This window comes from Panthera leo, chromosome E1 (assembly GCF_018350215.1).
Source record: "Panthera leo isolate Ple1 chromosome E1, P.leo_Ple1_pat1.1, whole genome shotgun sequence".
Classification (NCBI taxonomy): Eukaryota; Metazoa; Chordata; class Mammalia; order Carnivora; family Felidae; genus Panthera; species Panthera leo.
In genome coordinates this window covers 60,522,976-60,578,311 of record NC_056692.1, presented here as the reverse complement: position 1 = coordinate 60,578,311, position 55,336 = coordinate 60,522,976, and the positions used below count along the sequence as shown (strand labels likewise).

At 59.6% G+C, this 55,336-nt stretch overlaps 3 protein-coding genes across 12 annotated transcripts; 1 reads left to right on the top strand and 2 right to left on the bottom strand.

The window, feature by feature from the left end:
* Positions 1 to 8,314: 8,314 nt before the first annotated feature.
* LOC122205902 (translation initiation factor IF-2-like) lies at positions 8,315 to 9,454 on the bottom strand. The gene is made up of 3 exons (XM_042914513.1): positions 9,427 to 9,454; positions 8,700 to 9,392; positions 8,315 to 8,427 (listed from the first exon to the last, which is right to left on the bottom strand). The coding sequence occupies exons 1-3, from the start codon at positions 9,452 to 9,454 to the stop codon at positions 8,417 to 8,419; spliced, it is 732 nt and encodes a 243-aa protein (XP_042770447.1). The 3' UTR covers positions 8,315 to 8,416.
* Positions 9,233 to 42,090, top strand: CSNK1D (casein kinase 1 delta). Of its 5 annotated transcripts, none has more exons than XM_042917243.1 (10): positions 9,233 to 9,528; positions 16,366 to 16,476; positions 27,845 to 27,993; positions 28,490 to 28,718; positions 29,153 to 29,323; positions 29,742 to 29,890; positions 31,588 to 31,759; positions 32,283 to 32,422; positions 41,054 to 41,207; positions 41,872 to 42,090. In XM_042917243.1, the coding sequence occupies exons 1-9, from the start codon at positions 9,453 to 9,455 to the stop codon at positions 41,141 to 41,143; spliced, it is 1,287 nt and encodes a 428-aa protein (XP_042773177.1). In that variant the 5' UTR covers positions 9,233 to 9,452; the 3' UTR covers positions 41,144 to 41,207; positions 41,872 to 42,090. The 5 variants fall into 5 exon arrangements, with proteins under 5 accessions (XP_042773177.1, XP_042773180.1, XP_042773179.1 ...); XM_042917246.1 differs by lacking the exons at positions 41,054 to 41,207; positions 41,872 to 42,090 and adding exons at positions 35,382 to 35,444; positions 36,578 to 38,645; XM_042917244.1 differs by lacking the exon at positions 9,233 to 9,528 and adding an exon at positions 10,129 to 10,303.
* A 35-nt stretch (positions 42,091 to 42,125) lies between these two features.
* Positions 42,126 to 51,636, bottom strand: SLC16A3 (solute carrier family 16 member 3). Of its 6 annotated transcripts, XM_042917239.1 has the most exons (8): positions 51,528 to 51,636; positions 48,874 to 48,927; positions 48,543 to 48,772; positions 45,747 to 45,847; positions 44,794 to 45,041; positions 44,194 to 44,337; positions 43,089 to 43,847; positions 42,126 to 42,382 (listed from the first exon to the last, which is right to left on the bottom strand). In XM_042917239.1, exons 5-8 carry the CDS (start codon positions 45,014 to 45,016, stop codon positions 42,126 to 42,128), a joined length of 1,383 nt encoding a protein of 460 aa, XP_042773173.1. In that variant the 5' UTR covers positions 45,017 to 45,041; positions 45,747 to 45,847; positions 48,543 to 48,772; positions 48,874 to 48,927; positions 51,528 to 51,636. The 6 variants fall into 6 exon arrangements, with proteins under 6 accessions (XP_042773173.1, XP_042773171.1, XP_042773172.1 ...); XM_042917237.1 differs by having other exon boundaries at positions 48,543 to 48,927; XM_042917238.1 differs by lacking the exon at positions 48,874 to 48,927 and having other exon boundaries at positions 48,543 to 48,835.
* Between the last annotated feature and the right edge of the window lie 3,700 nt (positions 51,637 to 55,336).

The window sequence follows — 55,336 nt, the reverse complement described above, 5'->3', positions numbered from 1 at the left end:
TCCCGAGTCCACAGGCAGTGTGGGTGACAGCAGGGCCAGCCCCCAAAACACCTGCTGTATACGGACTACCTGAGCCAGGCTGGGGACCAGCTCCCTGAGGCTGGGAAGTAAACAGGGACCCCACAAAGGGGGCAGGAGCTTGGGTTCCCAGGTCAGGGTTGGCAAGCTTTCATGGCGAGATCCTGCCCTTCCCTCTCTGCTAGGGGAGCTGGGGTTCCAGCGGGCCAGCCCCTCTGTCCGTTCTCTCTGAATGCTGAGGCCCTACCTGTGTGCTGTGGGAGCAGGGCCTCTGCCCTCCTGGGAGGCCGGGCGTGGTGGTGAGAGCGCTCCTGAGCTGGGCAACCTGGTGACACCAGAGACCCCCGCCATGCGCAACTCAGATGGTCGGTTGCCTCGTGGCTCCCAGCGGGTGGGGGAAGGTCCATGTGTCCAGTTATGGGAGATGGCCCTCAACCCCACGGCTCCGGGGCTCGGGACTCCAAATGTCAGATCTGAACAGCCCCACTCGGGAAGTCCGGCCCCCATCCCGCAGAGGGACAGGGGACACTGACACTTGTGGACCTCTGTCCCTGCACAGAGGAGCCCTTCCATCCTCCCGGGCTGCTCTGGGTCACACCCTCACCTGATCTAGGGAAATGACTGTTCGGGAGTCAGGCTTACCTAGGCCTCCATCGAGTGGGCAGGGAAGCTGACCAGGTGTGGCTCGGTCTAGGGTGGGGGTCTCCTCTTGGTCGCACGGATGCTTGGGGCTGGAGCATTGTCTGTCAGGGGGCTACCCTGTGCTCTGTAAGATGTTGACCAGCGTCCCCAACCTCCACCCTCCAGGTGCCAGTAAGCCCCAAACTGTGACAACCAGACGTTACCAGATGGCCTTCCCCCACCCCTCAGCCCAGCGGGGACCCCTGGTCTCCAGGAGGCCTGCCCAGGAGAGCTTTCTAGAATGACAGAAATGCTCTGTTCTGTGCTATCCAATCCAGGTACCCACTGAGCACTTGGGACATGGCTGGTGAGACCGAGGAAGTAGACTCGTCTCATCTTAATGAACTTAACCAGCCACTCGCGGTTGGTGCCTGCTCTTAGAGCAGACGCCGGCCAGGGCTGGAATCCCAGCCAGAGTCGGGCCTCGCGCGGGCCCTGGGCTGATCCTGGAAGGCTGGCTGGGGTCATGAACTGACCTCCCCTTCCCTGTCGGCGTGGGTGGGCGCTGGGACCTGCATGGAACACCTAGGGTCTGCTCCCCCTGGGCCCTCCCAGTGCTCCTGTCCAGCCGGGGCCCAGTGAGCCCAGCATTTCCCGGAGTTTTCCTCACTAGCGCCTGGGCACTAGCTGTGTGGGGCACATACATGCACGCACGCAGCCTCTCACCCCCGGGAGACCCCTCAGCTCCCACCACAGACCTTCCCTGCCGGCACCCCGCCCCGGGCCAAGGTCGCTCCTTCAGATCTCTGGGAAAGGTCACGGAAGCTGCCAGAAGCTATAAATCACAGCCTGTGGCTGTCTGGGGCTCCCAGTCCTGTTGGTAATTGCAGTCCAACTTTACAACCGTTGGCTCGTCCCTCCTCATCCACTCAGACAGGGACCCAGTTGGCGAATTTTGTTAATTAAATGAGGATAATCATTAGTTCTGGGCCCAGGTCCAAGGGCGAGGGGTGGACACAGGTCCTGACTCGCTCCCTGGATCTGAGCGGGAGGCAAGCGTCGGGCCTGAGCACCATCCACGGCCGAGCTGGCGCACGCTACCACCGCTGCCCGCGTGGTAAACGGCTCATTTCCCGGGGTAAATGGTGACTCTATGAACAGCTAGCGTTTATACGGCCCTTACTTGAATCTGGGCCCTCTTCTAAGCTGCGTGTGTGCTAACCTTATTCACCGTCTCCACAGCCCTAGGGGTCTGGTGCTAGGAGTGTCTCCATTTCACAGATGAGGGGAGGCACAGGGGGGTTGAGTTGCCTGCCCAAGTTTCCACAGCCGGTGGGAGAGCAGGGACCGGAGCTTGGGCACCTGACCTCCAAGTGCGGCTTCCCAGCCACTGCCCTTAAGGGTGGTGGCTCCTCTGCTCCTGTTTAGTTGTTTGCCACTCACGCCTACCAGGGGCACCGGATCAGAATCATTCACTGGGGAGAGGGGAGACAGAGGGAGCTTCGTGGAGCAAAGGTCAGAGACAAAAACATTACAATAGAAAGGGCAGTGCATGCCAATGCCCTGGGGCAAGAGACACTGATGTCTCTGGGAACAGCAAGTCCTTCCTGGGGGTCAGGAAGGGGGCACGGTGAGGACCATCTAAATGCCAGCCAAGAATCTAAGTTCAGTCCCCGGAGCTAATCTATGCTATCTTAAGGTAAACTTCATGTAACAGAAAATTCACTATTCTAACCATGTCAGAGTGTACAATTAAGTGGTTTTTATACATTCATGATGTTGCACAATCACAACCGCTACCTAGTTCTGAAATGTTTCCTCGTCCCAGAGAAGGGGCAGACCGCATGCCCATCAACAGTCTCTCCCGGGCCCCCTCCCCAGCCCCCAATCCACTCCCTGCCTCTGCGGTTTGCCAATTCTGGACATTTCCTATAAACAGAATCCTACACCATGTGGCCCTCTGAGTCTGGCTTCTTTTACTCAGTGCAGTGTTTTCAAGGTTCATCCACACTGTACCATGTGTCAGTGCCCCATGCCTTTTTATGGCTGAACAATAAATCATTCCATCGTACGGGTAGACCACATTTTATCCATTTGTCCAGTGTGGACATCCGGTGGCCGCATCACTCGCTGTTCCCACTGGGAGCGCGCTGGCTTTACGCAGGGCAGTGCCTGCGGGGGACTAGAAGTCCTCAACGGAGTCTGTGGCCATGCCATAGACACTGGGCGGAAGGAGAGAGCCCGGTCTTTGGGAAAGAGCTCTGATCAGATGGGGGAGTTTGAGTTCTTGCTGCCAACCATGGGGACACCTCAGGAGTCACTGAGAAGGTGCAAAACCAGTACAGGTGCCCTGGCAGCACGGAGCTTCTGAGAAGCTCTTCTCCTCACACCGCCCCCCCCCCCCCCCCCGAACAAGATGAAATCTCTAGAAGACATTCATTCCCCTCTTCTCCTCTCCTCCCCACCTATAATGAGACTCCTGGAAACATTCTACTCCCCTCAGTCCCTGCCCCCAACTTCCAATTCTTTCAGAAGCCCTCACAGCGGTCCGTTCCATGTCGAGAACATTCACATAGCACTTACTTTCCCCAGTTCCAGAGAGATGGTCATTCCTATCTCCCACCACACGTCAGCGTGCACGCAAGTATGTGCACACGCAATGTGTGTGCACTCGCATGGATACATACACACCTGCACGCATACACGTGCACGGCGCTAACTCGCAGGTGCGGACATGTGTGCACAAGTATATGTGTGGTGGTGCTTATCTGTGTGGTGCACATCCATGCATGCACACACGTGCATGTACACGTGCAGGCGTGCACACATACGCTCACGGCGTGCACACGTGCCCACGTACAGATACAGGGGGGCTGGCAGAGGACTCCCATCCCTTCGCCTCCCTGTCCTGGGGAGTATCATTCTTGTTTTCCAAGAAGCCTCTCTGGGCCCTTCCTGGGTGGCCGGCTCCAGCGTCCCCCTGTCCTTCCCCTGCTCTGCCAGCAGGTGGTGTTCCCACCGCCTCCTCGGGCAGCTCTTGCTCTGTGAAGCGCGGGGTCTGGCGGGGCAGGAGCCCGTGGCCCCACTGGGGATGACACAAAAGTGATCACCCCACCCTTGGGCTGGGCTGCACTGGGCTCACCTAAGCCAGCACCTTCCCATCTCCATGGCGCCGGTCGCTCCTCCCTCCCGTCTAGGTCACAGAGTCAACACACAAACACACAAATAAGACCTGGACAGGGGCGCCTGGGTGGCTCAGTCGTTAAGTGGCCGACTTCGGCTCAGGTCATGATCTCACGGTCCGTGAGTTCGAGCCCCGCGTAGGGCTCTGTGCTGACAGCTCAGAGCCTGGAGCCTGTTTCAGATTCTGTGTCTCCCTCTCTCTGACCCTCCCCCGTTCATGCTCTGTCTCTCTCTGTCTCAAAAATAAATAAACGTTAAAATTAAAAAAAAAAAACAAAAACAAAAAAAAAAAAAAACAAATAAGACCTGGACAGACAGCACAGTCCTGCTGCCTCTGTAGGAAGTTCTTGCCACCCAGGGTGAGGAAATCGCCCTCCCCTCTCCTGCCCCCCTCCCCTCCCCTCCCCTCCATGGATTGGCCCATGGATTTTTTTATTTTTATTTATTAAAAAAAAATTTTTTAATGTTTATTTTTGAGAGACAGAGAGAGACAGAGCACGAGTGGGGAAGGAGCAGAGAGAGAGGGAGACACAGAATCCGAAGCAGGCTCCAGGCTCCGAGCTGTCAGCACAGAGCCCGACGTGGGGCTCGAACCCACGACCCTGAGATTAAGATCTGAGGTGGGATCAAGAGTCAGATGTTTAACCACTGAGCCACCCAGGCGCCCCAGTCCATGGATTTTTTTTAAAGTTGTGGTAAAGTATACCTAACATACAATTCACTATTTTTACCATTAAATGTGCAGTCCTACGGCACTAAGCACACTCGTCTTGTGCAGCCGTCACCACCATCCATCTCCAGGATCTTCTCAATGTCCCAAACCGAAACTCCGTCCCCACTAAATACTAACTCCCCCTCCCTTCCCCCAGCCCCATAACTTCTACTCAGTTTTCTGTCCCCACGAGTTTGCCTGCTCTAGGGACCTCACATAAGTGGAATCCCACGGTCTTTGTCTTTTTGCGTCTGCTTGTTTCACTCGGCATCGTGTCCTCAAGGCCCATCCATGTTGTAGCAGGTGTCAGGACTTTATTCCCTTTGCGAGGCTTAATAATATGTTCTGTGGATAAACTACATTTTATTTATCGGCTCATCTGTCCTTGGAGACTTGGGCCGCTTCCGTCTTCTGGCTATCCCATTCCGTCTTGAACCTCTCTTTTTGTTGCTTTTTTGTTAAAATCATACAGAATATTTTAAATGGCAGCTGCCCTGGAAAAGGTAGAAATTTTAGCCAGACATGTCCGGACCGCAGTGTCTGCATCTAGCAATGATGATCTCTAAGGGAACGATGCTGGTCAGTGTCACTATACTTCGTCAACATGCAGCAGGAGCAAAACTAGGAGACCATTCACCTCTGGGTGCTCATGTGGTCATGTGGGAGCCAGGTGAGGAAGGTGGCAGCTGGGGTGACCTTCTCTCCAGGGGGTGAGTCTGGGGCACAAAGCTTCTCCTCAGTGACCCTGAACTGCCCCAAGCTCTGGCCAAGAGGGGAACCACAGGTCCTCATGATTTGTGCAAATGACTCTGTCACCCCTGCCCCCATTAATTAGCTCTAGGGTGTCATCCTCGGGTTTTCCAGTGAGCTGTGACCTGGGGCAGAAAAAAAACTACCTGGCCGGTCAGGACCAGCTAGTTACCTTCTTTCCAGAAGCTGAAGAGGCACAGTAGAGAGGTCAGGAGAGCTCCTGGGGCAGAAGCCACCAAAAGCCGGAGCACAGCTGCCAGAGGAAGCAGGAGAACTGAGCCCAGTGGCAGGAGGTGGTGCAGTGCCACCATGAAGTGACCCCAGTCCCAGGTCAGGTACCCCTCCAAGGACACAGGCGCATGCACACACCAGCCCACCTGTTTGCTGAGACCCCACAGAGTCGGACAAGAGCCCATGGTGCGAGGCCAGGATGGGAGAAGGGAGCTGTGCCCCCACAGAGGACAGGAAAACACAAAGCTTTGCAGCCTGGCCTCACCAGTGAGAGCACACAGCTTCCTTTCTTCATGGGGTGTGGGTGGCAGAGCTCAAGGTCCCTGCTTCCTTTCGGGGTGATGAAAATGTAAACTTGCTGGCGGTAATGGTTGCGCACTAAAACCTACCGAATCGTAGCCTCTAAATGCGTGAATTGAGCGGTATGTGAACTGTCAACAGAGCTGCTCACACACACACGCACCCACGCGGGACGGCGAGCCTGGGAAATCCCCCACCGCCCCGGACGGACACGTTCTGAGTTTGCTTCCACTGGAGGACGGCGGACAGGCTGGCCCTGCTCTCCTTCCAGGCTTCCTGGCCGGCCCAAGAGGTCAGAGGGAGTTTGGGCTAAGGGGAAGGGGACAGGGACTTTGGCAGGGCGTCGAAACCGCAGCGCCAGGTGCAGTGGGAATGGTGCGGGGACACAGGCGACCCTCACAGCCGCGCCGCGGACGGATGGGGGCGGAGCGTGGCTGCTCCCGGAGAGCGGGCCGTGGGGGCGGGGCCTGTAGGGGGCGGTGTCTGGCCGGAGAGGCGCCCCGCCCCCCCTCCTTTTGGGTGAGCCGCTTCTACCGCCGCTCTGGACCAATGGGACGCCCGGGGGGGGGGGGGGGGGGGGGGGCTCCGTCGGTTAGGAGCCTGACTCCCGACTTCGCCTCTGGTCACGATCTCACGGTTCCTGGTTGGAGCCCCCGCGTGGGGCTCCTCGCTGGCAGGCTCACCGACAGTGCCAAGCCTGCTTGGGATTCTCTCTCTCTCTCTGCCCCTTCCCCATTCTCTCTCGTTCTCTTTCTGTCTCAAAATAAATAAACTATAAATACACAAACAAACCAATAAAGGCCCCAGGTGGAGGGGGAACACACCCTGGGAGATCCGGGCATCAGTGAGTTTTTGAGGGAGGAGACCGCACAGGCCAGAGCTGGGAAGGGTGCGGTGAAACCCAGCTGGAGGTGAGGCCCAGGGAGGTCGCCCCAGCTGCAAAGGCCTGGCCTGGGAGCTGGGCATTCATCCACGTGTCATTCGTAAAACCAGTGTTTGCTGAGTGCCTATGATGTGCCGGGGGCTGCTGAGGTTAGTGTGAGGGGGACACTGAGAAGACTGTTTCCAGCAACAAGAATCCACCCGTGCCAGCCTTCTCACTCACTGTATTATTCCCGGTCCTCTTGCTGGCACTCTGAGGGAGGGTCTGGGGGCATTGACCTTGGCCCTTCTCAAGGCCGCACAACAAGTCAATGGCAGAGCAGGATTAGACAGCAGCATGCGAGCGGAGAGAGGGTTCTGGAGAATCCACGCCGGCCCACTCTGAGCCGTTCCGGACTCTGGAGGCTGCAGGTGGGGAAGCAGCCATCATAGCACAGCTTCAGCAAGCCTCCACCCTGCAAGGTGCTTCACAAATGGGAAAGTGAGGGGGCACCTGGGGGACTCAGTCAGTTAAGCGTCTGACTTTTGTTTCGGGCTTAGGTCATGATCTCATGGTTCTTGTGTTTGAGCCCTGCATCAGGCTCTGTGCTGACAGGGCAGAGCCTGCTTGGGATTCTCTCACTCTCTCTCTCTCTCTCTCTCTCTCTGCCCCTCCCCAGCTCACACTGTCTTTGTCGCTCTCAAAAACCAAAACCAAAACCAAAACCAAAACAAATGGGAAAGTGAGGACTACACAGGGCACCTGCAACGTGGTGCTGGGGTAACCGGGCCTCGGACCTTGGCACAGGCCCCTGGTAAGTGGCTCCTCAAAGAAGCTGCCTCTGCTCCTGCATATGCTTCTTGCGGGCACGCCCTCACTACGGCCATGGATTAAAACACAAGCAAGGCCTTTGGCCCTGCTGTTGGCTGATTATCCTGACCAATTCCAAGCATAAATGGGTGTAGTGGGCAGAACCCTGGAGCCTGAGGGAGGCCCAAAGAATTGCAACTTCTTTTTGAGGGAAGACACTTAGTCCCCAGGATGAGACTGCTGGCCAGTGATCAGCCCAGGGCAGCTAAGGGAGTGGCGGTCTGTCCTTCTAGGTCCCTTTGTGTTCCCAGTTTGTACTCATGGCTTTCTCAGGAGGGGAAACAGGGCACACCGTTCATCAGGGAATTCTGCCAACAAGGCTATTTGTACTAGTTTGGCAATGCCCCTTCCCTCCCCCCATCCCATAAGACTGAGGAACCAGGCTGACACATAGCCATGGGGCATTTCCAATTGCCCACCATTCACTAGCGGCAGACAGATCATGATTTACCTGGTGACCTCTCCTGTCTCCAGGCACTGTTTCGCAATACTCAGGAATTGACAGCAGTCTCCCAACCTGACCCCCAACTGTTTTGTGGCAGGGGCTGCACTCCTGAGACCCGGGAGCCTCTGGAGCAAGCGCGCTCGCTCAGCACTGCTTTCTTCCTCTGCCTCCTGCAGAGGCGGTCCCTGCCCCTCAACTTGTGCTGCCATCTCGCTCAGAGTAGTAGATACTTGCTAAATGTTCAAAAGTATGTATTAACATTATGTACTATGGTTCTTCCTTTTGAGCTGGGGCAGGGCATGGGCCTCTAGAGGCAACGACCTGAAAGTCATTCTTTATTGGTTTGGGTGCCTCTCTGGAGGATTGCCTTCCCACTGATCCCAATCAAGGCTCCAGCTCTTGAAGCCCGCCATCATTTTGAAGTTTACCATTCTTCTGAAAGGAAGAACATTCAGACCCAACACAAATTAGAGAGAAAAGTTGATTCAGTCTTCAGGAAGATGGGACTCAGAGGCAGGCCGGCGGGCCTCGCCCATTGAAACCCCGGCAGCAGGCGCCAGGCTTGGGTGCGAGCATGGGCAGGCAGCAGCGGGCAGTGCCATGTGGAGGTGCACGGTAGGACCGGGGCGGGGGGGGGGGGGTGGGGGCTGGGGGGGGACAGGGGAATCCTGAGCAGACTACCAGACAGTCCGAGAGGCCCTGCACACCTGTGTCCCAGCCCGTATCCCAGCCCGTGTCCCAGCCTGTGTCCTGTGCGTCCCAGCGCCTAGAGGGACAGGCTCGGCCCCTTCTTTCCCTCTCGTAAAAAGCACTGCCTGGGGCCTGTCCCAGGTCTATTGCGGGGAGCCGCTGGCTTCCGAGACACCTGCGAGGACAAACGAAGTCCCCTGCGCCAGCACGTGGAGCCTGCATGTGGGAACAGGCCGAGAGGGGTCCCCCTTGCTGCAGCGGCGAAGCAAAGAGTGTGGAGGGGACCAGCCGGGCGTCCCGGGGTCTCCAGGTCTCCGGCGAGCGCAGGCCGCGGCCCCTGCCCGGCCCCGGCCGGCTCCGCCCCCTCCTCGTCGCCCGTAGCCCCGGCCCCGCCCCTCGGGCAGCGCGGTCCCGCCCCTCCGGGTTGCTAGGGGAAGTGACGTCACAGCGCGATGGCGGCGGCTCCTTCAGGCAGCTGAAGGGGGATTTAGGCCCGGAAGATCCGAGTCCATCCGCGGCGGGGAGAGGGCGAGCGGGGTCGGCCGGGGCCGGAGCAGGGGCGGCGGCGCTCGGACTGTCCCATCCGCCCCGTATTGAGGCGCTGGGAGCAGCCGGGCGGCCGGAAAGCGATGGTGAAAGCGGGGCCGTGAGGGGGGCGGAGCCGGCAGCCCGACCCGCCGTAGCGGCAGCAGCGGCGCCGCCTCCCCGAGCTCAGACCCAGGAAGCGGCCGGGAGGGCAAGAGCGAGCCGGATCCGCCGCCGTCGCCACCATGGAGCTCAGAGTCGGGAACAGGTACCGGCTGGGCCGGAAGATCGGTAGCGGCTCCTTCGGAGACATCTATCTCGGTGAGGCGCCCCTCCCCCTCCCGAGCTCGGGCCGCCCCTCGACCAGCGTCCGCCCGGCCCACCCCCACCCCCACCCCGGTCCCCGGCCCCCGGCCCGGGATCCCGGACACCTCCGGATCCCGGAGCTCGCCCCGAGGACCCCAGGGCCCAGGACCGGCCCCCTCCGGCCCTCGTCCAGCTCCCGCCCCGGGGACCCCACCCCAGACCCCGCCCCGGGACTCCCCTCTCCGGCCTGCGGCTGTGACCGGGACCCCTGTCCCCTCCCACCCGTCCGGTTCGTGCCCCCGCAGCTCCCCAGGCGGGTGTGGAGCGGCTGGAACTCTCGGCCTTCCGGTGGGGTCCGGCCCGTGCCCCCGGGGGCACCTGCCCAAACGTGCGCCCGGGGCCGCCGGGGAGTGGCCCTGGGCCTCGGCCCGAGACCGTGGCCGCTCGCTGCGGCCCGCCCGCCCGGTGTCGCGCCTGGGTGTCCCCCGCAGGCAGACAAAGGCCGCCGGGCGGGTGCGCGGCCCCCTGTGTCGTGTACACGTGGGGGTGGGCACGGCGAAAGTCCAGGGCGCCGGTCTGAGGCTTCCGCGTCCCTCGGTGCCCTTTGCGACGACGCAGCCCTAGCCAACCGGCTCCTCTGGGTCTGGACCTTGGGCTACTCGGCCGCAGCACCGAGCGCGGGGTCGCCCCGGTGGGTCGGGTCCTCTGCCTGGTCCAGTGGTAGTGGAGTACATGTTGCGCATCCGAGTTCCGCCCAGGGTACCTGGACATAAACCAGAGTGGGATTCAGGTGAGTGTAGACGAAGTCGGTGTTAAGATGCTGGCAGAATTAGAGGCAAATAAAGTGGCAGAGCTCTCTGTACTCGTGAGGTCGTCCTCTGGGCTGTTAAAAATCTCAAGATGGATTTGAAGAACATGTATGGGGTTAGAAAGTTCTGGATCGCTTCAGATTTACAGTGGGGGAGTACACACATACACGTGTAGAATAGTTGGCCTCAGTCCGAAAGTCGGGAATTTAAACACGACTTCTCTGCATCTCTCAGAGGAAGCGGGTGAGTGAACCCATGCCCCCTGGACGTGGCAGAGGAGCGCGTGCAGAGGGGTGTTGGTGTTGCGCAAGTTTGGGGTAAACACGTCCTGTTGTGCAGCCCCTGCCCGTGTACCTGTCAGAGGGGTCAGGCGTAGCTTCCGTCAGTCACGCTTCTGGTTCTGCTCTTCAGCAGCTGGTCCCATCCCTCCCTCTTGTCACCTGGAGAGGGTGCACCCCTAGGTTGTCAAGTGTCAGGAGGCCACGCGTTTGTGCGCTTCATGACTGCTTGGGGTGCCTCCCTGCCCCACGCGGTACGGACGCCTTCTCGTCTGCCCTACTGGACAAAAGACCCTTTGGGGACGTTGCTCTCCAGCAGTCAGCCGGCTGCCTTCTCGGCAGTGTTCATTTAGGGAGAATTGCTGGGTGAACGTGGGCCGTTTGCATCATTTATAGCTCAGTGAACTTTGGCCAAAGTTTTCACCTAGGACCTAGGAGCCGTACTGAAGTCGTCCATTAGCGGCCCATACCCAGCATCGAGAAGTAGGTATCTGGAAACCGTGTGTCCTCTGGTTGAGACCTTGCTAGGCAGCTCTGTGCTTTGTGCAGCTGGGTTCAGACCGTCAGAGCTCAGTGGGGAGCCCCGCTGCTTATTGCCCGTGGCGTCCCTCTGGGCCTCACCGTGTGTGGGCCACACCAGTAGCCCTTGATGCACGGGTGGGGCTGACCCGTCCCAGAGGGGTCTGTCCTCGGTCTCCTCCGTGTGCCTTCTGAGACCGATGGATTGCGCCTCTCACAGCCTTGCTCCCAGCGCCCAAATGGCCCATCCGTGAGGTACACTTAGGAGTCGTGTGCGTGGGGTTGGACACGACTGATCGTTGCCACCAGCCTCGGCCTTCGGCCCACACGGGTCCATTGAGGCTAAGCGCTCCTCCACCATGGAAAAGCGAGGCGATCTCGTATGTGAGTGAGTGATTCGTGGCTGGAAAGGCGGGTCTGAGGAAGCCCGCCCTCTGCCGGAGTTGGGGGTCAGAGATGGCTGCTCCAAGGACCACGGGGTGGGTTGCGCCATCCATACGTGGTTTCTTCCTGTTGAGGTAACTGATTAGGCATGACTTAAGGAATCAGGTCTTCACGTCTCAAAAACCATCATGGCCCACGGATTCTGGTGTGATTATAATTTAAATCATTTCTCCTGTCATTTTGCTATTGATCAGAACACTCTCGACTCCTCCCTGTAGGTTCCTCTTGTTGTTAGCCTGGCTTGTGGGGTCTCGGATTTCCGCCTGGGACTTTCTGTGCTTTCAGATGTTTGAAACCGTGAGGAGGGGAGGCCGGCCATCTCTGCGCCTGCTGAGGTGACGTGCTCACGCAGCACTGCGCCCTGCCAGTTCTTCGGGTCCTTCCCACGGTTGCCCCTTTAAAGAGAGGCGGTATCTCGGGGCTGTTTCTCTGACGCCCGGCCTTCAGAAACTGTATGTACTTGAGCCGCCGTGGACCTCCAAATGTGCAGCCGGGTCCTCAGTCGACCTCTCCGGGCTTGCCACATCCCAGAGGCTCTTGGGAAGGGCGGGCCGGGAAGGCCTCCGAGCCTGGTGTGGCCGCCGGGCGTGAGGCGAAGCCTCCCCGGCACCGCGCTTCCCTCAGCTTTAGCCTCCACACGCTTTGGCCCCTCGCTGCTGGAGGTGATGTTTCTGAGGCACTGGACACCAGAAGCCCTTTCACTTGCCGGCAGTGCGCCCTTCTACCTCTGTTAGCATCTGAGAACAGAGGGGAACCGTGTTCTTAACGTGGACCACCTGTTCTCGGGGTGACCGGCAGAGCTCGGGGACGAAGGGCGTGCGTGCAGGGACGTGCTAAAGCCAGGCTGCGTTCTGTTTGGCCAGTGTTCCACAGTGTCTGCGAGCCCCCTGTTCTGGACCGCGTTTGTCTTCGGGAGGCTGGCGGAAGGGTCCTCGGACCCCTCCCACCTCCTCCCCCTGCCATTCACGATTGGTGGAATGGAAGTTGTCTTCCTGCCTGTGTTGGCCTTTGTGTTCTACCCTGTCACTCCCATCAGTTTATCAGAGGACGCCCTCTCCTGCCTGTGTTACCTGTGTTACCCAGATGGGCTGTGCGGTCAGAATCTTCGTGTACAGAAGCACCTTTCGAGAGCTAAAGCTTAATAGGCAGTCTTTGCATACGTGATTTTCATGTGTTCCCTCTCACTCTCCTTTCTCTTCAGGAGCACCGTGCAAGGATGTCTGGCACGCAGTAGGGGTTCCAGAGTGGTGGCTAGCTGGCCAGGAGAGAAGACTAGTTGTCTGCACTGGCTGAAGCTTTCCTGGTCACCGGCCTGCGTTCTTTAGGGTGGTGGCTTGAACTTGGGTGTCTCTGATGAGAAGCTGCGGTGCTGCATTGGCTGCCTTGTCGACATTTGCCCTGTGAGAGTGACCTTTGCCTGGCTGCCCAGAGGCCTCTCCCTATTTCTTCTTTGATAAGACCGTCCTCAGTGGGAGTTGGGCATAAGGACAGCTGTATCAGGACAGGATCGGGCTTGGGGTTAGGTTCGCTTAATTCATCATCTGACTTTGCTCAACTTGAGAGACGTGATTTTGTTTCTTTATGACCACCGTTAAGCCAAGTCTAAGCCTGGAGAGGGGAAGTCTTGTCCCACTGGGTGGGGCTGTTTAGCTGCAGGAGTTGAGGTTGTTTGGGAGAGGAGGCTGCTTAGTGTAAACAGACACCGCGGATTGCCTTGTGAATACGAAACACAGTGCTCAGTGACGTCTCTTGAATTCTTGTCCCCTTTCTAGAAGTACTTCTAAAAGTTAGTTGTGCTAAAGGACCAGGTTTTGTAATTTCCAGTCCTTCGTAGACCAGTACTTTTGTGAAGTAAGATTAAAATGTTGCAGGAATGTCACTTTGCCGGGAGAGCTCCTCAGGGTTCGCTCACTGCCTTGTATTGGTCCCTCACGGACTGGTGGTAGTTTGAGGACTAGACCTGGAGCGGCACTGCCAGTTGAAGCAGGAAGTGTGCCATCAGCTGTAGGAGGTGGGACAGGACTGCAGGGCTTTGGGGCTGTGGACTGGTGGACGTTGGTTTCGCCTGTGACGTTTGTTTCCCTTGGAAGGCACAGAACTTGAAGCCGGACTGCTCAGTACTTCCCCCTCAATGGGCAGAGACCTCACAGGGAGGCAGCTGAGCGTATGCTGCTCTTTCATTAATTGCAGAACCCAAGCCAAGCCTTTCTTTGGGCCATCAGACTCAGGGCGACTTTCACAGTTGTGATCCTGGGGGAGGCTGGTTCTGTTGCTGCCGTGATCCTGGGGGAGGACTGTGTCTGTTCACTGTGATCCTGGGGGAGTCTGGTTGTTTGCTGCTGTGATCCTGGAGGAGGCTGGCTCTATTACTGGTGTGATCCTGCAGGAAGGCTGGCACCATGTTAGGAGGATGGAATTCATACCGTATTCCAGAGTTGCCTACGGCCATTTGTCTCTGAGACTGTCAGTATTGCTGCGTTGATGGCCAGACGTTTGCATTATGAGCCACAGTAGAGCGGAGCTAGAATGTTCTCTGCCTTCTTGAAGGTGCTAGTCTGGTAGATAGCCCGTGTGGGTCCAGGCTGTCTCGTCATTGAATGCCTGCCGTGTGGCAAGGGTGACAGTGCTGATGGTTGGAGATACAAGAGTGCTCTCGCTAAAGGCCCCACTGCTTGTGCTTTGGGGAACAGCGTTGCTGATGTAACCAGCACGCTGAGTCATCTTCTCTGTGTCTCCTGGGCTGGCGGGTTCAGCTCTGAGTCCAGGTCCTCGCAGGAACTCCCAGCACATCTCCCGTTTGCACGGTACATTTACAATGAAGTCATTTCTCTTGTAATTGGACAGATGTCGCAAATGTGGAAGAACGAAGCGTATTACCTGTCTTCCTTCTGAGTGCCCAAAAGAGCATCTGTGGAATAGTAAACGAAGTTCTTAAATCTACAAGGGTCACTTGCAGCGATCAGATGGTGGTTATTTCCCCGGTTTGGGATCCAGGCCCATCAGGAGCACTGCACTTCTTGCGGCCGTCTAAGCAGACGCAGGGGGACTTTGGGGACTCTTGGGCGTTTGCTGGACACATGAACAGCAGCAGGCAGCATTCCTACAGGCCAGTCATGGCTTTAGTGCTTGCCGATCTTATTCTGCCTTTGTTTAGGGATCTCAAGGTGCTTTGTAACCAGTAGTCCATTCCTCTGTGCAACTTTCTCGTGAGACAGACTGCACATCTTCCCACTAAACTCAGATGGAGAGAGAAACAGAGTCACTTGAGGACTGGCCAGATTCCTTTGTCCACCACCACGATCTCCGTGGGAGGAAAATGTCCCGGGTCTATTGAGCTGTTGGAACCAGTGCAGATAAACGTACTACTGGGAAGGATTTATACTGTGGACCCCCTTATCCGCAGGGGACACATTCCAGGACCCCCAGGGGATGCCCGAAACGGCAGACAGTACCGAACACTACGCATTCCACGTTTTTTCCTAGACGTACGCGCCCACGATAATGTTTATAAGTTAAGCGCGGTAAGAGACTAGGATGATAGCTAATAAGAAAATAGAGCAATTAGAGCCATATGTTGTAAATAAAGTCCTGTGACTGTGGTCTCGGCACAGCCTTACCGAGCTGTCTCCCCTTTCCTGTGATGCCGTGAGACAGAGAAATGCCTGCGTGAGGAGACGGAGGAGGTGGACGCTGTGGGTGTGTGACAGTAGGTCAGGAGGGGGACCGTGGGTTTCCAGACCTGCAGGGAAAGGGGACACCTATACTTAGAAGGCACCTAGGGGAGAACCGGATGTGTTCTGTTTGAGACTCTCCCTTTCTTGCCAGCTGAAGCCCCTTGAGGAAGGTTCTGCAGGTGCAGCTTGGGGCCAGAATGCTGTCATATTCACAGTCCCTTAAGCGAAGTAGAGCAGAGAGAGAACTTTTTTTTTTTTTTTTTTTTTTTTTTAGTTTTATTTAAGTAATCTCTGCACTCAATGTGGCGCTGGAACTCGGCGACACCAAGAGTCACACGCTACTCCTACTGAGCCAGCCAGGCACCCCAGATAGAGAACGTTTTTAGAGAAAAACTGAATTTGCCTTTAAACTCGTGGGCTGGTAATCAGGAGGTATTTGCAAATGTTTTGCCGGTTTTAGCATAAAACTAACAACAAGTATGTGACAAGTTCATGTTGCATAGGTGTAGTTTGGGCTCTGAGAACGAGTCTACCCTCTGGTATGGTGTCCGTGTTCAGTGGACATCCTGTTCCCCAGGAAGGGAGAGGTTGCTGGGTTCCTTGTGGGAACCGAGCATCCTGGAAAAGCGCCCGAGTGTTTGGAGGTGTGTGCGGTTCGAAGCCCGGTCTGGGTGGACTTAGCTAGGTGGGGGTTTGGTAAAAAGAAGGCTCACACCCACCTACTTGTCCAGGCAGCACGGAGAAACGGGGAGCACACAGTCACCCTGGAACTCCCCCACTGCCTGGCCTTGGGAATGCGAGGGCCGAGCAACAGATAGACAGGAAGGTTTGGGGCAGGAAAGATGGGAGCCCTGTGGACAGAAGTGCACTGCCCTGTCCCTGGCTTTCCCATTGACACGGTCAGGTGGAGACATGGAAATGAGCGATGAAACGCTAAGGGAGACTTTCCTATACCCATCAAAAACTTCTGTTTAAACAGTGAAAGTAATGATTTTCCACAGGGGTTTGTTAACCACTGACCCCGTCTCATGGTAGAAAGCAGAGCAGAGGGTCTGTAGTGTGTTGTAGCATTGCTCTGGGTGGTGGACACCAGATTATTAATGTTTGTGATTTTCTTTCTTTGCCAAGGTACGGACATTGCTGCAGGAGAAGAAGTTGCCATCAAGCTTGAATGTGTCAAAACCAAACACCCTCAGCTCCACATTGAGAGCAAAATCTACAAAATGATGCAGGGAGGAGGTATGCCCTTTACCTGTTCAAAAGAAAACCAGGGTTGTATTTGATGAGGGAGAATGCGTCGTGAACCAGAGCCTCTGGTGTATTCGGGGAAGGGAGGAGAAGGGTCACGTGGCTTCCTTCAGACCCTGAGGCCTGCAGGGGGCCTCACTCAACGTAGAGCATGATTTTACGCTTTTCCTTAGCTTCACGTCAGCTGATAGTGTCTTCGGACTCCGGGTTCATGCGAATTGTGATTTTTCAGACACAGATTGTTGTGTGTACTGCCTCAGTCACATGCTTTGCCCCCAGTTTTGGGGGAGTCCCTTCAGACGCTCCTGAGTGAAGTGGAGTTTGAACTCAGTGAACTCTGTGATCCCCTCCAGCTCAATTACTGTCCCAATCCTGTGAAACCTCTCGGGCCTAAGGGTGCCCGATGTCTGGTTTCCGAGTCTTTTGGAATTCTCTGGACTTCAGAATAGTTTGGCTAATGGAGCAAGAGGGGATTTTATTGGGGGTCTCAGTCCCGAAGACACTGCAGCATTTGGAAGGACATAACCACGCTCGACCTTAAGGAGCCCCCCATCCCTGGCAGCAGGGCTCTGTGTGTAGAGAGTGGAGGTGCTGCGTCCTCTTCGGAAATCCTTCACAGTGGATGCCTCTATGGTACTTTCATAGTTTGGGTGTTCTTGGCGCTTTGCCAAGTGAAAACTTTAGAGTCTGAATTTGCTTTTTTGTCAGGGGAACAGTGGGGGTTGGCGATTCCACTCTGGCATGTCCCCTCCCTCCCCCAAAATCTGTGCTGCTACGAGCAACCGACGTTTCTTGCTTTACGCAGGAGCAAGTGTCTCTTTAGCAGCAACACACATGGACCCGCAGGACCCATCGCAGATGGGGTCCTTTCTTGGGACCAGAGGAGGCTGTGGGCCCTTGACTGGCACCCGGGGGTGAAAATCACCCCTTGTTGGCCTCAGGGAGTGGTCAGCAGAGGACCCAGATGGCATGGCTGCTCCCTGGCCATCCTCAGCAGAGGGTAGGCTCCTCAGGTATCAGGGATGGTCTGTACCATTTCGAAGGTGGTGAGAATGAGGTGACTCGGGACGTGGCCTTCATGGCTGGGGTGAGTCTGGTGCTGGAGGTTGAATAAAGCCGCCTCCCAGCTTAAAAGCCTGGTTGAATGTTAAGGAGCAGTATCTCTGTGAGCTGGAGGGCCAGAGGGCAGCAGGGAAGAAATCAGTTGGCTGACGCCCCAGACAGGAGTCGGTGAAGGGGCTGAGACTGTAAACAGAGAAGAGCTCATTCTGTTTAGCATGGGCCTTCTCCATCCCCGCACCGTGGCCTCTGTCGTGGGACTAGGTGCCCAGGCTGCAGCGCTGCAGCTCATTTTGAAACCTGGACTTTAAGATTTAAAGGACCACTTGCTTTCTTAGTCTCCCTGTCCACCTTCTCTCGGGTCCTAGAAATCTGGGACCTTCCCCCATCTGGCCATCCCCCACACGTAGATGAGTTTTACTCCTTTTTTTGTTGATGTTGTTGTTAACTTATTTTGAGTGTGTGAGAGCATGAATGGGGGAGGGGCAGAGAGAGAGAGAGAGAGGCACACAATCAAGTAGGCTCCGCGATGTCAGCCAGAGCCCGATGCAGGGCTCAGTCTCACCAACCAAGAGATCATGACCTTGAGCTGGTATCGAAAGTCGGATGCTTAATGGATTGAGCCACCAGGCTCCCCTACTCCTTTTTCAAATGTGCACTTGGTAGATATTATCAAGGTGTTTCAAAGACAAAACAAAGTGTAAAATGTCAGTTTTGGAAAACAGCTGATGTCCCGGAAGGCAGAGTGCATGGTGCCGGTGGTGTTCTGTGCCTCTCTCCTAAACAGGACGAAGCTAGGGCCGCATTGAGAAGATACAGGAATCCGCTTTGCTGCCAGTTAGCCTTCTGCGTCACCCCTCATGTGAGCGCACATCGCTTTGTCGTGGTGGAGGGACAGCAAGCGTCTCTGATTATGGCTCTTCTTACCTGCTTTGAACACTGCATTCTGGGCGTACTCGCACGTGGTCGATACTGACGGCATCATAGGAGGAAGCTCGAAGCTACGCGGCTGTCTTGCACTCTCCAGCTTGCTGTACAGGGTCGTCTGGACCCTGCCCGGACCATGGTGGTGGTGGTGTGCCTGGCTAGGGAGAGCTTAGGGACGGCTGCTTTCAGGCCGGCAGGCTGCCTGGGGGCGGAGTCGGCCTCACTTCAGACGCTGGCGCGTTTGCCACCACGACAGTCCTGTACGGTGGGTGTCACCAGCCTCGTGTCCCGAGTGAGGAAACATAGACCACTGCAGAACTTTCCAGAGGATAGAGATTTGAACCTGAGCGTTGTCGCACCCAGGCCACTGCCGCACAGCAGCTCTGCCTCTGGGGAGGTGTGCGCGGTCCTCCCTGGCAGTCAGCGGTCCGAGTGCGCCCCAGAGGCTTCCGCCTTCCCCACACCTGATCGCGGTGATGGACTAAAAAGTTGCAGTGGCAGAAATCTTGATTAGTTGTGTTGGCGAATGACTTGGGTAGACACCAGGTTCTTCTCAAAATGCAGCAGACTGACTGCCTGGCAGAACCTAGACATTAACTGCTCTTTCCCGTCCCGATGGCCCCCAAGTGGCTTCAGACCGCTCCCTTCTTTGGTAACCCCTCAGCAGAGAACGTTCGTTTAGTCCCCAGCTGCTTCCGGTGAAGGCTCGGGAGGGTGTGGCGTGTGGGTGCGAAGCCTGGGCCAGCGGTGAGGGTGAGCAAGTACCCCGGCGCGGGACAGGCGTGCGGCTTCCCCAAGTTCACTTTGGACAGTCGCCATCTTTCTATTAACGAGTGTTTCACAATCGCAGAGAGCACAGGGAACATGCGGGGATTGATACTAAAGTTAATGCCTGTAACTCCCACCTGCTTGAGAGGCAGCAGGGCCTCCCTGGGTACCGTACATGTGCCCACCCCCGGTGCACTCGGAGGGGAGGCCGCGGCCCAAGCTTCTCCCCCGACGTCCCTGCCTAGTTTGTTTCTAAATCTGTGTTTCTTTCACCCCACGAGAAATTTGTTTTTAAAAATCTAATAACCTCGTCTAGAAACGTGTGGCAATTTTGTTTACGGTTGTGTTGGGCTTGAGTTGCAAAAAACTTCGTGAAAATTTGTATTGGCATTAATGTTGAATACTGGAACTTCTCGCAGGTGGAAACAGAAGGCATTTACCTGTCCCTGTCCCCTCACTTTTCCCCCCGAGCGTATGTTCTGGTAGCTTTGGACCCCATCGAGTGTTGAAGACCACACATAGCTACACCAGGCGGCCCGTTTCCCATCCAGATGGCACAGGGGTGGGGGCAGCGTGTTCTGGCCCTGCTGTTCGAGCCCCACCGGCCTTGCTTGCTTGTGCGTGGGCTCCCAACAGCGGCACGCGATTTCAGATTTCTGATGTCACAGAGGAACAGCCTGTGGACACGCGGTGGGGACTTCCACGCGAATGGCTGTGTGGCTGACTGCTTCCTGGGGCCTCACCGCTCGGTTTGCAGTCTGCTCAGGACATAGCAGGCTACGTTTTCGGACCAGAGGACTCTTGAGAGCAAGGGTGCTCTGCTTTCCTACCGCATTTTTTCTGCTCCCTGATGCTGTGGTGGCAACTGCTAGTAAAGAAAAGTGCCGCCATTGGGACACCCCGTCGACGTGAACGGGCCGTGGGTCCTTGACACCCGTCTTCTAACCCACGCAGTCTTTGAATGTGCGCAGTCCGGTCGTCACGGGCTCTACAGCTTGCCCTTGACCCCGCGTGCTCCCCAGACACCCCCGAGCCGCCACAGCCGCAGGTCGGTGAAGTCACGTCTCCGTAAGCTTCTCCTCTCCTGCTTTGGGCACCCTGCGCTTGGGGACGGTGCCTCGAGGACATTCAGTCCCTGTTTCCTGGGAATGGCATCATGCGTCGTGGAGCAGGCCTGCAGGGTGGCCCCAGGTGCCGCGTGTGCCCACGGGGATGTGCTCCTGGACGGTCGGGTGCTCAGGGCTCCCCTCCTGCCTGCCTGGCGTCTGGGCTTCTGTTGGAGCCATGTCGTCTTTGGTGTCCCCTTGCCCACTTCTCTCTGATGTGGTATGGCGTGTCCTCCCTAGCACAGAAGGCAAGGGGCACGTTAAAGAACGAGAATGGGAAAGGAAGAAATCAAACTTATTATTTGGAAAGGAAACCCAGAAAGACACATTAGAGATAGGCTGGGTAACTTGCTTGCCCTGTAGGACTTACAGTCCAGTCGGTTCATTCCACCAACAGCAGTTACAAGATGTAACGTTTTCCCCTACATGCCAGTAAGTCTTTTTTTATTCGTTGTGTTTTTCCAGGGGAAGGGGAGGGTCAGTGCCTGTGTTATGAAAAGGGGGAGGTACTGGTGTGGCAAAACCATCACATCCCTACCCTCTAGGGATGGGGTCACTGAACCTGGAGGCTCAGCCTCCTGCAATTCAGGAACAAGAGGAGGGAGCCTGGGAGAGGACAGGTAGGCACATATGTCCCTCCTTCCCCAGAAAGTCAAGATTCCACAGAAAGCTTTGGTTTCCTGCATTAAACACGGAGTTACATTCACCCATCTCCTAAACAGTCTTGTGGCCCCTCTGACATACATGTCCTGACAGGGACACTCCTGAGGGACTTGGAAATCCAGTCGTCTTCCCTTCTTGGTCTCCCAGCCCCACTTTCTTCTTTCTTTCTTTTTCTTTTTTTTCATGTTTGTTTTAGAGACAGAGACAGACCATGAGTGAGGGAGGGGCAGAGAGAGAGGGAAACACAGAATCCGAAGCAGGCGGATTCGAACCCATGAACTGCCAGATCATGACCTGAGCTGAAGCCCGACCCCCAACCAGCTGAGCCACCCAGGTGCCCTTCCCAGCCCCACTTTCTGCATGGGAGCTCCCCCCCCCCCCCCCCCCCCCCCCCCCCGCCATGTGTCTTCCATAGGATTAGAGACTAAAGTAGGAAAGAAGGTTCAATGCATCTGAATACAGCAGTGTATTTGGCATGAATCACGTCAAAGATCAGTCTTGACTCGGGATTGGGAACAAGGAATAGCGTCTTCTGGCTTCTTCAGAATTTTGCATAAATCACTTAAGAGTTATGGAATCACCCCAGAAATTAAATTAAATGTGTGGGTGTTTAAGCTTTTTGGTGGGAGTGGGGTACAGAGGAAGGAATAGGGTAGGAGTCAAGTTTTCAGGACAGAAGATCTGGCCCAAAATAGGAAGTAGGGGAAGGGGACACCAAGAAAGGATGGATGGCTCAAGACACCCCCCCCCACCACCACCACGTGCACACATACTCTAAGAAGGGGTCCCTCAAGCCTGCGTTTGAGATCATTTGCCTGGTGCGGAGCCTTTTGTCAGATCATCTGGCTGTTTTTCTCTCAATACAAAAAGAAGTTTGTAAACCATAAAACCCCAGAAGAATATGGAGAAAGAGCAACTTGTCATGTTTACCCAAGTCAGGCCGCCTCTCGATCACTCAGCTGGCAGCTCGTGAGTCCTGTGGGCCTGGCAGACACAGCGATCTTAAGGGGGTGGCCAGGACCAGGATGACACGTGGCTCCCCCAGCGCGCTCCATCGCACGCACCACCGTGGCCCTATCCGCTGCTGCACCAGGACAGGATGCCGGCCCTGGACACCACAGTCTCTGGAAGCCGAGGCAGGAAAGCCCGGCATTATTCAAGGATAAAGACTTGGGGCCTTCATCTGGCACCCCAGGGCAGCTCAGGCTCTCTTACGAGCTGTCATGACCAACTTGAATTTTTTCAAACACACATGAACTGTTGTGCTGGTAGGCCTGGCCTGAGCCAGTGAAGGATCTGGTAGGTGAAGGGAGTCGAGGTCCTATGATCGGAGGTCCCGAGTAGGAACCCTTCGTCACGGGTATAGACCAGCCTCCCCTAGCCTTGGCTTCCTCTCAGTGCCTTCTCCTGACCCCTCTGCATCGCCTTTCCTGTTCAGACTGATTGCTGATCATCTAGGAGGAAGAGATCAAGTCATGGGGCAGCCCGGTTAAAAACTCGTCGCCCATGAAGGTGGAGGGGTTTCAAGAGGACCCTGGCAGAGGAGCCCACTCTAACTGGTAAAAGGAAGGTGGCTCCTGTGCTCTGCCAGCAGTTGTCCGTCCTGGTGGGACGGCAGAGTGCATTCCTGCTGCGCGATCCTGCGGCCGCTCCTGCCCGACATTGCTCTTTGCCCTGAGAGCCCGGCGCAGGAAGGAGGGCGTCACCTGGAAACACAAGACCGGAATGTTTACGTTAAGAGCGAAGTTAAAGTGCACAAGACCGTCTTGTGTACGGGGCCCAGGGCACAGTTCTCTAGGAGCGTGAGAAGTGACACGGTGCGTCCCGGACAGTGGCGTGTGTGAGCTCGCACCTCTGCCCCTCCTTTCCCACAGTGCACTGAGCGGCGTTCCCTGGGCGGGTACGCCCGGTTCTCGATCCCTTCACCTGTTCATGGCGTCCGGGCTGGTTCCGGGTATCGGGCGTTCCAAAGATGCTGCAAACGTTTGTGTAGGTGCTCAGGTGGACAGTCACTTTTCTCATGGGTGAGTGTCTAGGAGTGGAGTGGCCGAGTCAGAAGGAGGCGAGAGCTTTTCCTTTTGAATAAACCTCCAGCTGCTTTCCAGTGGCTGTTCCCTTACGCTCCCGCCAGCAGTAACTAGGCCTTTATGGTTGGTGTCTTTCAGTTTGCCTGGCTCATCTGTCATCTGAGTTCCTGAATTTACTGGCATAAAGCTGTTTATGATAGTTCTCTATTAGCCTTTTCGTGTGTGCGGAGGCCTCTTGCTGATATTGGTAATTTGTGCCTTTTCTGTTTTTCCCTGAGCAGTCTGAGTAGAAGTTTATCAAAAATATTTTCAAAGAAACAGCTTTTGGTTCCAGTCGTCGCTCTCTCTGTGTTGTTTCGTTGACTACTACTCGATCATTTTTTACGTCATCTGCTGACTGTGGGTTTAATCTCCAATTCTCTGACGTCATTGATGTGTCTTTTTTTAATACAGGCGTTTAGTTGCTATAAATTTCCCCCAAGCACTACAAGAGCACATGTCGTAAATCCTGCTGTGTTGGGTTTTCAGTTAGTGCAGAATGCTTTCTAATTCCTCTTCTGATCTCTCCCTTGATCCATGGGTTATTTTGAAGCATAGTATGTAGCTTCCAAATATTGGGGGTTTTCCAGAGAGCTCTTTGTTATTTCTGACCGGATTTCATGGTCTTCTGAGAGCACACTTTGTACGACTAGACTCCTTTTAATGCTAGGCCTGTTTTATGTCCAGCATTGGGTCTGTCTTGGTGACCGTCCCGTGTGCACTTGAGGACACTGTGCTCTGCTGCCCGAGGGGCTGCCGAGGACGCCGTCAATTTGTGGGTTTGCCGATCTCCTTGCGGCTTTGCTTTGTGTGTTTTGAAGCTGTGCTGTTAGCTGCATGAACGAGTGGAGTTGTTAACGCTCCCCTGATGAGCTGACACCTTTATCCTTACGAAATGACGGGCGTATCCCTGGGAATGCTCTGCACGGCAGCCTGCTGTGTCCCATGCGGACCCGGCTCTTGTGCGCCCTTTGGTCTGAAGTTGATGTCGTGCGCTGGCCTTTCTACAACCCGTGTGTGTGTGTGTGTGTGTGTGTGTGTGTGTGTGTGTGTGTGTGTGTGTGTGTGTAAAGGGCGTCTGCCTGTGATGGTGTGCTTCCTTTCCCTCACTGCCAGCCTGTGTGGTCCGGTCCTCCTGCGCTTACGTTTGCATGTGATAAACCCTATGCTGCGTTGTTATTTTCGTTTGAACAGTCCTATCTTTTCAAGGGATTTAAGTAATTTTAAAACCTTACGTGTGAACTTACGTTGTTACTTCCAGTGCTTCTCAGGCCTTTGTGCGGGCCCACACTTCCGTCTGCCTTCTGCCTGCAGGGCGGCCTTTCCGATGCGTAGCGGTGCAGGTCTGCTGCTGATGGAGTCTACGCCTTTTTGATAGACCTGGAGATCTTCCCGTTACTCAGCTTTCTGAGGCTTTTTTCCTCCATACTTGAAAGAGGCTTCCCACTGTGCTTTTCCGAGGAGTGTGCAGTGATCTTGGTCTTTGTCTGGTTTATGTAACGTGGCGTTTCCCTGGCTGTTTTCGAGATGCTCTCTTTATCTAGTCGTGAGCGATTTGATTCACAGGTCTGGACGTTTGTGCAATGTTCGTTGTGGCCCCGGTGCGTGGGGCTCGCCGAGCTTAGGTTGGTGGGTCTGTTGTCTTTATCCAGCTGCTACTTCCAGCATCGTCTCTGTCCCCTCCTCCCTCTTTCCTGGGGGCTGCGTGATACAGGTGTCTCGTGGCTCGAAGCTGTCCCAGAGCTCGCTGAAACTCTTGCTGCTTTTCCAGTAGTTTTGTGCCTCGAGTCACACATCTTTTCTTCTACGCTGTCTGATCTCAGACCCCGTCGTTGTCCTTTCTCAAAGTTAGAGTTGAGTCTCGTAAATCCCCCACGCCATGCCTTCGTGTAACTTTTTGACATGGAGTCTAGTTAAGAGTTGATAACGTGTTGTCCATCTCTGCTGATTCTAACACCTGAGCCAGTTTCAGCGGACTGTTCTCAGCGCGGGTGTTTTCTGCCTCTTTGCATACCTGGTCATCTTTGGGTGCCAGACGCTGTGACTTCCGCTGGCTTGCACGCTCGGTATTAACTCTGCTGCTCAGATCCTTCCTCCACTTGGTCATAAATGGGATGAAGTCAGGTTCCTTTTGCCTGCTCAGTCTTTGCGTCTCTGCTGACACTCAGGCTGGGAGGGGGCGGCCTGTGCCCTGTCAGGCCTGGGCGTTGTTCATTCGTTGTCTCCCGTTCAGTGTCTTAGAAACCGTTTTTCCATGTGTTCTGTGTTTTGTTAACTCTTCTGTTTTTGCAGATATGAGGGTAAATTGGGCCCCTATTACTCCCATCTTGGCTGGATGTAGGGAAACTTTTAAGCTTTTAAAAGAAAATAATAGTATCTGTTTCTGACTCAGGGTTTCTTATACCAGAAACATTACTCATTAAGAAAAAGATTGATATATTCATCTTTGTTAAAATTCCTCATCAAAACACTCCAAAAGAAAAAAAAATATGCCTCACGTAAAACCGGCAATGGTTTAGTATCCAGAATCTTTAAAGAACTGCTATAAAATAGGCAGAAGATTCCCTGATAGAAAAGTTGGCAAAAGACACTTGTCGACATTTCAAAGAGGAAACGTGTGGCCGGTAACCACATGGAAGAAAGATCCAGATTGAGAATTTAGCGTGACACCGTCTGTATACCCACTCGGTTAATAAAAATCGAGCGATCTGACGGTCCTCTTCCACAGCAGGGACTCGCCCACTGCTGGTGGGTGTGTGGGGTGGGCTCTCCGTCTCTGGAAACAATTTGACGTTATCTCGTACGGTCAGGTAACCTGTGCTCTGTGTTCGTAGGTTCGCGCCCGGGGGATAAAGTAGATGTGAACGAGAACTTCGTGTGTTAAGAATTTGCACTTGTGGACATAAACACGGGTATGCTGAGTAGCACTGTTTATAATGGAAGCAGACCCAAACAGTCCAAGTGGTGAACTGTGATCTGTTCTCCAAAGGGAATACTGTACAACATGCGTCCTTTTTTACAAACCTATTTCATAGAACTGTGATTCATTTATATTAGTTTCTGGTGTACACCATAGTGACTCGACAGTCCTGTGGGCCACACAGTGCTCACGACAGGTGTGGTCACATTTGTCACCATACCGTGTTCCTCCAACATTATTGACTATTCCGTGTGCTGTCCTTTTCATTGCTGTGACTTTTTCTTTTTTTTTTTTTTTTACTTATTTTATAACTGGGAGATTGTACCTCTTGATTCCCTTAACCTGTTTGTTCCACCCCCTCTGGCAACCACCACTTTATTCTCTTTATGAGTTTGTTTTTGTTTTTTATTTGCTTGTCTGTTTTGGTTTTTAGGTGATGCATATGAGTGAAATCATATGGCATTTGTCTTTCTCTGTCTTAATTCACTTAGCCTAACACTCTAGGTCCATCCATGTTGTCGCAAACGGCAAGATCTTCTTTTTTTATGGCTGAGTAATCATGCACCCTTACTTTATTAAAAGCAAGGGAATGACAGAGCTCTGGATGGCCATTTTCGGGGAGCACGGGAGTGAGAAGTGCACGGGAGTGTGTGATGTGCAGCACGTGAGGTTCTCAAGAATGCTCTTGGTCTGGGTAGGTGATCTGTGCTACAGACATTTGCTTCGTGATGCTTTAAAAAGACAATGTATTGGATTTGTTCTCGTGAAACATGGAAAAATTGTAAGTAATTAATTTTAAGAATGAAAGGGGGTTGCCCCGTTTGTATCAGGACTTGCTGTAAAGCTGAACTAAAAAACATTTAGTGTCAGAAAGTGAGGCAGTGCTCAAAACACAGAGGCACAAAAGCCTCGTTCGATGGGTTTGGTAGATGGTCTCAGGACTGACTAAGGCGCCTCTGGGGGCCCTGGGTAGAGCACCACGGACAGCCAAGTGAGTGACCGGGGGGCGGGGGGTGGGGGGGCTGCAGTGTAGACCAGAGTGTGACATAGGTACCTGTAGGCCCGTAATGTTCCCAAAAAATGATTGAATAAACTGGGGGAGAAGAGACAAACCTGTGTAGAAGAACCTGAGTAATGTGTGTGGATACTCCCCCCACCCACCCCGAAGAATGTGGAGCATGACCCCCCAACATCCGAAGTGTGGGCCATACATAGTGATGGCCTCCCAAAGAGAACAGAACTGGGAAGGGAGAATGAGCGCACCTCAGCTAAGCGGTCAAGGTCGTGTCCACAGTGATGGCGTCACCTTGACAGCACGGACCCCTGACATGAAGAGAAGGGCACTCTGCCTCTGCGGTCTTCCCCCCCCCCCAAGCCCATCACGCAACATCAGACACATCCCAACAGAGGGGCGGCCCCAGCACCCCCAGAACTGCCGGGCCACCGGAAACCAGGGACGACGTGAGAGACGGCTGAGTCCAGAGATGCCTGAGGAGACGTGAGGAAGGGGCAGACAGGATGACAGGAAAACCAAGGGCACCTGAACAGTGTGGACTTTGGTTGACAGCAGCGAGCCCATAGTAGTTTGTGATTTGTGACACATGCAGCACGCTGACAGGAGGCGCTGACAGGGAGTGGGGGGGAGGTGGATGGGAACTCCGCTTTTTCTAGACGAGCCCCTCTTGTCCTCTGGCACCTTCTCTTTCTCGGCCTGCTCACTCCGCCACCCGGGATGCTGGCCTCTCCCCGTGTCACTTCCAGCCACTGCCCGCCAGCCCTTGTCGCATGGCGTGTGTCTCATGTGGTGCGTCTGAGTGTGCGAGCACAGGCGTGTTGGGTTTCTCTTGCAGTGGGCATCCCCACCATCCGGTGGTGCGGAGCGGAGGGGGACTACAATGTCATGGTGATGGAGCTGTTGGGACCGAGCCTGGAAGACCTGTTCAACTTCTGCTCGAGGAAATTCAGCCTCAAAACTGTCCTGCTGCTTGCTGACCAGATGGTAAGAACCCCGCTTTCCAAAGTGCCGGGGAGCCCGGGTGCTCGATGCCTGCTTGGTTTGCCTCGGCAGTGTGATGGCGCATTCGGGTGCGGTTCCCTTTGTTTTACGCCTGTTGGTGGGTGGGGAGAAAGTGGGCATACGGTCACCTTTGCTGCAAGGCACTGACGGTTGGCCGGCTTTGGAGACTGCCTCACACGGCGTCGCCCATTCACGTGTGGGACTCTGCAGAGAGGCCGACTGCTGCAGACCCTCGTCTGGGAAGGGGGCGGTCCTGTCACCAGCCAGCAGTCCACCCACCACGAGAGCCAGCGAGGAAGACTGCAGGGGTCCCGAAGGTGGTCCGATCGGCGCCCTTCACTGGTTGTTGAGTTACTCTGCTCTGACCAAGGGGACGGGACGTGCAGCTAAGGGCGCAGCCCTCACTCTGCCGAGCCAGGATCCTTTTCCAAGGCTGCTGCTGGGGTTTAATGTCTCATCGTTCCTTCTCTGCTTCCAGATTAGTCGCATCGAATACATTCATTCAAAGAACTTCATCCACCGAGATGTGAAGCCAGATAACTTTCTCATGGGGCTGGGGAAGAAGGGCAACCTGGTCTACATCATTGACTTTGGGCTGGCCAAGAAGTACCGGGATGCCAGGACCCACCAGCACATCCCCTACCGCGAGAACAAAAACCTCACTGGGACGGCGCGGTACGCCTCCATCAACACGCATCTTGGAATCGGTGAGCCCGTGGGTGATGGGCTCTTCTGTGCCCCCGGTCCCTGGCCCAGGCCGCCTTGGGCATGTCCATCCCTTAGCTCAGGGAAAGGCCAGCCCCTTGGGACACCCTGGGAGTGGCCAGCATGTTTGGCATGGAGGCTGTCATCGAACCTTTGTAGCGAAGGCTGTCTGGACTGTGGAGAACCTTTTGTGAGGTGTGGTGGGGGCGGGTAAGTGGCTGGGCTTTCTGACAGTAAACTTAATGTTGGTATCGCCCATCCAGGGGTGCCAGAGCCCCTAAAAGCACATCAGGGGTGACTTCTGGTGAGAAAGAATCCGAGAGTATTTTCTGTAGCTTTAAAAGTGCATTTCCACAGTAAGCATGCGCCTGGGGTCTTGGTTTTGCAGCTGCAGGCGCACGTGTGCTGTTCTTAACCCATTTCCCGTCTTTTCCAGAACAATCTCGAAGGGATGATCTGGAGTCACTGGGCTATGTGCTCATGTACTTCAATCTGGGCTCTCTGCCCTGGCAGGGGCTGAAGGCAGCCACCAAGAGGCAGAAGTACGAACGGATCAGCGAGAAGAAGATGTCCACCCCCATCGAAGTGCTGTGTAAAAGCTACCCCTGTGCGTGTCCTCGAGTGCAGGCGCTGGGTGGGCCTGTGGTCTCAGGGTGGGGTTAGGGTGGGGGTGCTGGGAGGCCGACGAGTCCCGCGTGGTGAGGAGGGGAAGAGTCCGTGGGTGACCTGTCCTTGGGCTGGTGGCAGCTTCCTGTCCCTGGTGCTCCTCTGCTTTCCGGGACCAAGGACCCAGGGAGTTCTTTGTTCCTATGGAGAAATGCCCTGGGGGGAACCAGGCTGTGCTCTGTGGTGCTGGGTTTTCTTAAACTGTTTCCTGAAGTCTCAGTTCCCTCCCTGTGTGACCAGTGTTTCGGACGACATGTCTCGCGTGCCTGGTGTGTGGCAGGCAGTGGTGGCGAGAGCATCTGCAGCCACCAGTGCCCTGTTGGGCGCTGCTCGGTAGCACTGAGTATCTTGTTCTGCAGCTGAGTTCGCCACATACCTGAATTTCTGCCGCTCCTTACGTTTTGACGACAAGCCTGACTACTCCTACCTGAGGCAGCTCTTCAGGAATCTCTTCCACCGCCAGGGTTTCTCCTATGACTACGTGTTCGACTGGAACATGCTCAAATTTGTAAGTGCTCTGCCGGTTGGTTAGACAGAGGCCTCCGCCAGACGAGGTGCAGGTTTTGGAAGGCGTGTCTGCCGCCTAGGGGGAGCCGAGTGCACCTGCTAGGGTCTTGGCCCGGTGTAGGGTGCATCTAGCCAAGGCTGGGAGGTTCCAAGAAGCAAGATCCCGGTGAGGGGACAGTAAAGAAGGCACTGTGTCAGCACTGGCCCCCCTGGAGCCAGTGGAATGTGTCTCCTGGTGCAGGTCTGCCTGGAACCAGGGCTCTTACTTGAATGACAGACCATGGGAACGTCATTTTATTAGCATTCTCCTCACCAAGAGCGCCATGGCTTTGACTGCCTCTGATGTTGGGGTGTGGCTCCCGAGCGTTTGTCGTGCAGGGGGTTATGGCCAAGGCCGAGGGCTCCTGCCAGGTGACGTGACCACTTGCCCCTCCTCCCTCGGACCCAGCCGCGTGGGTGAGCGAGCCGGGTGGGTGCTCAGGAGGCGCGGTGCCTGGGGTCCAAGCGCGTTGACTTCCTTTGTTCCGGGGTTGTCGAATGGATGCAGGTTTGTGCTTGACTGCTGGGGGTGGGGGTGCAGAGCTTGAGCTTTGGTGTTTGCCTTCTCTAAAACAGGCTGCCTGTTACAGGAATCTAATTAATCTTGAGATACTATTGCCAGAAACTTCCAGGGTTTTTTTGGAACTTCTTCCTGTTTTGTTACAAATTTGTCATATTTAGTTACGCGCTTAAAACAGAAATTGGAACCTTTCCAGGGTGACAAGATGTGGCGGAGGAGCGGAACCTCCTCTCTAGACAGCACAAGCCAGAAAGGATTACTTTGCGGCCTCGCGGGTACCCGGGTGTTCGTGCAGGGGTCTGTGCCGTGTGTGGGAGAACCAGGTGTGCCACAGTGGGCTGGCGCGGGACGTGCCCCCACAGGTCGCCCGGAGTCTGGGCGACGTTCCGGCGGCATCCCCCTCCCAGTGGGGCCGGCCGCCCTTCTCCGGGCAGGGCTGGGGCGCGCCTAATCGCAGCTCTGTGGTGCTCGTGCTGGAACAGCCACGCGGCTCTGCGCCGCCACTGAGAAGCTGCCACGGGTGGCGTGTTACTCGAGCGGGTGCGGAGGAAGACTTGTGCGGAAACCGGTGGTGGCTGGATTTGGCCCGTGGGCTGCCGTTTGCAGACTATTGCCTGACGGCACTGGTGATTAGAATGTGGTGGCGGGTGTCCTGTCCCCACTCGCCCGGTTCATCGCGTAACTAGCTATTTGCTGGGAGCGAGTTAAGTGGTGTCCACCACGTGGGTCCTCCTCGGACAGCTCTGGCCACCTGAGTCCTTGTCCTGTGGCCACCGGCCTGACATCCGCCCTGGGGCCGGAGATCTGGGCTCTGCTCAGGCCTCCCACCGACCGGATGCCAGCACGTTGGGCCCACCGCTGCCCTGACCTCGTGTGATTTCCCGTCCCCGTGTGGGTGTTCACAGGGAAGAGGCCACCCAGTTGCTATCAGTGAGGGGGGTTCAGGAGCGTCGGGGACGACCTCTGCGCACTCATAGGGTCAAGGGGCGGGCCGCCGTCCTGGAGGGAGAGGCGCCTCATCCCAGCTGGCTGCAGGTCCCAGTGCCCCTGGTGTGTGCTTGAGTCGCAAGGGGCAGCCGGGACCCTTGGGCAGTTTCCACCGAACCCTGTTCAGTCTAGTCTTCCTGCTTCCTTCGCAGGGAGCCAGCCGGGCAGCTGATGACGCTGAGCGGGAGCGCCGCGATCGAGAGGAGCGGCTGAGGCACCCTCGGAACCCAGCCGCCCGCGGCCTCCCCTCCACGGCCTCTGGCCGCCTGCGGGGCACCCAGGAGGTGGCTCCTCCCACCCCCCTCACCCCTACCTCACACACTGGTGAGTGGGCTGAGGCCACGTCTCCCCAGCAGGCACCGGGGCTTCTGGTGTGCACGTTGGCCGCTCCGGTTGTTGGAGCTGCAGGGCCCCGCGCCGGGTGAGGCTGTGTGCGTCCCGCTTCTGGTCGACTCTGGTTCCCGAGGATGGGCAGGCCAGGGGACGTGTGTTTCACTGGACTTGGAGGACCCTGCCACTGAGACATGGATGGCTCCCCTAGGAACCTCTCTCCCCGCCCGCCCCTCTGTCCCCTCCATGAGCGGCCCCCTGAGCACAGAGGCCTCGAGCTGCCCCCTTCCGCTGCTTGAGCTCCTGGGAAAGTCCGCCCGGAGCCAGCACACTGGTGTCCCTGGGCGCTCCGCGGGCCCTGCCCGCCGCTGCCGACCTGGAAATCTGGTGGGGCCCCGCGGGGTACAGCGGCACCCACTTCCCCGCGTGCTAGACGCCGAGGCCGCTGAGGAGAGGCCTCCTCTTGCTGATGGCAGGGCTGCCCTGAGGCCTCACCCTTGCCCCGTCTCTTCTCCAGCTAACACCTCTCCTCGGCCCGTGTCTGGCATGGAAAGAGAGCGGAAAGTGAGTATGCGGCTGCACCGCGGCGCCCCCGTCAACGTCTCCTCCTCCGATCTCACGGGCCGACAAGATACCTCCCGCATGTCGACCTCACAGGTATGTGCTCCGCACAGGCACGCGCTCCGGGCTCGGCGAGGTCGGGACGCTGCGGCCCGTGGGCTTTCTGTGTCCGAGCTGGTCTTCGGGCGCCAAGAAGAGTGGGGCGAGGGTGTGGAAGGGCTTCCTTCCTTCCTGCTTCCCCTCGGCCGTCCTTTCCGAGTGTTAAGCGGGGAGGGACGCGGCGCCCTTTGCGGCTCTGCAGCCCCTTAGTTCAGAGCCTACTGCGGGCTGTGCAGAGGAAGGGCTCGTCTCCCGGCCGCGCTGGGACAGGTAGTGGGGCCTTTTCTCTTCTGTGGCCCTCCTCGCAGCCCATCCCCAAGCCAGCCCTGGAGGCTCGGCCGTCTTCCGGTGCAGACTTGAGATGCCACGCCTGCTCACACCACACGTCTGTCATGGGCACACACAGGCTTGGAGGCCCTTTGCTCACACTCGTTGGGCAGGCGGTCCCCGTGGATTGCTGGCGGCCACCTCGGCCCCTAGAAGGTGGCCTGGACAAGCCTGTCAGCGCGCGGGTGAGGGTTCCCGTCTTCTGAGGTCCCTGCCCACCTGCCTTCTTTCTGACGAGGCAGGTGTCCTCAGAGAAATGGCTCGGTCACGCACATGGGTCCCTTCCACCCACATCCTCCTCTTCCCTTTCTGACTTTGGTGCTGTGGCTCTTCTGCGTTCACCCACGTGCCCTCCACAGATGAGCTCTTTTCACACACTTGGACCTTCTTGCTCAGGTAGCTGTCAGGGCCCTCTCCTGCTTCCAACAGGGTCCTCTGGGTGCCTGTGCCCCGTGGTATCTGCGGGGGGTTGGGGGGACGGGCACTGGTTTTGGGGAGCACCCTGGAAGCCCGGGTCCTGGGTCACGCACCCCTGGCGGTGCCCCTCCGGCTCACTGTGGTACCTCTCTCGTTGACGAGTTAGCCTTGGGCCCTGCTGCTGGCACACGCTTGGTGCTGGGCGTATCTTGGTGAATTGCTGGGCCGAGCACGTTGGTTAGGAGAGCACAGGGTCTGTGAGAACTGCCCAGAACCTCAGTTCTGCAGCGTCTGCTTGATCTTCTGGCAGAGGAGCAAGGAGGGAGCGCTCCTGATCGCTTTTATTTTAGCCCGGTAAAGTGAATAGTTTCGGTGTGACTACATCTAGGTTGCTGGTAGTTCTGCCAGAAAGGGGTTGTCTTTGTACGTAACTTTTTCCCAAAGAGATTAAGGATCCGTGTAGTTCTAATTGTGGGGCTCGAGAAGTCTGGCCAGCGTAATGAGCTTGGGCCCCACACTGCACCTCCCTCCCCGCAGGACACAGAAAGGGCTATGGGCTTCTTCCCCCAAGCCCTGGAATCCATGAATCGGCAGCAGGAAATAGATCGTAGGCAGCGTCTGCCCACGTGTGGCCAAGAGCCCAGGCATACAGCCTGCTCCAGGGCCCCAGGTACCCCAGGCAGGGACAACCGGGAGTCTGTGGACCCCAGGGGCTCTGTCTGGACTCAGGATCTACGTGCTGGACCTCAGCCAGCAAAGGTGAAGGAAGGGGCAGAGCTAATTCTCTTTAAGGGAAAAGAACATACGTGGAGGGTTTGGGACGACAGAGGGCCCGAGGCTGCTGGGACCGAGCCCAGCTTCTCCCGCACGGTGTGGCCAGCCTCAGCCCACATGCCCTGGGGCCTTGCTGTGAAGTCTCACTGAGCAGAGGCGAGTTTGCAACTGGGAGTCCCGTGTTCCGCGTCCTTGTTCTTTGTGCTTTCCGTGTGAAGAAGCGTGGGACTGGACCAGAAGGACGAGGCTCCAGAGGTGTGATGGGGAGGTGTCTCCCCTCTGATAGAAGCACTGGTCCCCCTGGGGGTTTTCTTAGGGTCTTTGTGTTGAGGACACGGCCCTGGGATGTGTCCCTGACGCACCCCCGACCCAGAGATGGTCCCTCCTTTGGGTTTTCTGGGTCACCCACCTGCGCTCTTGGGAGACTCTGCACCAGGCTCCTGCCCTCCACAGGGGGTGACGGGCACCCTGTGGGACAGCAAGAGTCTCTTTCTGAGATTCTTGGCGGGGGTTGCCCCCCAGTGTCGGCCCCGGTGGTTTGGAAGTTCCAGCTTGTGTGATTCTGTGGGTTCCGTTCACGCTTCCCCAAAGGAAGTGGGCTGCAGGTAGAGCCAGGGATGCTTCTGTGAAGCGAGGGCGGCCCCCATGGGGCTGAGGCCGTGCGTGTTCTGTCCACCTCCCCCGTGGCTGCTTCTCGAGAAGTCTGGGTTCTCTGTGAGCTTTGAAGAGATGTCGTGTCTTGTGCAGATGTGCGATGTCGGAGGCAGTAGTTCTTCCCGGAAGGCGCTCGAGCCGCCGGCCGGCCTGTGGGGGACCCTGCTGACTCTCCAGCTGGGCGCGGGGAGGGGCCGTTGACATCTGTGTCCCTCGTCCCCACCCCTTAACCGTGGTGCGCTCAGACTTTGCAGGAGGGTGACCATTCCTTGCCTCTACTTCCTTCTGGAGGGGGCTTGTGCTAGAGCACGGTCCCCACGCTCCCGACCCAGGGCACAAGTCCGACTTGTCAGCCAGAGCAGTGAGGACCCCAGAGGGCATCTGGTCGATGAACCTGTTTGTGCGTTTCTGTCTTTGAGAAGAAAAGGCCTCGCGGGTGCGGTGCTGTGAATAGAACGTGACACGGCCTCTGAGGTTAACTCCTTTCCAGTGAGACCCGTGGCCCCCTTGTCTTCCCTGTGGCCGGTCCACGTGTCAGGAGGGGTGGCCAAGCACAGGCAAGGCCTGGGGGCGGGGCCCACCGCGGGCCCCCATCTGGAAGTGTCAGGTTCACGCTCTGCCCGATGAGGCGAGAGGAGCGGCTGCGGCTGCTCTCGTCGTTCCCGGGGTCCCCTCTGGGGCAGCCTGGCCGGGTCGCGGACCCAGTTGAAGCGAGGTGCGGAAGGCCTCAGTCCTGCTTGCCGGCGGAACCCTTACCAACGGCTGTCTTTTCCCCCCACCTCAGAATAGCATTCCTTTCGAACACCACGGCAAGTAGCTGCACGTCTCCCGCTGGAAGGCAGCACCGGTGAGTGTGCTCATGTCGGGGCCCGGCAGGCGGCAGGCGCCTGGCGGGGCGGGCACGGACCACCCCTGCGTCCGCCCCGGGGGTGCGCAGGCGGGACCGGGCTTGCATGCCGGGTGCTGCAGGGAGAGCGCGTGCCCTCCGCCCGGTGCTTTTCCGTGAATGGATTCCGGAGCGGCCGCGCTCAGCCGCCCGGTCTGGGGGCGCGCGGGGCGGCCCTGGGACCCTGCCCGCCGTTGCGCTGGCCGTCGGCCCCGTCCGGAGCCCGGGGCCGTGCGCTCGTGCGCAGCCCCGGCGGCCCCAGGGCACTCGAGCCGCCCCGGCCCGGGGTCCGTAGTGTGGGGCGCGGGGTGTGTCGTCCTCAGCTGAGCGGCCGTGCTTGGTGGGGGCTCTTGCGCTCTTGCTGCGGGAGTCTCCCGGTGGTCTCTGCCGCCCTGGCTTTGTCACTCTCTTCTTTCGCATTTATTTCTGTCCTCGTTTGTTTTTCTTTCCGACCTCGGTCTCTGCTCAGCATCCCGTCCGTGCTGCCGTCTGTATTAACCCGTCAGCCACAGCCGCCTGCTCCCCTGCCTGCCGTCGGCGCATGGCTGGGCACCCGAGCCAGGCCCGCTCCCGTCGGTGACGCCGTGGCTCCTCGTGGCCAGGGCTCGCCGCCGGCGCCGCTGCGGCACCTGCCACGGTTCCGGCGTGGCCGCGTTCCCCGGGGCGCCCTGACGGGAGCTGCTTCTCACGTCTCCCCCCTCCACGGGGAGTCCCGGTGCCCACACGGCGCCTCATCCCTGCTTCCTGAACACCAGGTTACTTTCCAGGAAGGGGGTGCTGGGAGCAAGTACCTCTTCCGGCTTGGACTCTGTCTGGTCTGATTGTTCTCGAGCTTCTAGCTCCGTGGCCACCGGCCTCCTTGCTTGCATGCTTCTTCCTCCTTCCCCGTCTTCCTGTCACTCGTTCCGCTGAGCACGTGTCCTGGCCGCAGAGGGACCTTCCGGCGTGGCTGGGCGTCTGGCGCGGGCGTCCAGAGTAGGGTCGGGCAGCGTCCGTGTCCCCCCCTCGCCGTCACTGCTGTGTCGTGCCCAAGTCTGGCCGGCCCCGTGCCTCTGGCCTCATGCTGACCTTCTCCTGTGCTTTGGCTCCGACAGATTCCCGGTCGGGTGGCTTCCAGTGGTCTTCAGTCTGTGGTGCACCGATGAGAACTCCTTTCCGCTGTGAAGGGCAGACAATGCATGGCTGGTCTACTCTGTTACAATGGCTTTACTAGTGACGCGCCCCCCGGTCTAGAACCGAAACGTTAACACCGGGAGCTCTCCAGGCCGCCCGCCCAGCGACGCCCGTGGGGGAAACAAAACACAAACTAACCCGGACAGACCGCAAAGCTCTGCCGTCGCAGGGGCTGCACCGAGGGCCTCCCACGCGGCCCGCTCGTCTCGGGCTGGGAAGAAAAGCAGAGTGTGAGAGACAGTTGCAGAGAGAACCAGACTCCCGCTCAAGAGCCTTTCAGTCCCCTGCGGTGGCGGCGCCCTGCTCCCTGACGAGCCCACTGTAACCACCGATCTTCTACTTGGTTAAGACAGTTTTGTATCATTTTGCTAAAAATTACTGGCTTAAATCTGTGTAAAGAAACCTGTCTTTTTATTGTTCCTTTCTCGTCTGTTTCTGTGGTCCTGAGACAGATGTTGCCTCTAAAGAACCCCCGGAGCAGAGGCTGGCGTGGAGCTTCCGCGTAGGCAGAGCGCGTCAGGGAGCAGAGCGCGGGCGCCGTCCTCTGCTTTGTGGTGCGTGTGTCGTGGGGTCCGCTGTGGAGAGGGGTTTTCTCGTCAGAAGTGCCGTCCCGTGTAGACGTGTGTGTAAGTGCCCCGTGCGTGTCCGTGTGTGTGCCGTGTGCCGTGCGTCTTGTGGCCTCGTTACGCTGGTGCTGGCTGTCACTGTCCCTTCCCCACCTGAAGCGGAAGGCCCGTGCGACGAGGTCCTCGGAGCGGTTAGGGAGCCAGGCTGCGCCTCACCCCCCTGGACGCGGCCAGAAGGAAGCCGAGCACCGAAGATCTCGGAGGCCAAGGCTTTGCGTGGCGCGTTGCTGGTGCCTCGGGAGAGGATTTCGAGCGAGAGACGTCGGACCCTCCGTTGGGGTCACGTGTGGTCGTTTTGGCGGTGGTGTTGCCTCCGTGTCTTTGAATTTGGGAAACGTTCTGAACGGACTGTAACCGTGATCGGTGTAGATTGGCCCTCGACGTGTGTTAACATCTGTGTGCTCAGAACCAAGGGCGTGGCGGTGTGCCCGGCGCCGGGTTTGCCCACAGAGGCCTCGGCCCAAGGGAATCCACCCTCAAGTGCCAAGAAGCCGGTGACTCGACCTGTGTCCAGGAGGGTGTGGCGTCACGCACTTCCTTCCGGGACTTTCGTTGGGACCTAGCAAACCCCACGGGGGTCAAGAAGCAGGGCGGGGCTGAGTCTCGCCAGAAGGAACCTCTCGGGGCCCCTGGGCTCCTGGTGGTTTGCCAGGACGCTCCCTCATCTTGTCGCAGGCAGAGGCGCCAGGTGGCAGCCCGGAGCCCCCGTTGCGGGAAACAAGGTGCAATATAGGTGTTTGGGGGAACTTCCGCCTCTCCTCCTGCCGCCCCCTGCACAGTGCTCTGTGTGGAAACCAGGGCGCTGGCAGCAAGTGGACCGGAGAAGTGTCCGTCTCTGTTTCCCCTTCCTGCCCCCGCAGCCGCTAGTGCCGGAGCGCGGCCATCTGCTTCTTTGTGAATCCTGAACTGGCTGTTCTGTTTGGGGGCGCGGGGCCTGGGCCAGGCGGGGCGGTGGGAGCGCGGTGCGAGCTCGGGCGGGTCAGGGTGGGCTGGGACCCTCTCCAGAGGTACGCCTGCCCCCTGGCGGGGCGTGAGCAGCACAGCCCCCCAGGTGCTGCCCAACGCCGGTAGGGACAGCCTGCTCACGCTCTGCATCTGGGCTTCCACCTGAAATTGCCGGACGAACCGAAAGGCGGGCCCAGCTCCCCGGGCCCGTGGCTGTGCGGCTGTCCGTCCGTCCGTCCGTGCACACTTGCTGCCCTCCCGGTGTTTAATTCCCCGTCACGACTGCAGGACGCGTAGTTGCAACGTCTGTATCAACCTGTGTATCGGTGGCCGGTCTCTGACTTGGCACGTTTGTGTGATCACTGCATCTATGTACTACCACCGTGTAAATAATAAATCCATGATGACTTCTACCTTCCCCCCTCCCCCGCCCTCCACATGGTCTTTATTTCATCCGTTTGAGAGGGGCCCTGTGTGTCTGGCCCGCCCGCGGCCCGTCGGTGGTGTTGGTATAAGCTGGTCGGGAGCAGGTGGCCGGGCGGGCTGCCACTTCTGCGGTTCCAGAGCCGACGCCTGCACGGGCCGTGCGCACACACGTGCCGGTGCGCTCAGGGGCCCCTTCTCCCCCCGGCCTGACCACCTTCACGGAGCAGGTGCCTGAGCCCCGTGGCCCCACGGGCAGCACCAAAAGGAAGCACTGTCACCTGCCCCGAGCATTGTGGGGAGGCAGCTGGCCTGTCATGGTCCTACAGCCGCCAAGGGGGACGTGGTTCCTGGGAGGCAGCTCCAGGGTGGGCCCCTCCATTTGTTGAACTCGCAGCCTTGACCTCCCTTTCCCACGTGCACTGTTGAAGCCCTGCAGCCCCCGTGAGCCCCACACCCCACCGAAGACGAAGGCGTGGGGTTGGCCTACGTGCGCCTGAGGAGCCAGCTGCTCCCCGCGAGTGTGCGGTAACCCAGCACAGCCCTCCCCTTTCTGCCAACTCTGGCTGAGCCCAGTGGGCCGCCGGGTTCCGGAAGAGGGCTGGGCTCTTCCTTGGCCCTCCCCACTTCCCAGCCACCAACGTTGGGAAAGCAAAATTCGGGCCCCTTGTTGCTCCCCCCAGCCCAGGTGGCAGGGAGACCAGCCCCGAGCTGCCCTCCTCTGTTCTGCTGGGAGGGGGCCGCGGGCAGACAGGGGCCGTCACGCTGCCCTCTGCCCAGAGCCTGCCTGCCCTGTTCCTTGGCCTCTCAGCAGTGGAAGACGCCTGACGGTCCCCATCTTCCTGACCCAGGGACCAGCCGCTGGGCTGGGGCACAAGGCTCAGTACTCAGGAGTGTGTGCAGAGCCTCCGCTGAAAGCCGTTTGGAGCCCCTCCTGGAAACCCCACACCCTGTCCTTCGTCCCTTTGTCCTCCTCCTGTGTCCAGAGCCTGGGTGCTGCCTCCCGTGTACCCGTGTTGGGTTACAAGGATCCACCACGTTGTGCGTCCTTGAGGCCATGGATTGGGTGCTGGGAAGGACTGGGCAGTCCGTCGGGGCCGCTGCAAGTGCTGCCTCCCCCCATCGGGCTCCCCCGGTTCAGGGCCCACGCGCGTGCACCAGGGGCTTCTCTGCATAGGCTCTTCCCAGCGTTTGTATGTGGCAGGTCCACCCAGGTCCGGCCAGGCTAGGGGCAGCAGTCTGGGGTGATTTAGGGTGACGTGTGCGTACCTTCCAGGGAGGGGCCGAGAAGGCCCACGGGGGGGGGGGGGCTTGGCACGGGCGCCTGCCTCACTTCGCATGGGGCAGTCTCCACGGGGTGCTGGAGGGCGAGGGATGGCCCCACGAGCACTGACTGCTCTCCCTGACTCGTGTGAGGGAGGAGTGCTCAGCCCTGGGTGGCCGCAGCTTCCTGAGGACATCCAGGTTTCCTGTCTCCCATGTTGGGCCCGGCCGGAAACACCTGGAACCAGAAAACTAGGCAGATAAGACTGCCTTGCTCACCCTCTCCCTCTGGCCTTGAACCTCAGCCTCCGGTCTGGGGTGGAGGCGTTGAGACTGTGCCCAGCAGGGGGCCTTGGGTCCACCTCACGTGTCCACCAAGGCGGGTGGAGGCGTTGAGACTGTGCCCAGCAGGGGGCCTTGGGTCCACCTCACGTGTCCACCAAGGTGCCGGCTAAGGGGACAGGTGGACCCGCATTCCCTAGGCCAAGGGGAGGGTAGAGGAACCCTGGTTCACCCTGGAGTGCGCGTGCTTGCCCGTGGACCCCAGCCCCCCCGGCCAGCTGTGTGCATCCTGCCTCGATTGGAGCGATCATCTCAGAATTGCTTAATGTTAAGTATCCCCAGGGCAGGACTCGCGGGGTCGCTGGCCCCCATGCTGGGCCAGCCTTAGGACGCAGGCATGGAGACGGGTGAGGACGCCCACTTCAGTTGCTCCTGGCCAGCGCTGGGGAAGCAGTTTAGGGTGAGGGTTGGGGAGACTGCAGCGCGAGGTCCAGGAAGCCCACAACAGCTCTTCGTGGCCAGCAGCAGCCAGATGGAGCTCCTGCGGCCGAGAAGGGGGAGGGTACAAACAGCCCAGCGGGCCCTGCCTGGCTCACCTGAACACGGGCCAAGGGCAGTAGATGCGGGCCTCCGCCTTGACCCCTGCGGCAGCTGGCATCGCCACAGCCCCCGCCCCCCACAGAGGGCCCGGGCAGACCAGGATGGGCATCAGAGCCCTGGGGCTATGGGCAGGTGCTGCAGGCGGGTGCCTGGCTTCACACAGCTCGAGGGACACATGGAAGAGGGAGAGCAGCAGCCCCCCGGGGGCACATCTCTGGCCGGGACAAGGTGTGAGCTTTCACTTGCTTTTCGTTGCAGAGGAGCAGGGACGTGGCATCTCTCCGGCTGCACGCGGCCCGCCAGGGTGCCCGCTGCCGTCCCCAGCGCCCGCGACGCACCACCTACTGAGGCGGCCCCAGCGGCCTCTGACCGGGCTCCCAGCCACGCAGGCCACCACTGGCCACGAGGGCAGGTGGGTGTGAGGTACCCGGGGCGAGGCCAAGCAGGGCTGGACCAGGAGGACGGGAGCAGATGCCCACCCTGGGTGCTGGCCACATAGGGCCACGATCAGCCGACCGAGGGGTGAATAAATGGAAGGCAGGAAGATCATTTTCTTTAAACACACACATAGTGGACACGAATCACACGTATGTCTCCGCTGAAGTGCCCACGCCTCAAAGGGGCTCCTGGGTGCGGCCAGACCCATTCCAGCCACGGGGCCCCTGGGTGGATGCTCTGAGCCATCTGGGCTCCAGCGACACAGGGTCCAGAGCCAGCAGCACTTAGAAAGCCGACCCAGCTGACAAAGGCCAGAGCCACTTTGTAAAAACAACCAGGTCGTCTGTTGAAAAAGTGAGTTTGGAGCCAACGGTCAGACCCCTGCCCCTCGTAGAATGAGACCCCGGCTCTTTGAAGACATTCCTTCCAAGGTGGCTCCTCCCATATGCGGGTTTATTTCAGACCTTCAGAAGCGGAGGAAGGGAGGTTTGTCCCGCAACACTCGGCGAGGGGCGGGCTAGAGCGCCGTGGTGGAGGTGGGGCGGGACGGGGTGCCGCCAGCCACATGGTGGGGGGGGGGGTGTCTCTCCCGAGACGGTGCCGCTCCGCCCCTGACCCCGGTCGTGTTGTCTCTGAAGCATGGGTTTCTAGGTCCCTGAGCACAGCGGTGGGCACCAGGCTGCTCTGGGGTCAGCAGGCTGTGTCCTGGTGCGGACGGCTTGTAACCTCGAGGCTCGGCTCTACCACAGACCTGCTTTGGAATGACACGGTCCCCACCTCACCAGCCCCCCGAGACACACGGACGGCCCCACCCAAGCCGGTCCTGTTTGTGAAATAAACACGAGCCTTGAAGTCTCTGTCCGGTTCCCTCACCCCTGCTGGCCTCCTCGGCTCAGACGCTCGTTTCTGGGGTGTGAACCACCTCCCCGTTTTTCTCAGGCTCTGCTTTCAGGAAGTGTTCCACCTCCCGAGAGTCCACCCTCACGTCCGCGGGGGGCTTGTGGCGCTCCCCCTCCTCCGCAGCCGCCTCGGGCCTCTTCTTAATGCAGAAGAAGTTGCCCAGCACCAGCACGAGGGAGGAGGTCAGCACCTCGGCCCCTGCCAGGAGAAACACGTACTGGTAGACGTGCGTCGCGTCCAGGAGCTTGCCTACAAAGGGGTGACAGCGTCAGCCTGGGCTGAAGGTCACCCCCACGGTCACCGGCTACCTGTGCACCGTTGTGCTGTCGGGGACAGCCCAGGGGCACCCTGTCCCGGCTTCTCCCTCCCCACAGGCAGCACAGACCAAGAGGCTCGGGGGAGGGTTTGGAGCCGTGCAGGTTCAGGGTGGGAGCCTCGTCTGAGGTGCCCGGAGGTATCTGGTCACACTGCCTGTCACCTGTCACCGTGGAGGCCTCTTGACCCGTGGCCTTCACGGGAACTGCCTAGGCCCCAGAAGGACCCCAGGACCCCCGAGGCACAGCCCTGGAATTCACGGGGTCCCCTGTGGGTGCGGGCCTACAGAGTCAGCTGGAGAGACCCTAGCCCACACCGTTTAAGTTTACGCCCCGGTATTTTCTCAGCCTTTGCAAAGGGTAAAAGCCCAAAGTAACCAAAGCCAACCCCCCACCTGGGCTCTGAGCTGGCCTGCCTGCAGGGATAGCACCACCCTCAGGATTCGGGCACGTGCCTGCCTTTGGTCTAGGCCCGTGGCCCCCTCCGTGGTGGACCAAGCAGGTCCTCAGGAGGGGGGCATGGCTGGCGTTCACTCCTGCTGGAATACGGGTGGCCTGGCCACGTTGGTAGGTGTCCCTGCAGCCAAGAGCCCTCCCACGGTGGGTCCCCCTCCCCAGGAAGGCTGTGACCCACCACTCACCGCCCGACGGGGGCCCAATGAGCACGGCAATGGCCTCCAGCAGCAGCACGAGGCCAATGGCACTGGAGAACTTCTGGGTGCCCACAATCGCCATGAGCACCTCGAACTGCAGGGCCCCCACCATGCCGTAGGAGATGCCGAAGAAGATGCAGAAGACCACCAGGCCACCGTAGTCGCTGGCCGTGGACCCCGTGAGGTCCGTGAAGCCGTTGAAGAACATAGAGAAGCTGAAGAGGTAGACGGAGTACGGTCGCACCTTCTTAAGCCCCGTGATGAAGCCCGCGGCGGGCCGGGCGAAGATATCGATGAAGCCCAGGACGGTGAGCAGGAAGGCAGCCTGGGTGTCGGGCACACCCAGGTCCTTGGCATAGCTCACCACGAACACGGGGGGCACAAAGAGCCCCAGCACCATGATGGAGGCGGCCACGGCGTAGATGACAAAGCCACGGTCCCGGAAGACGCTCAGGTCCAGCAGCCGCCTGGCTGGCCGCTGGGGCCCGGGCCCCGAACCCGGCCGGGATGCCTCCAGGGGCCTCATGAGCGCGGCGCACACGCAGCAGTTGAGCAGGAGGCCCCCCAGGATGAGGAAGCCGCCCCGCCAGCCATAGTGGTCCTGCAGCAGCTGCCCCAGCGGGGACAGGGCGCACAGGAACACGGGGCTGCCCGCGGCCGCCAGCCCATTGGCCATGGGGCGCCTCTTGTTGAAATAGCGGTTGAGCATGATGAGGGAGGGCTGGAAGTTGAGTGCCAAGCCCAAGCCTGTGGGAGGGGCAGGCGGGGAAAGGTGTCAGCTCAGTCCTCCTGGCCCCTTGTCCCTGTCCCCCGTTTGCCCAGACACAGGCTCCGGCCTGAACAGTTGTACGTGGGGTCTGTGGGTGTCCATGCGAGGGGACCCGGTGTGCATTCAAAGCCCCTGTCACCAACTAACATGCTGGGAGAGACAGACGGGGAACGAGGGAGAGACTGGCGCCAGGGGTGGGAGGCAACCCACTGCCGCCCCCTCCCAAGAGGCCCCTCGCTCTGGATGCGCCGCCCGGCCCGTTATCTGGCCACTGAGGAGTGAGCGTGCTGTGGCCTGCCCCGCTCCCCGCTGGGCCCCACTCACCGGTGATGACGCCGGTGGTGAGGTAGAGCTGGATGATGCTTCCACAGAAGGACGCAGCCACCATGCCCAGGGATGCCAGGAGGCCACCCGCGAGCATGACGGGCCGGCAGCCAAAGCGGTTCACACACACGCTGCAGAGTGGGCCTGGGGGTGGGGGGCAGAGAGCTGGGCCCGGACTCTCCCTCCCCGGTGCCCCTTGCCCCAGCTCAGCAGACAGGCCAGGTGCCCAGGATGTGAGTCGTGCCCAGACACCTTCCCAAGCAAAGCACGGTTTGCAGCAGAATGCCCCCGGGTCGGTCTCTTTTCTGTTTGCTCTGTTTAGGCGTCGAGACCCAACTGTCCGTAAAGGACCGTTCCAGAGCCTCGTCCTCTGGGACCACGTACAGCTGTGCAGGTACAGCCTGTCGTCGGACAGGTCTTACAAAGACTTGGCCTGTGCTGGGTTTGGCCCCATGGAGAGCCACGGATTTGGGGCAGAAAGGGGCCCCCCTGGGCCCTGCCCATCTCCCACCCCCAGGCCTTCTTGCTTGTGTGCGGCTCTTAACTAGAACTGAACACGGTGAACTCCAGAGGTGACCGCTGGGCGTGACAGCCCCTCACCTGTCCCGTACAGCATGGCCAGCAGGATGGAGGAGATCCAGGCCGTGTCACTGTAGCCGATCCCAAACTCACGCATGAGCTCCTTGAAGAAGACGCTGACCGCCTTGGGGAAGGCGTAGGAGAAGCCCGTGATGACGAAGCAGCCGAAGAGGACGGCCCAGCCCCAGCCCCCGTCAGGGGCCTTGATGCCGGTGGGACCCTCGTCAACCACGGCGCCGCCCATGGCCAGGAGGACCGGTTGTGCGTCCCTGAGGAAGGAAGGCAGGCTGCCTGGGTTGTCTGGCTGGGTCAGCCCCTGTGCTACCTGAGAGCCCCGCCTCCGGCCCTCACCTGGGGCCTCACCTGCACTTGGCCCCAGGCTGGAGGGTCTGGGCTGAGCGGCAGCTGCCGTGCTCCCTCCCCCGCTCAGGCCTGGCCCGCTCCCACCCAGCTGGCTCTAAAGGGCAGTGGCTTTTTTGGGCTCAGCAAGGTCTCAGGTTTCCTCCTGAGGAGGACAGACCCCAGCGGGGAAGTCAGCCCAGTGTGTCCTCTCGCCTGACCCTGTTGGGGGAGCAGCCCGCACTTCCCACCCCCCGCTGCAGGTGGGTCCTGTGAGAGGGGACCTGGGGTGGTGTCCCTTGAGACCTAATAATCTAGGTGTGGCCAGCCGTGCACCCCCACCCCCGACCCGGGGAATGGGGCTCCCAAGTGAGAGCCTGACCAAGAGGGGCTGAGGCTCACAGGCTTTGCTGTGCAGGCGGGACTGGGGGTCGCCAGCAGAGGCCATCGGGCAGTACCACTGAGGAGGCTTCCATGCAGCCTACTGGGGCAAACCCTCAGACCTCTCTCAAGCCCAGAGCTTAGCCCCCTTGAGGCACAGGAACTGGGAGTGCCGGGGCCAGACGTCCAGCTGGAGCCCCCCGCCTCCACCTGATGCCAGGGATGAGGCTGGTGCCTTCGCCCCCCCAGCTCACCAGACAGAGGCTGGTCCCAGGAGAGCGTCTCCTCAGTGCAGGTGCTGCCCGGACCGCAGCCCTCTCCTCTCCCCTCTCCTGCCAGCGGCCAAAGACTAGCTCTGGAGGACAGAAGCCCCAAGGGGGAGTTTGCCAGTTGCGTGGTGTAAATGCCCCACCTACACTGATGCCCAGGAGCGTCCCAACCAGATCTCACAGCCCCTGTGTCAGCCACCTGGCTCCACGCCGTCCCCTTTCCAACCTCATCCTTGACCTTGCAGAGCCCCTGGGGGGCCCATTTCTGTGTGCGAGGCATACATGGAACCTGGGACAGGACTTTGGAGTGAGGACAAGGGCCTCTGTGCCTGGCCTGTGTGAGCACAGGGTCAGCGTTGTGGGGGAGAAGCCGTGGGAAGAATAACCCTTCTCCCTGCCCCCAGCATCCGGGCCACAGGTGCTCCCTAGGATCCTGATTCAGTGGTCTGGGGGGTACTGAGGCTCTGACCCAAGGGTGTGGCCTGTGTTGGGGGTGTTTTTCAAGGACTTTCTGGGTGATTCCCAGCAGTAGCTGCTGTTCAAGAGCACCACTGTTGGATGACCAGACCCCCCCAGGAGCCAGCTGGCCATCAGGCTGATGACAGGGCTGACACAGCCCACTGGAGCAGAGCGCGGCCCGGGCCCCCACCCCGGGCTGGGCCAGAGGTCCACTCCAGTGCTTGCCTTGGCTGCCAGCTGGGCCAGGCTTCACTGCCACCAGCACTGCTTCTGGGAGACCCAAGAGAACCTTTCTTCTCTCTGGGCTCCTGGACCCCGTGCCCTTTAGGCCCACCCACCCTGCCCCGAGTGCTCAGAAGCCTCCTGGGCCTAAGAGCGAGCTGCAGGGAATTCCTGAGGCTAAGAGGGGCACAGGGGCACCCAGACCAGGGAAGCCTCCAGGCCCATGGCCTGCACGGCACCCCAGCTGGCCCTCTTGCGTATCTAAGGCATACCTGGAACCTGGGACCGGCCTCTGCCAGGAAAGTCTGGCCCCAGCCCTGGGTTCTCCCCACCAGATACCCTGTCTCAGACCTTGCAGCCATGTGCTGAGGACCGGCCGGAGGGGCAAACACATCCCACAGCCAAAACCGCAGGCCCCGGCTATTCATCACTGTCTTTAGCTTAAAAGATCCCTGAGGTACACGCAGCAGGAGAACTTAATTAAAAAACCGAAAAAAATGCACTTTAGGAATGTGTTACAATTTAACGCCACTGTTTAAGGCAGAAAGCACAAACAGCCCCAGGACAAAGGACAGCGATGGCGGTCATGGGGGCCCAGAGGAGCTGGTCATCCCCAGAATCCTGGTTTGTTTTGGGTTGTGGGCTTATGGGCTTTCACTGATTTTTAAAAATAGACCAAGTGGGCCATGCAAAGGCCAAAGAGGGATGTCTGACGCCAAAAGTTAGGAGCAGCTCAAGTCTGTATACCCAAAGTTCCAGAATACGGGGCCTCCCTCTGAGATCTTGGTTGTACTAGCCGCGCCTGGCACTCGCCAGAGGAACATGCGCCCCCACCTTAGATGGCCTGTTTTTTGCTGAGCTGCTGCCGGCCAGGGCTGGGCCCTCCCTGGAGGTTCCCTTGGTCCTCAGGAGACAGACGCTGGCCACCTGTGGGACATGGGGCATCCCCTGAACTAGCATCCAGGAGGGTGAGGGGAGCAGGGGTGCCAAGGCTTAGGTGCCAGGAGGATATGGCATGCTTTAAGACCTGTGTGGGCCAAGTGGCTGCCACGGGAGGCTTACGTGGGGAGCGTGGCCATCTCTCCCACCCATCCCTAGAGACTTCAGACACTTTCCTCCCAGCTGCCCCGCCAGCCTAGGGTGCCAACCACACTAAAATGACCCCCTATTCATTGCCCACATCAGCCAGGCTTCAAAGTGAAGTTTCTCAGCAAGATCTCAATTTGCCAGTGGGCAGTGGTGGTGGGCAAGCAGGGAAGGGAATTGGTGGGGCCTCAGTTTGGAGCAAAGGGGTTTTGCTCAGTAGGGCGTCCAGGTAGAGAAGGGGCTGGGATTTCTAAGAGCAAGATGGGTCTTGTCAACCCATAGGGGGAGGAGGGCCTGGAATGGAGGCCCCCTTGGGGGGACTGGTCGGGGACCCTCGCTGCAGTGTGCCAGGAGAGGCGGTGCCAGCACATCTGTGGGCACACACCAGCCAGCTGGACTTGTGATGACATTTACCCTCCCAGGGAAGCATGCGAACCACGTCCCCGGCCCAGAAATAACCCGCCCTCTGGACCTCAGAAAGCTGATCTCCCCGGTGGGGCATGTGTGTCCGCTCCTGGGTCAGGTGAGGCTCCAGGAGCTGCCCCCCCCCAATTCCCGAAAAGGTCCCACAGCCCCAGGCGGCTGGGAGCTGAGCAGAGGAAGGCCCAGAGAAGAGTATGCATGGGGGTCACTCGAACAGCCCGTTCCCGTAGACCACCCATCGGAGCTCCCAAATCCAGGCCTTCTGCCAGCTTCTCCCGCAGGGGTCCACTGGCTGGCCGGCATCCCAGTGGGTCAGGACTCCAGACCCCAGCCCCTGAGCCAGCCTGGCCTCCTGCCAGGTGTGTGCTCCAGCATCACCCCCTTGTCCGCCTGTACTCACCTGGGCACCTCCACCTGGAGGGCTGGGGCAGACTCACACAAACAGCCTGGCCTTGACCACCCCCACATCTCGGCTTCTCCCACTTCCAGAACCCCTTCTGCTGCTCCACTCCAGCCTGCAGACCCACTGCCGTCCCCAGTGAGCCCGGCCACACTCCCCATTAGGCTTCTGTAGGTGGTTCTCTCACCCACCTTGGATCCTGGGTCTCTGGCCCGTGCGCTTCCAGGGCAGGCCGTGTCCCTGAGGTTCGCTGCGGTGGCCTCCAACTCTAGAGCCTGTAGGTTCGCCTCCTGGGGAGATTGGCTAGTTAACTAGCCAGACTTCCAGTCCTCAAAGACCAGCTCCAGGCGGGTGGGGCAGGAGAGGAGCAATTGCATTCCGTCCTGGGCTCTTCCTGCACCAGGACGCCTGGGACACGCGCCTGGGCACCAAAGAAACAGCCCCGTTGTGGCTCGCACCTGGCTTCAGTTGAGCCCCAAGGTCCCTGAAGCATAGGGGGTGGTTGACAGAAGAGTGCCATACCTTCAGGAGGAGGGAGAGCCTCCCAGGCTCCCTAGCTTCCTTTCCCCGCTGTCCCTGTTGTGCAAATAGGTAACATATATCCGGATGCCTCCATCCACCCAGCGCTCAGGAAGCAACACTGGTCTGGGTGCTTGTCCGCTTCCCAGGGCTGACACAAGACCCCAGATGCCCACCTCCGCCCTGCCCCCACCTGTGGGCAGAGCTGTTGACTGGAGGGAGGTGTCTGGGGCTTTTTCTGGGGAGATGGGCCCTGAGCACTGGGTGAAGGTCTGCCCCAGGCATGACCCAAGCGTGCTAAGCCAGCCTGGGCCCTCCACACCATATCCACTGATCACGGAGTCCCCCAGGGCGCTCCCAAAGCTCTTACATCTTGCAGAGGCCAGTGGTGTGAAAACACCCTGCCCTGGGGCCAGCCCCTCTCCAACATGATGCCTCATGTGACAAGGAGGGGGCTGTGGGCTGTGGGCTGTGGTCCTGTGTATGGTTTTGGGCTCACCCTGTCAGAGCCCCCTGGTCTGGAGGGCTCAGAGTGGTGGCTAGAGCAGGCTCAAAGCAACCCCCTCTAGTCCTGAACCCTGCCCAGCCTGCCCATCACATGGCCATCTTGTCCCACTGCTCGACTCCCTGTAACCCCCACCCCCACCCCGCCCCCCAAAGCTAGTGTTTTAAGGCCAAGGCCAAGAAGGGCTCTGCACGGCCAACCTCAGTAACCAGGAGGGGCCCCTCCCATCGCCACCCTATTGGGCCTGGTGGCAGGTGGGGGTCGGGCCGACCTTGGTGGGGCTGGGCGGTCACCAGCAGGGTAGAGACAGGGAGGGGTGTGGGAAGGGAGCAAGCTCCGCCTTGCCACCCCGCTCTCGCTGGGCCGAGGGACGTGGGGGACGTGACCACGCCAAGGGAGGAGCCGCCGCCGTATTGCCTGGAGTAGGCGCTCTCCCCGTCTGCTAGTCTGCTACCGTATAGGCCAGCGCCCGGGCCGCTGGGGTCAGGGAGCCCCAGAACGGCACAGGGCGCTAGTGAGCGCCGGCGCGGAAGGAGATCCTGTGGCCCCTCCCGCGGCTCCCCCCGGGGCGGGACCGGCTTCGGTTTGCCTCGGCAGGGGCCCGGCCATGTGGGCGCTGTGACCGGCTGTGAAAGTGGACTGAGAACTCTCCCTGAAGGCCACCCCACCCCGCCCATTTCACAGATGGGGACTGAGGCCGGGAGGTCTGTCCTTGCCGGGCCGGCACCGTGAGGATCCTCAGGCCTCTCCACTCCTGTCCTACGCTTGTCCTGGCCCAGCGCACCTGAGGCCTGACCCAGAGGTGCCTCGGATGGATTGATTGCTCTGTGAGACAGTCTTCCGGCCCTGGGCCCTTGGGGCACCCTGCTGGACTCCTAACCTTAGAGTGGCACCGGCCAGGTCACTGCTGGACCCACCCTAGAGCAAGGGGGCCTGGCACAGAGGACAGCACAGCCCCCCACCCCCACCCCCCTTTACACACACTCCCTGGCCACTGTCCTGAAGAGCACAGACCCCCTTTTGTTGCTGCCCCTCCAGACCGAGGTTGCAGCTGGAGTCAGAGCCAGGTTGCCTCCTGGGTACCAGGCCCTGCCCAAGGTCACACCGAGTCATTACAGAGCTTGCCCTGGGGCCAGGCCTCCCATTGCACACCCCAGGTCCTGTCCACACCACAGGCCTCTGGGCAGGAAGGTTCCACCCCACCTGTGCCCCTTCTGGGGGCGGGCCTCCTGCCATGGGAACAACTCCTCAGTCATGGCCCACCCACAGAGGCCCGGTCCAACCTCGAGGGCACGCTCCTGTGTCTGCTCCCTCTCACACCCAGTGTGCACTTCTGGACGTGCAGCTCAGGGCCTCTGGGATGGAAAAGCACTCTGGCCTCCGCGCTGCCCCTTTGTCCCTCATCTAGAGGCCAGGCAGCCCCAGTGGCCGTGACCCGACTGCTTCTCTTCCACTCACAGCCTGTCGTCCACTGGCCTGGTCCAGCATCCAGGCAGGCATGTTGTCAACCCACCTTTCAGATAAATAGACTGAGGCCCCGCTGGTTTTCCCAGGGGGTAGAGGTCTGGGAGGCGGTAGAGGCGAACGGGGGAGTCCAGCCTGATTCTCAGAACGGGCTCCCCACCTTTCTGCCCCGGGCCTGGCCTGGGAGTCGTCGACCGAGGGCGGGTGCCAGACGGCGAGGCGAGTGTTTGGGCGCAGGGAGAGGCGGGAGGAGGTGAGACAGAGGCCCGCGGGGCCACGGCACCGGCACCACCACCGCCACCACCACCACCACCACCGCCGCCCAGCGCGGCGGCCAGAGCGCACGTGCTCCCCGCGCCCTCGGGAGGGGGCCCGGGCCGGCGGCAGCCCCACCAAATACCGCCCGCCGCCGTGGACCGAGCTCTTCGCACCCGCGACCCCGCTCGGCCGCCCCGCGCACCCGCCTCCGGGACAGAGCCCAGCACTCACCCCCCGCCCCAGGGCCGCCCAACGCAGGGGGCGCACGGGGGGCCGGTCCGAGGGCGCGGTGGGGGCGCGGCTGGTTCCCCGGAGCCCTTCGGTGGCGGCCGCCCGAGGCCCGGAGGGGAAGGGGCGAGGGGCGGGAGCGCCGACTCGGCCGAGGGTCCCGGCCCCGCCCCGCCCCGCCGAGCATCCGCGCCGCGCCTACCTGCCGCCGCTCGGCCGCCGCGCGCCTCTGGCCGCCTTGCCGGGGGGACTCGGAGCTCCGGCCGCTCGCGCCGCACGTCCCCCGCGCGTCACCGCCGCCTGGCGCCGCCCCTGCCCGCCCCGCCCGGACCCCGCGCCGCGCGGGAGGGGCGCCCTCAGCTCCCGACGGCGCCCGAGCTGTCTCCGGGCTGAGGGACGACCCCACCCCCGCCCCGGGCAGACCCCGGCCGGGAGGGAGATGCGCCTTCTCGCCGGGCCGGTCCCGCTCCCCCCGCGCCCGCGGGCCGGCCCCCAGGTCTCGCCCTCCCACCCCGGAGGCGGCACCCCTGACCCTGTGCCATTCCGCCCCCCCCTCCCCGCTCAGCTCCGGGGCGCACAGGCCTCCCTCCCCAGTCTCCCCCCCCCCCCCCCCCCGGAATCTCCGCCCCATCCGAACCTCGGCTTCCTCGCGGGCCGCGCCCCCCGCGCTGCCTGGGTCATCGCCGACCAGGCAGTCGACCTCCCTGAACTTCCGCTTCCCCGGGTGGCTCCGCGCCCTGCGAAGCCGGATAAAGCCGCGCCCCTCCCCTGGGGCGTCCAGGATCGCCACCCGGTGGGGTGGGACGCCGTCCCCGGCGCTCCCCATCCCCGCGCCCGCCGGCGCTCGCCCCGGCTGGTCCCAAGAAAGGTGCTTCAAGGCCCCATTATTCTTAGCTGTCACTTGGAGAGGGCTAAAGTTTGAGGAGGGGCCGAGGAGTGTGGCCGTTGGTGGCGGCCACCCAGCAGGGACCGCAGGAATACTTTCCACCCAGCCGACTTTGAAATGACACTCCAGGTCTCCTGGGACCAGGGGAGGTGGCGGAGGCACTGGCGACTGTGGGCTGGGTGGGGGATGGGGGGGCGGAGTGGAGGGTTACTCCCTCCCGGGGCCTTGCTACGGTGGTTGAGGTACGTGGGCAGATGGCTGAGTCCATCCGACTGCCCCGTCGGAGATGCCTCGGCCACCAAGGCCTCCTGCTTTCTCTTCTGCATGCTGCAGACCACACCCCACCCACTCCCTGTGGAAAGAACCCTGGCACTCAGAGAGGCTGGGATGGGCCGGGCCTGGCCCCCAACCCCTGTTTAGGGCCCAACCACCCTCACCCCAAAATACTAAAGAACTCTCGTGTAAACATGCACGCGTAGGGAAAAGGTGAGCAGAGCCCAAGCCTCCAGCCCGGGCACAGGGCCTGGGCCTCCCGGATGACGCCTAGATCCTGGGTGTCCGTCGGTAGGGGCACTTGTGGGGGGAAGGCGACCCCCATCTCACAGCCTCAGGTGGCAGCCTCCAGTCACCTGCTCCTGCCGTGCTCCCCCCACAGGCTGGAGGTGGAAGCACTGGTGTGGGGGTGGGGCTGCAGGAAGGAGCCCCCTCACCTGTGGTGGCACTTCCTGCTCCTGGCAGTGGGGCACCGGCTTCCTGGCCTCGGGTTATTTAGACACACACCCTGCCCAGCTCAGGGTCCCTCTTACCGCCACCCAGATGCCTCCCCATCTTCACAGGACTTGGGGGCTGGCATCCCCCACCCTGGGGACTGAAGATTCCTCCTGGGTGGGAACCTTGCAGTCCTCAGCCCCCGCCCCCCCGCCCCCCCCACCCCCACCCCAAGACTGAAGAGCGCAGCGTGGATAGCAGGGAAAGAAAGGCCCAGGTGGCTGGGGTCTCTCTGCCCTCTGCCAGCCTCCCTAAGTGCAGAGCTGCCTTTCCTCTGAGCTCCAAGACCTGGGAGGACCCCACAGTTCCCCGAGGGAGTGCCTGGGATTCGGCCCTTTCCCCAGCCCCTACCACCAAAGAAGGGAAGGGGCCTCGAAGGTCCAGTGAGGTCCAGCTAGGTCCCAGCTAGGTAGAAGAGTTGGGGGCGGTCAGCCAGGGACACCGTGGTCCCACAGGAGCCTTCAGGAGAGGACGTTCCCCAGACTCAGAGCCCCTCAGGCATGGTGCCCAGAGCTGAGGTGGGCACAGGTGGGCACAGAGGGCCGGCTCATCAGGCACCAGCCTTCCAGCCCCTCCCCCACCCCCTGCAGAGCATTCCAGGGCTGGGAGTAGCTGCAAGAGGAAAGGAAGAGTGGTAGAGTGATGGCAGATGGTGGGGCGGTGGGGCAGATGGGTTCTTGGGGGTGGGGGGGGGGGGTGGGTACCCGGTGGCTGACAATCAGAGGAGAGGGAAAGAAGTCTCTCCCCAGGGCTTCATCTGGAGCAGTCCCGCAAGGGAGGGCCAGGAACCTTCCAGACACGAACCGCTTGGCCCCACCTCTGAGGACTCTGAGGTTCTTCCCGTAACAGGGAGCCTCCCTGCTTCTAAACGCTTAGCCTTCAGGAAGGCTCCGTTGGGGTGCCCAGCACTGGGAGGGTCTCGAGTGGCCAGGCTCCATTCTGCACACAGCCCCACGGGGCCCCTTCAGGTTTGGGCTCTGAGCCCCCCTCCCCCGAGCCCCCCCTCCCTCGAGGCTGCATTCCACCTGAATGGTGCCCTGTGCACAGCAGGGAAGGAACAGCTGTAATTCTGAGGTGCAGGGGAGGAGCAGAGACGGCCCAGGGCACCCACCCCAGACCTGGCTCCAGTGCCCGCTCCCCTTCGGCGGCCCTGGGCCAGCCCGACGACTGGGGCTACCCTCTTCTGAAAGGAAGGGAGTGGAGGGCCAGGGGGAGTGTACCCATCCCTGTGAGGGGGCCTCACGGGACTGCCCAGCACTGGGTATTCCCTGGTGACCTCATCTGTTCCTGGCCCCACCTCCCCCCCCCCCCCCCACGGTCTGACAAGTGCCCCCACGTGCCCCTCCGCCGGCTCCTGGACTCCAATTCCCAGAGTTTCGAGTCACGGCTTCGGCTCCGAGGGGCCTCCAGGGCTGTCCCCACCACCGGCCCAGCCCTCTGCAGCTACTGGGGATACGCGCCACCTTTCTGGGGTGTCCGGACAGAGAATGGGAGACCGGTCCTGCCGCTATCTCCAAAACTGACACTGGAAGCCTGGGAGAGCCGTCTGAGAACAGTGGCCACACAGGAGTGGAGGAAGGGCCGCCTGCTCCTACGTGGGGCCAGACCTAGGGTGCCACGTTGTTGATGGAGCCACACGGGTCCCCCATTCGCGAGCCCTAGGAACCGACCGCTGGAGTCCAGGCCGAGCCGCCCACCCCATGGGCGGGATCGGGGCCAGAACAGGCCAGGTCGGCAGAAGAAAGCCAGGTCACGTGACCGACGTCCAGGCAGAACCGGCCTCCTGCCCTCCACAGGGACATGGTGGCACAGCCGTGACTGCGTGTGTTCACCCCCACCCTACACCTGCGACCACACCTTCCCTTACTCCCCTACTCCAGGGTGGGTGAGGTCAGCCGGACCGGCACCCAGCCGGCCCAAGGCCAGGGGTTTCCAACCACTCCCCTCCCACCCCCTCCTGCTCCCCAGGGCCTTACCTGGGTCTGTTCAGGCTCCCGGAAAAGTAAACACATTAACCGCTTGGCTGGGAACAGAGGCCAAAACAGGCTGCAGAGCCCAGACCCAGCCCAGCCTGGCAGGACTCACCCATGGTCCCTGCCCGGCGGGCTGCTGGGCATGGGGGCCGAGGGTGGGTGTGTGGGATGGGGTGTCTATGGGGGGGTGGGGGTATCTGGGTTGGGGGTTTCTGGGGGATGTTGGGGGTTTCTCAGGGGTTGGGAGCATATGGAGGGAGCTTAGGGGTGTCTGGGGGGTTGAGGGCATGTGAGGGGAGGTAGGGGGTATGGGGGGGTTGGGGTATCTGGATTGGAGGTGTCTGGGGGGAGTTTGGGGGTATGCGGGGGTTGGGAGTGTCTGGG

Bases quoted from the DNA above. Each gene is read 5' to 3' on its own strand.
- CSNK1D (XM_042917243.1), top strand. From the start codon at position 9,453: ATGGAGCTCAGAGTCGGGAACAGGTACCGGCTGGGCCGGAAGATCGGT. The intron at 27,994-28,489 runs GTAAGAACCCCG...CTCTGCTTCCAG, and splicing joins TGCTGCTTGCTGACCAGATG to ATTAGTCGCATCGAATACAT. The intron at 31,760-32,282 runs GTGAGTGGGCTG...TCTCTTCTCCAG, and splicing joins CACCCCTACCTCACACACTG to CTAACACCTCTCCTCGGCCC.
- LOC122205902 (XM_042914513.1), bottom strand. From the start codon at position 9,454: ATGGTGGCGACGGCGGCGGATCCGGCTC. The intron at 9,393-9,426 runs GCTCTTGCCCTC...CCTGGGTCTGAG, and splicing joins GACGGCGGCGGATCCGGCTC to CTCGGGGAGGCGGCGCCGCT.
- SLC16A3 (XM_042917237.1), bottom strand. From the start codon at position 45,016: ATGGGCGGCGCCGTGGTTGACGAGGGTCCCACCGGCATCAAGGCCCCT. The intron at 44,338-44,793 runs GTGAGGGGCTGT...CCCCACCCCCAG, and splicing joins GGCCATGCTGTACGGGACAG to GCCCACTCTGCAGCGTGTGT. The intron at 43,848-44,193 runs GTGAGTGGGGCC...CCCCTCCCACAG, and splicing joins CACCACCGGCGTCATCACCG to GCTTGGGCTTGGCACTCAAC.